At 30.4% G+C, this 72,089-nt stretch overlaps 3 long non-coding RNA genes across 3 annotated transcripts; 2 read left to right on the plus strand and 1 right to left on the minus strand.

Moving 5' to 3' along the window:
- Positions 1 to 17,932: 17,932 nt before the first annotated feature.
- On the minus strand, positions 17,933 to 19,822 carry LOC135150113 (uncharacterized). The gene is made up of 3 exons (XR_010288418.1): positions 19,643 to 19,822; positions 18,530 to 18,576; positions 17,933 to 18,206 (listed from the first exon to the last, which is right to left on the minus strand). It is a non-coding gene; the product is annotated as an uncharacterized LOC135150113 (long non-coding RNA).
- Positions 19,823 to 63,783: 43,961 nt separating this feature from the next.
- On the plus strand, positions 63,784 to 64,433 carry LOC135150120 (uncharacterized). The gene is made up of 3 exons (XR_010288428.1): positions 63,784 to 64,066; positions 64,176 to 64,237; positions 64,328 to 64,433. It is a non-coding gene; the product is annotated as an uncharacterized LOC135150120 (long non-coding RNA).
- A 724-nt stretch (positions 64,434 to 65,157) lies between these two features.
- Positions 65,158 to 68,185, plus strand: LOC135150114 (uncharacterized). The gene is made up of 5 exons (XR_010288419.1): positions 65,158 to 65,280; positions 66,014 to 66,148; positions 66,977 to 67,028; positions 67,258 to 67,377; positions 67,791 to 68,185. It is a non-coding gene; the product is annotated as an uncharacterized LOC135150114 (long non-coding RNA).
- The last annotated feature ends 3,904 nt before the right edge of the window (positions 68,186 to 72,089 follow it).

Here is a 72,089-nt window from a genome sequence, read left to right on the forward strand (position 1 = left end):
ATCTTAGTTCTTTATTGTCAGAATTAAAGAGACAATTATTCTACTATTTTGATCCCGTTCAATATACACAAAGTATATAAGTATTATTCAATAGTCAAGATAAACTATTTCCAAATAATACTTCAGCCATTCCAGTGGTTTGTCTAACACCACCTCGACTGTGAACCCTTATTATATTATATAAGGAGTCTGACAATCTAATCTTCTGCTATCCCATTTGATACTAGATTGTCTACAATATATAATATTCAGACAATGTGAAAACATGCATTGAAGATTCTCAAATAATTGTTATATACTTCAAACGAATATTTCAGTATAACCCTAACAATCTCCCACTTATACTCAAGATATTCTTTGAGTATATCAGTGTCTATTACAAGCAATCCACTACCAACTATATATAACTATGTGACAAAGTATCTGACTCCTATCGCTTCCACGTGCTCCTGAAAAGCCTTAGCTGGTAAGCTCTTCGTGAAAGGATCTGCCCGGTTATCCTTTGATGCTATATCAGCCACAATGATATCTCCTCGCTTAACGAACTGTCGTATGAGGTGATACTTACGCTCTATGTGTTTCACTTCCTTATGGGCCCGTGGTTCCTTGGTATTCGCTACAGCACCAGTGTTATCACAATAAATCGTGATTTGCTGTGGCAGATTAGGAACCACATCCAAATCCAGCAGGAAGTTTCGGAACCATATAGCCTCTTTGGCTGCCTCCGAGGCTGCCACATATTCGGCTTCCATGGTTGAGTCCGCGATGCATTTCTGCTTCACACTCCTCCATATTACGGCTCCACCTCCCAAAGTAAAAACACATCCCGAGGTGGACTTTCTCTTATCCTTATCTATCTGGAAATCCGAATCAGTATATCCCAGAGGCAATAAATCAGAGGACTTGTAAACCAGCATATACTCCTTAGTCCTTCGCAGGTACTTGAGTATTGCTTTTACAGCACTCCAATGTTCTTGTCCTGGGTTTGACTGGTATCTGCTAACCATGCCCATGGCAAAGCAGATATCAGGCCTCGTACATAACATTGCATACATTAGGCTCCCACATGCCGAAGCATAAGGAACTGCCTTCATGTTCTCTATCTCCTTAGGTGTCGAAGGACATTGCTTCTTTGATAGAGTAACTCCATGTCTGAAGGGTAAATTACCCTTCTTGGAGTCCTGCATGTTAAAACGAGCTAATATGTCATCTATGTAGGGCTCCTGAGATAAAGCCAACATCTTTTTCTTGCGATCCCTTACAAGTTTGATCCCAAGGATGTATGCTGCTTCACCTAAGTCCTTCATTTCAAATTGTTTGAACAACCATGCCTTTATTGAAGACAACATCTTAACATTGTTTCTAATGAGTAAAATGTCATCAACATAAAGCACTAGAAAAACCACTGCATTTCCCTCACATCTCTTATACACGCATGCTTCGCTTGGACATTGATCAAATCCATATGACTGGACTGCCTGATCAAAGCGAATGTTCCAATACCTAGAAGCTTGTTTAAGTCCATAAATGGACCTCTTCAGCTTACAAACAAGATGCTCTTGGCCTTCTTTAATGAATCCCTCTGGTTGCTGCATATAGATGATTTCCTCAAGATTTCCATTAAGGAAAGCTCTCTTGACATCCATTTGCCAAATCTCATAATCGAGATGAGCTGCTATAGATAAAAGAATACGGATTGACTTAAGCATGACTACTGGCGAAAAGGTTTCCTCATAATCGATACCTTCTTTCTGAGTATACCCTTTCGCAACAAGTCTTGCTTTCCAGGCTTTCACCTTTTTGTTTGATCCCCTCTTTTTCTTGTAGACCCACTTACATCCAATAGGTTTTACACCTTTGGGTGGTTCCACGAGCTCCCAGACCTGATTAGAATACAATGATTCCATCTCGGAATCCATTGCCTTTTGCCAAAGACTTGCATCTTTGTCCTGTATTGCCTCTTCGTATGTCCGGGGATCATCATCATGTTCATCAGAGACCAAGTCCGAAGACTCTCCCAAAAACATGAATCTGTCGGGCTGTCGAACAACCCTCCCACTACGACGAGGAAGAGGTACAAAATTATCTAACTTAATTTGTTGAGACTGCAAAAGAGCACTTGAATACAAAAGATGAAATATCCAACGAGCGGTATAGGAGAGTTGAGAATTGATGAAAACCAACTCGGATATATAGAAATGCAAAAGGGGTGGAACACTATTATCATCGTTAATAGATTAAAACAAATCAAATTTCGGAGAACAAATACAAAAAGAATGGGTCCGGACTCTTGGAAAGATAACAACAACACAAACTCAGATAAGAAAACCAAAAAACCTTACAAGGGACACTCACAAATTAAGACAGCACAGATTAAGGAAATGTCAAACTTAACAGTTGATATATCATTGAAAAGAAAATGAAATTAATAAGCTACAATAACCGAAATAAAAAAGAGATTACACAACATACCTGGTGTACAAGCGCAACAGTGGGTGCCAAGAAAAGGATCACTCTTTTTTCCCCACTCAACTTAACAGATTTAGCAACTTCTTTAATCAGCATTACAGCAATTAATGTCTTTCCAGCCCCGGTATCTAAATGTGCAATCGTATTTCTCTTTGTAGCAACTTTAAAAATCTTCCTTTGATACCTATAATAAATTATCAATAAAAATATATTCAAACATCTTTAGATCACCTTATACATAAACATTAACTATAACATCGAGAAGCACTAACATATGCATGTACATCAATGATAAAGTAATATGTTCCCCGTCCCAATAAAGGCCTTTGTTACTCGGAATCGGCTAATATTTTGATAATGTACATGTTTTTTGTCTAAAATAAGTGTCCTAGTAAAGTGCCCATGTGGCCATGTCCGAGTGTCGAGTGTCCAACAGGGATACTTCCGGACAAAATGAAGAGTCCGAGTAACATAGGTTCTTACCCTCAGTAAAATATTAAACTCAATAAAGTAAACTTTTTCCCTTAGTTTATAGTAAAGATCAAAGAAGCACACGGAGAAGAGCTTACATTCGAGGCGTAAAGCCGGGAAGAGAAGGGATATCCACGTCCATTTTCTCCACCGGAGCAGGAGGAGGGTTGTAATCCAAGCTATCAAACCTTCTTTTCTTGGACACCCTGTCTGCTTCAGAAGTCTGCATGACTATAATTAGTTAATAAATTTTATATTTGAAAAGATTATTCAATTTTAGTATTATTATTTTGTTCATAATTAATTAGTTTCAGATTTACTACTTTTATAAGAATAAATTATTCTAAAAAGATGATATAAAAATTAATATTTTTTCCCAAATTTAGTGTTTTCATGTTTAATAGATTAATTTTATAAATTAATAATTTAGAATTAATTATTATAATATTGTTTTCTTCTCAACCATGTCTAAATAATTGTTTGTTTCTTATGAGAATATGTCTTCCAAAGAGACCACCATGTCAGAGTCTAATGAGACTACATCTAATCCCCATGGACCCGTTGATCCAACCATTAATTACTCAGATGCTAACAACTGCTATGTTTGCTTAGCCGCCGTTTCAACAGCAACATAACCAACAAGAGCAAGAACGAGTAAAGCAACGACGACAGAAGACATATATACATATGGTAACTTTTAAGGCATTCCAAGCGGTGAGTCCTCCTGTTTAAAGGGGTCACAGATCCGGTAGATCCCAAGATATGGCCAAATGAAATGGAGTTGTCCTTTGCCCTACTGAAGGAGGGATAATCAAAAGACAGAATTTGCGAGTTATTTTCTAAAACATGAAGCATATAATTGGTGGGAGTCGGTGTATGCAATGGAAGGTACGACCGAACTTTCATGAGAAATATATAAATATATATGGGCCTTCTCCTTGAGGATCCACTAGAAATAGTAACTTAGTAACTCTATGACAACCACTGATATATGAAAGAAGAAGCGGTCAAGATTAAAAACAGAAACACGGCATAAAAATAGGGAGAGACACGTGCATACACCTGGAAACCAAGACACGTACATGACCTCTACTCATGTTGTTTTTTTGTAGGTATTTATTATAAAAGTTAAAACTATTAAAAAATACATAACACACTGAAAAAAAATATAAAAATTATGATATGTTCTGTATTTTAAATTCTATGTCCTGTATTATTTTTTGTGTAATGTAATTGATTTAAATAATTTTGTAAATTTTATTTTTTGACTTTACTATATTTTTAATTTTGTTCTATAATTTATATCTTGTTATTTTAGTTTTTATGTGTTTTTTAATTTTTTAATGTCATCCATATATATATATATATATATATATATATATATATATATATGTATAAAACATACAATGTTATATAGTCTTATAAAATATAGAACATATAAATTAATATTATAAAAATAGATAAATATAAAATAATATTATCAAAATTACAGAACACATGTTCTGTAAAAAAATGCATAATATGTGAAATAAGTGTTTCTTAATATAAAAAATAAAATTAAACATATATAAATAAACAAGGATATGTTAGAATATACTATAATTTTGATGTATTTTAGTATAGTACTATAGTTTAAGAGCATACCCAAAAATTTAAAAAGATAGATCATAAAAAATATGATAATTAAAAAAACATATATTAATAATACAATATAAAAAATCAAATTAGAAAAATATATGTGAATATGTGTTTACACATGTGCTTAGCGTCTAGGTGTTAGGTTTACAGTTACACGCATGCGCAGATGCAGATGTGTTGTATGGCTCAGATCAAAAGTTACCAAGTGAGTTACTCGTTGAACCATCCCATATATATATATATAAATATATATATATATATATATATATATATATATAATCTTTCTTTTGCAAATATAATTGTTTTACTTCCATTTAATTGTCTTATTAGCGTAACTGTTATATTATTCACACCTATTTTACTCTTACATTCTACATGTTGTACTCAATTCATTTTGTCATATCTTGTACAGAAAAATTTGATCTGATGAAAAGTTTTCATTTGTTTTGTAAAACTAATATGTTAACATTGATAAAGTTGTTTTCTTCTCAACCATGTCTAAATAATTGTTTGTTACTTATGAGAATATGTCTTCCAAAAAGACCAACATGTCTATGCTCAAACTTTAGAGTCTAATAAGACTCCATCTAATCCACCTGGACCAGTTGATCCAGCGATTACTCAGATGCTACAAATGTTAGTTCAACAAACTGCTATGTTAGCTTAGCAGCAGCAGTTTCAAGAGCAACAGAACCAGCAAGAGTAAGAACGAGGAAAGTAGCAACGACATAAGACATATATACATATGATAACTTTTAAGGCATTCCAAGCAGTGAATTCTCCTGATTTTAAGGGGTCAGCACATCCTGAAGATGCCAAGATATGGCCAAATAAAATGGAGATGTCCTTTGCCCTAGTCAAGGCGAGGGATAATCAAAAGACAGAATTTGCCAGTTATTTTCTAAAACATGAAGCATATTATTGGTGGGATTCGGTGTACGCAATGGTAGGTACGACGGAAGTTTCATGGGATAGATATAAGGAATTGCTGGAGAAAAATTTTCCTCATTATATGCAAGATCAAATGGGGATAAATTTTTTGGAGCTCAAGCCTGGTAACGGGATTATGGAAGAATAAGAAGCTAAATTGATAGAAATAGCAAGGCTTGTGCCAGCGTATGTGAGTACTCAAAGACAAAAAGGCAAAGAGGTTTTAACATGGGTTAAAGACATGGATTAACGGAAAGCAAGCTATTTTAGAGTTAGATAACCATGTTGCATTAGTTCAAAAAGTGATGATCATAGAAGTGGAGAAAGAGAGAGATGGGAAAAAGAGAAAGCCACAGGCCGTTGAAGGCAAGGCTACGTTAGGATAGTACCAAGGGTCATTATCTACTAATATTATTTATCATATTGTTATTGTGATATAAGGTTGGTGATGACCAAATCTTTGACCCGGATTTGGAGGGCGTCACATTTAACAAAGGTGACCCAAACAAAGTACGAAATTTTAACCACGTCACCATATCTAGACAAATGCCATACCATGTACCTATATATAATATCTTCATAAATCTACACAACAAAGTATGTATACTATTAAGGAATGAAAAAAATATATTTATGTTATAATGTTATAACTAAAAGTTTATGTTATACTACCTGGAGAATATAAATTTAGAGAAAATTGGAGCATTTTCTTCATTGTTTATCATCACCAATATGAGCATAGTTGCTGCAAACAAGCAATGAGCCACGTGTATATTAAAATGTTTAAGGTGTAATATTCAAATGTAATGGTACAAAGTTTAAACACAATAAAAATAAGTGAAGAATTAATAAATAACCTATATAACACATTCATAGACTCCTTATTTACTTATGCTATCTATTTTGCTTGCATAGTGGACATAAAAAAAAGAAGTTTATACCACTATTGCAGTTTTGGATATTGTATAATGATGCAAAGAAGCATTATTCATATTCTTTTACCGATTTTTTTTCATATTAATAAGAATCAAACACATATTTATAATAAATTTATAAATATAATATATTAAAACTAAAATTCAGAAAAATCAAGTTCTTATATGAATATATCAGGAGTAGATCTAGATCACAACAAAATCATCACATATGTACAGGGTAAATATACAATTATTAAGTAAGAGATACACCAAAGGTGATATATCTAGCTACTAAAATGAAGAACAACTAACAGGCATATTTACCAAGCGTGAGGACCATATATATTATATGTGTTCATGTGGTACATTTAAATTGTAAAGAGTATATACGTATACCTGTATAACAAGGAGCAGCACAGTGAGATGGAACCCATGCGAGGAGAAGAGATTTAGAGGGGCCTCTGGGAAGTGATCTGGAGAAGGATTAGGGTCAGATGGAACCCATAAGATGATGAGAAGGGATATGGAGAGGCGGGCTGCTACTTAGATTAGGGTTTTCATGGCCCAGGTAATTATAAGTACCTCCCAAGGTGGGCTGGGCCTAGTGGCAAAAAAGTTTGTACTTAGTTATATTATTTTATAATAAAAACCCGAATAATGTCCAATTAGATTAATTAAGTGTCAATGCAAACTATTGGCAAATTTTTTGCTTTATAAACCATCTATTTTATATAAGTGTCAAACTATCCAAACACTCATAAATTAATTTTGATTAATAGAAAATAAACTATATGTTTATTATTAATAATTTTTTTAAAAAAAATTAAAATAACCTTATAGGTTAAAGTTCGTAGTGGTTAGTAATAATATGTTACTATTTTTGAAGATACAAATAAATTATATTGTAGAAATTTTATCATTTAAATTTTAATATATTCGATTTATGGAAAATTTAATTTGAAAATTAAGTTCTTATAAAATATGATAACAAGTTAATCAATCTATACTTACTATACTATTAAAGCCGAAACATTTGGTCGGTCGGTACTTGGGCCAAAATACAGGTCTATCTATAAAACCAATTATTCTGGGCCTATCTTTAAAACTAATTATTCTGGGCCTATCTATATAACCAATTATTCCTTTTTAATTTGGGCTAAAGTACGGGTCTATTTATATAAGCAATTATTCTTTTTAATTGAAATATATTACCTTTTTTATATTTCTGACTAAAAAACTCGATCTTCTAAAATAACATTGAGAAACATGTAATTACTTTTTTAACTAAAATATATTATCCTTTTATAAATTTTCTAACTAAAAAATCAATCTTTTACAATTAATACGGACGTGGACGACATATTTATACCTAAAGATGTGTGCCAAAAATTTAAACGTCAAATAATAAAAAATAGAGGGAGTATTATTATATTGGTCGGGCGGTCGGTACTTTGGCCGAAGTACGGGCCTATCTATATAACCAATTATTCTGATTAACTAAATTAAATTATCTTTCATATATTTTTTAGCTAAAAAAACTCAATTTTTTAAAAATAATATCGAGCAACATAATAATTGCCTTTTTAATCAAAAAGCATTATCTTTTTTAAATTTTCTAACTAAAAAAATCGAGTTTTTACAATGAACACGGGCGACATATATATAAAAATAAAATATCATCATATATAATTATTAATAAATAACATGTGATATTATTCAACCAAAATACATTAATAACATTATTTTTAAATACTCTAATGATCTCACATTAAAAGAAATAGTACAAATCTATCATATACTATATATTATTACACTATTAAAACCGAAAATAAAAAGTTTAGTCAGTAGTTGAGTTTGGTGAATCGGTTGGTATTCGACCCACGAAACTCTTGAATTTATAACATGTTATAGTATATTTTTTATTATCTATCAAACCAGAACATTAAATTTAGATTAGTATGATGGGTCAGTATTTGGTTTAATGCGTCTCTTTAGATTATAATATGTTTTATATCATATTATTAATTATTAATAATGAAATATTAAAAGGTTGATCGGTTAGTTTATATATGAATTTTTAGGCCTCCTTAAATTATAACATGTTAAAAAAAAATTATTTTAACATTCTCATTAAAATATATATGTTCGATCTAATTTTAATTAGTCATTTGACGGACTTAACTATGAAGAATTTATCCAACTGTTAAATAAAACATTTATTTAATCACATTATTCTATCATAATTTTATTTTTACGATAAAATTAGATAAATTTGAAATATATACAATAAAATAACAAATATGTTAACCGCCCGTGCATTGCACGGGTTATAAGCTAGTAATTAATAATACATAATGTTCATTACATAAAAAAAGTCTATTACTAATTAAAATTAACTAAAACTTATATTAGAATTATTCTCTCTCTATCTATCTATCTCTCTCACACACATATATATATATAAATACCATCAAGTTATATATAATTAGGCTCATGATCAAATAGAAACCAGTCTTAAAATAAAAACTAGAAACCAGTTTCCCTACCACTATTTATAACTACGAGTATCACTAATTTATACTGCACTAATCACTGTTTTTATACAGTATGTAAACAGCGATTTTTATTATCAAAATTGAGAAAATCTACTTATATAAACTATTGATAATCGATTATAAATGATCTACTTATATAAACTATTGATAATCGATTATAAATGATCAATTTCCACGGTAGTAAGGTTCTTGATGGTAAGAAGCCGGAAGAGAAGTTGTATGATGATGGTAAGTAGCCGTTAGTTTTGTAAGTTATTATAGAAAATGTATGTGACTATTGGTGATGATAGACAATGGTGGCAAGTCATAGAAGCGTCTTGTAATGGTGGTAAGAGGTCCATTACTACGATTTGGGTGAAGATGATGGTCATATACGTTGGTGTATATATATATTTACATTCGTGGGATATGCTATATATAAATTAGTGATATGTTATGTACAAATTAGTGATTTCTGTAGTTAAAAATAGTGATAAAAAACTGTGCAGAAACTGGTTTTTAGTTTTTAGGCTAATTTGATATCTATTAGAGTAGGGCTCTTTTTATATAATCATAATTTTTTTTTAAATAACAAACAGAAAATGAAATATTTTCAAGTAATAAATAATGTAACTACAACATATTTACAATGGTCACAAATACCTTACAAAATGGTTATAATACCATCTATAATAGAATTTTAGATTAATAAATTATATTGTTTTTGAGTTTTGAATTTAATTTTAATATTCCGAAAAGTGGGGATGTTAGTTTCACAAGCTAAGCACTTGGCTTCATCTCTACATAATAAAATGCCTATGTTTGAATTCATATCCCAAGTTTGGAAAGCCCCTCTAGACAAAAAGAGTTGGACTTCTGAATTTCTACTTTTTGGTGCAAAACATGAAGATTTATTTTAAAAGATTTCTATTTGTGGTATAGAGATATAGAATGGTATAAAGGATTATGATTAATTTGGAAGTAAGATTTAAAAAGGTAATCATAGATTTATGAAAATTCTTTCAAATAAATTTATGATAATATTTAGAAAAAGGAAGGGATTAAGATTATTTAACTCGGATTTTAATGGATTGGTAATAATCCATAGATTTTAATGGATTATATCTGATTTTGATTTTATGCGGATTTTTGAATACTCAAAATCTCAAAAATTATGATGGAATTTCAAACACTATAAAATAGCCCGAACAATCTCATAAAATTCATGTTTTCTAAGTATAATTAAAATTATAATAGAATATAACTAGATTTTATTGGATATAATAAGATCCCAATTGACTACCCCCAAGATTTAGATGCAATTTTAAAAATTCGATTTAAATATACCAAGATTATGAATGATTTTTTCTTAATCTCAATTGAATAACCCTATTTAATTCTAAAAGTAGGATTTATAGAAGGAAATTAAAGATTTGGGAAGCATTTTTGAAATAATTTTAAAGATAATGTTTAGGAAAAAGAATAAAAGATTAAGGGGGTGTATTAAGATGAAAGAAAGTTGTTTTTTCTATTGAGACATTTTTTCACCAGTTTTCAATTTTAGATTAAGTGATTTGTTATTTTTTGCTTAATATATATTCCGTTTATTTTATTTGAGTCGGATCATAAATTTTGACGAGGTCCTATTATGGACCACTTTATATATTGACAACTTTTCTCCAAAATAGAAATTTTTTTAATTAATTTTAGACCGCATATTCAATTAAGATTTTAAATGTACGAGAGTAATTTATTTATTTTGCCACTAAATGTAAAAGAATATTGAACGTATTTAATTGGGATTCTATATTATGCTACAAAATCAACCGGTATTCATTAAGGATTTTAAATTTTCCTTAAAAATTTATGATATTTAGTTGAGATTGTTTTAAATCCATCAAAATCTGTTGGTCAAATTATACGATATATTTTAAGATATTTGAAATCGTTGTACTTAAATCCTAAAGAATCTGCCATATTTTATCAAAAAACCATACAAACTCAAATCATATACAATTTCTTAGAATTCATAGATTAAAAATAATCTATGAAATCCTACTTGAATACACCCTCTTAATACTGCACCCTTAAGATGTTGGTGTGCCAACTGCACCCAATGCCAACTTTATTTTTTGGCATTTGTCTTTATTAAGTATGACAAGAGTTTCACCGGAGCCCGATACACATCCAACGGAAATACTGTGAAACCTCACCAATTAACATGTATATAACCTAGGTCTCCCCTGGTTATTATCCAATTCATTGCCTCATTTTCGACAAGGCCAAACACCATATGTGATGCTACTGGATCACTCCAACTTTCCTGCACTAGTCGCTTCTGCCGATTGTGCAATTTTTCAAAATTTAGTCATAGTTTGATAATAACAAATAACAAAGATTCTTCTATACTTGTACTTACCAAAATTTTAAATACGGTTACACCACTTCTAGGTTCTCGGTGAAGAGGAGTGTCATGTATCGGATCACATGCATTCCCCTTTGCAAACAAGTCCCACTGTTGATCATCAAATATATGGATTCAGACTGAATGTCTTATAATTTTGTAAATAATCTTTGACATTGAGATTTGAGACTCGTGCACCACTAATGACAAACAAAAAACTCTGAAACAATCATAGTACAAATATACTTACCTCCGTTCGTGATCTGTTACTGCTGAAGAAATTAAACACCAAATGGAATTGGTAGGAAAAAAGATCTCGAACCACTTAGCAGGTTGCCATGTGGTAGGCCAGGATCATCGATGACTCTTCTGCTCATCAACTTCACGTTTTCACCAAAATTGCCCTGCAACTCGGTCAATTTACCAGCCTTTGGACCGGTAATCCCAAAATTGCACTTTTATCAGAGATCTTGTTTGAATACTTTTACATAATTGTGGAATATATAATTTTTTTTTTAAAAGAAGCCAATAACTAGAGAAAGTAGGAAGGAGAGAACTGTGCATTTTAAACTGTATCTACACCTAACAAGTGATGTAACTGGATGGAAGAACCCTGCATTTTAAACTGTATCTACACCTAACAAGTGATGTAACTAGATGGAAGTCATAAAGCCATTGTTGTTTTATGAGGTGATCTCCTCTATCTGCAAATGAAGAGGGTTTATAACCAACTACAAACTGATATTATCTTCTCAAGTCCAGCTTTTAATTTTTACATTGATTGCCAATTAACAACCAAGTATAGAACTACAAAATCCATTACTGTATGGTTATGTCAAATTTTAGGCAGTATCTCTCCAATAAGTGACTATACAGATATTGTAATTACAAATATAAAGACAAATGATTAATTAATAATTTATTGGACACAAAGTGTAATTTTGCTCAGTGTAGTTTTACTAAACTAACTAGCATCAAATCCGTAATTACAAATATAAAGACAAATGATTAATTAATAATTTATTGGACACAGAGTGTAATTTTGCTCAGTGTAGTTTTACTAAACTAACTAGCATCAAATCCTGCAGAGACTTCTGAGTCTAGTTTTACTAGTTTTGGATTTCCAGCTTTTAAATTATTTAAAAATATAATTATTTAATAAATTTTATATTTGAAAAGATTATTCAATTTTAGTATTATTATTTTGTTCAAAATTAATTAGTTTCAGATTTACTACTTTCATAAGAATAAATTATTTCTGAAAAGATGATATAAAAATTAATATTTTTTCCCAAATTTAGTGTTTTCATGTTTAATAGATTAATTTTATAAATTAATAATTTAGAATTAATTATTATAATATTGTTTTCTTCTCAACCATGTCTAAATAATTGTTTGTTTCTTATGAGAATATGTCTTCCAAAGAGGGCACCATGTTAGAGTCTAATGAGACTACATCTAATCCCCATGGACCAGTTGATCCAACCATTAATTACTCAGATGCTAACAACTGCTATGTTTGCTTAGCCGCAGCAGTTTCAACACCAACATAACCAACAAGAGCAAGAACGAGTAAAGCAACAACGACAGAAGACATATATACATATGGTAACTTTTAAGGCATTCCAAGCCGTGAGTCCTCCTGTTTAAGGGGTCACAGATCCGGTAGATCCCAAGATATGGCCAAATGAAATGGAGATGTCCTTTGCCCTATTGAAGGAGGGATAATCAAAAGACAGAATTTGCGAGTTATTTTCTAAAACATGAAGCATATAATTGGTGGGAGTCCGTGTATGCAATGGAAGGTACGACCGAAGTTTCATGAGATAGATATAAAGAATTGCTGTAGAAATATTTTCCTCATTATATTCAAGATCAAATGGGGATAAATATTTTGGAGCTTAAGCAAGGTAACGGACTGTGGAAGAATACGAAGTTAAATTTACAGAACTTGTAAGGCTTGTGCTTGTGAGTACCGGAAGACAAAAAGGCAAAGAGGTTTTAGCACCGGTTAAAGGCGCCATGAATTAACGGGTTAAACCTAGCATATATATATATATATATATATATATATATATATATATATATAATCTTTATTTTGCAATTATAATTGTTTTACTTTCATTTACTTGTCTTATTAGCATAACTGTTATATTATTCGCACCTATTTTACTCTTACATTCTACATGTTGTACTCAATTCATTTTGTCATATCTTGTCGAGAAAAATTTGATCTGATGATAAGTTTTCATTTGTTTTGTAAAACTAATATTTAACATTGACAAAGTTGTAATCTTCTCAACCATGTCTAAATAATTGTTTGTTACTTATGAGAATATGTCTTCCAAAAAGACCACCATGTCTATGCTCAAACTTTAGAGTCTAATAAGACTCCATCTAATCCACCTGGACCAGTTGATCCAGCGATTACTCAGATGCTACAAATGTTAGTTCAACAAACTGCTATGTTAGCTTAGCAGCAGCAGTTTCAAGAGCAACAGAACCAGCAAGAGTAAGAATGAGGAAAGTAGCAACGACATAAGACATATATACATATGATAACTTTTAAGGCATTCCAAGCCGTGAATTCTCCTGATTTTAAGGGGTCACCACATCCGGAAGATGCCAAGATATGGCCAAAGACAGAATTTGCCGGTTATTTTCAAAAACATGAAGCATATTATTGGTGGGATTCAGTGTATGCAATGGTAGGTACGACCGAAGTTTCATGGGATAGATATAAGGAATTGCTGGAGAAAAATTTTCCTCATTATATGCAAGATCAAATGGGGATAAATTTTTTGGAGCTCAAGCCAGGTAATGGGATTGTGGAAGAATACGAAGCTAAATTTTTAGAAATAGCAAGGCTTGTGCCAGCGTATGTGAGTACTCAAAGACCAAAAGGCAAAGAGGTTTTAACATGGGTTAAAGGCATGGATTATGGGAAAGGGAGCTATTTTAGAGTTAGATAACCATGTTGCATTAGTTCAAAAAGTGATGATCATAGAAGTGGGGAAAGAGAGAGATGGGAAAAAGAGAAAGCCACAGGCTGTTGAAGGCGAGGCTACGTTAGGAAGGTACCAAGGGTCATTATCTGTTAATATGATTTATCATATTGTTATCGTGATATAAGGTTGGTGACGAGCAAATCTTTGACCCGGATTTGGAGGGCGTCACATTTAACAAAGGTGACCCAAACAAAGTATGAAATTTTAACCACATCACCATATCTAGACAAATGCCATACCATGTACCTATATATAATATCTTCATAAATCTACACAACAAAGTATGTATACTATTATAAGGAATGAAAAAATATATTTATGTTATAATGTTATAACTAAAAGTTTATGTTATACTACCTCGAGAATATAAATTTAGAGAAAATTGGAGCATTTTCTTCATTGTTTATCATCACCAATATGAGGATAGTTGCTGCAAACAAGCAATGAGCCACGTGTATATTAAAATGTTTAAGGTGTAATATTCAAATGTAATGGTACAAAGTTTAAACACAATAAAAATAAGTGAAAATTAATAAATAACCTATATAACACATTCATAGACTCCTTATTTACTTATGCTATCTATTTTGCTTGCATCGTGGACATAAAAATAAGAAGTTTATACCACTATTGCAGTTTTGGATATTGTATAATGATGCAAAGAAGCATTATTCATATTCTTTTACCGATTTTTTTTTCATATTAATAAGAATCAAACACATATTTATAATAAATTCATAAATTTATAAATATAATATATTAAAACTAAAATTCAGAAAAATCAAGTTCTTATATGAATATATCAGGAGTAGATCTAGATCACAACAAAATCATCACATATGTATAGGGTAAATATACAATTATTAAGTAAGAGATACACCAAAGGTGATATATCTAGCTACTAAAATGAAGAACAACTAACAGGCATATTTACCAAGCATGGGGACCATATATATTATATGTGTTCATGTGGTACATTTAAAATTGTAAAGAGTATATACGTATACCTGTATAACAAGGAGCAGCACAGTGAGATGGAACCCATGAGAGGAGAAGAGATCTGGAGGGGCCTCTGTGAAGAGATCTGGAGAAGGATTAGGCTCTGATGGAACCCATAAGATGATGAGAAGGGATGTGGAGAGGCGGGCTGCTACTTAGATTAGGTTTTCCTGTCCTAGGTAATTATAAGTACCTCCCAAGGTGGGCTGGGCCTAGTCACAAAAAAGTTTGTACTTAGTTATATTATTTTATAATAAAAACCCAAATAATGTCCATTTAGATTAATTAAGTGTCAATGCAAACTATTGGCAAATTTTCTCCTTTATAAACCATCTATTTTATATAAGTGTCAAACTATCCAAACACTTATAAATTAATTTTGATTAATAGAAAATAAACTATATGTTTATTATTAATAATTTTTTAAAAAAAATTAAAATAACCTTATAGGTTAAAGTTCCTAGTGGTTAACAATCATATGATACTATTTTTGAAGATACAAATAAATTATATTGTAGAAATTTTATCATTTAAATTTTAATATATTCAATTTATGAAAAATTTAATTTGAAAATTAAGTTCTTATAAAATATGATAACAAGTTAATCAATAATTAATAATACATAATGTTCATTACATAAAAAAAAGTCTATTACTAATTAAATTCAACTAAAACTTATATTAGAATTATTCTCTCTCTCTCTCTCACACACACACACACACACATATATATATATATATCATTAAGTTATATATAATTATATAATCATAATTTTTTTAAAATAACAATGAGAAAATGAAATATTTTCAAGTAATAAATAATGTAACTACAACATATTTACAATGGTGAGAAATACCTTACAAAATGGTTATAATACCATCTATAATAGAATTTTAGATTAATAAATTATATTGTTTTTGAGTTTTGAATTTAATTTTAATATTTCAGAAAAGTGGGGATGTTAGTTTCAAAAGCTAAGCACTTGGCTTCATCTCTACATAATAAAATGCCTACGTTTGAATTCATATCAGAAGTTTGGAAAGCCCCTCTAGACAAAAAGAGTTGGACTTCTGACTTTCTACTTTTTGGTGCAAAACGTGAAGATTTATTTTAAAAGATTTATATTTGTGGTATAGAGATATAGAATGGTATAAAGGATTATGATTAATTTAGAAGTAAGATTTAAAAAGGTAATCATAGATTTATGAAAATTCTTTCAAATAAATTTATGATAATATTTAGAAAAAGGAAAGGATTAAGATTATTTAACTCGGATTTTAATGAATTGGTAATAATCCATAGATTTTAATGGATTATATCTGATTTTGATTTTATGCGGATTTTTGAATACTCAAAATCTCAAAAATTATGATCGAATTTCAAACACTATAAAATAGCCCGAACAATCTCATAAAATTCATGTTTTCTATGTATAATTAAAATTATAATAGAATATAACTAGATTTTATTGGATATAATACGATCCCAATTGACTACCCTGAAGATTTAGATGTAATTTTAAAAATTCGAGTTAAATATACCAAGATTATGAATGATTTTTTCTTAATCTCAATTGAATAACCCTATTTAATTCTAAAAGTAAGATTTTTAGAAGGAAATTAAAGATTTAGGAAGCATTTTTGAAATAATTTTAAAGATAATGTTTAGGAAAAAGAATAAAAGATTAAGGGGGTGTATTAAGATGAAAGAAAGTTGTTTTTTCTATTGAGACATTTTTTCACCAGTTTTCAATTTTAGATTAAGTGATTTGTTATTTTTTGCTTAATATATATTCAGTTTATTTCATTTGAGTCGGATCATAAATTTTGACGAGGTCCTATTAAGGACCACTTTATATATTGACAACTTTTCTCCAAAATAGAAATTTTTTTAATTAATTTTAGACCACATATTCAATTAAGATTTTAAATGTACGAGAGTAATTTATTTTTTTTGCCACTAAATGTAAAAGAATATTGGACGTATTTATTTGGGATTCTATATTATGCTACAAAATCTACCGGTATTCATTAAGGATTTTAAATTTTCCTTAAAAATTTATGATATTTAATTGAGATTATTTTGAATCCATCAAAATCTGTTGGTGAAATCACTACAAGAAAAATGGCTAAAAGCTACCGTCAAAATATGGTTGCTTTTAGATAAAAGCAACCGAACCGGGTTGCTTTTGACTAAAAGCAACCGAAAACTGTCGGTAGCAAATAAGGGGGTTGCTTTTCTCATTTCCGGTTGCTTTTATATAAAAGCAACCGCATTGTTGGTCGCTTTTATTGAATTTTGGATTTGTCCAAATTACTTCATTTTTTTGGTGAAAATTTGAATTTCCCGCCGAAACCAAAGAAATTCTACCAAAATTAGTGGCATTTAATAAGCCACCATAATTATTTCCGGTTGCTTTTATATGGTAATTTCCTAAAAAAAAAAATCATGCTAGTTTTTTACTACCCCAATCAAAAGGTGCCCAACAACATTATATTAGGGGGAGGGATATGAATATACATCATCATATCAGGGGGAGGGACATTAATAAAATTAAAACAGTAAATAAATCAAAGCTGCATAAAAATAGATACAACATTTTACACAACATGTCCGACAACCCTATACATCATCTCCTGTTTGATCTCAATCAAACAGTACATACCAACAGATTACATAAAGCTAAAGCTAATAAATAACCATCCAACAAAGTCTAACTAATACATACTTTAACTGACTATGGACACAGAGGATAATGAATCAATGTACATCCTCCCCGTCGAGCTCCCCATTTAACAAGAAATCATTCTCCACCGGAACTTCAGGAACATTTTCCTACACAAATAAAAGTAGTCAAGAAACTGTTTTCCTAGTCTTCTTCTAACACATAAACCAGATTAGCAGATGTTCATGTATGTAAACCATATTTTTTACACGAAAACATCTGGAATTCAACCAGTGAATAAATTATTGTGCTCAAGAAACCAAAACAATTACGTCACCTATAAAACCATGAAGGGGGGCGACACCTAGCTAGGGTTAATATTAAAATATATTTGAAGCATCTATAGAGAAATATGTATGTTAAATTACATATCTATAACTCCAACATAAAATACTAAACGTAAAACACTAAGATATCAGTGTACAGAACTCACATCTTACCTCCCTGTCCCCATCCCCTTCCACCGCTGCTAGTACTAGCCTGCATAAAATACAATAATGTGATGTAAGGATCACATTTGCAGTGTATAAAACGACAATGAATGCATAAATGCGAGGGTAAACTATTTTACAACTACAACAAATGCGGTGTAAAGTATATCATTCTAAGCATGTGATAACGTTCATTTTAATTGTATTTTCCTATCTAACACAATTTATCTCTCATTTGAAAATATCATGTTCTGATGTAGCAAGATTATCACAGAAATTCACAAAAAACTTCTAATTCCAAATGTAAAAGGAAGCAGAAGTGTTCCAACAAAAGGACACCTGAAAAGAAAATTTGGAGTGTAAATTTGAGAATTTCTGCATTGTACTAATGCGAATTTGTTTGTCCATCCCGACAAATAAACAGAGGCAGCAATGAAAGTAGTATATATCGAATTAAACATAGCTTATCAATTAAGCCGTCTAAGCTGAAAGATAATTTGGAGTGTGCTGGACCATGCTGTGTCAGTGTCAACCAATCGAATATACATGTTAAGAGGAAAAGTAAATAGCTACTGTAGAAGTAATATGAAGACTACAAATTTAAGTCAAACCTGAGTAGTAATCACAACTCTAAAAAGAAATAATCTTGACAGGAATTGGTGAACTAAAGAGTCAAGAGCAGGGTGAACAGCTTCTTGGCTAATAGTTCTTGGCTAATTACTTCATAAAGGAAGCTTCTTTCGCTAAAAAAAACCTAAAATTAATTAGAGTATATAATCACACAGATAACAGGGACACAGAGTTCATGAACTTCATAAAACACAAAAAAGATTATATAAATCAGCAAACAGAGAGGATGTATAGGTGAAGAAACCACCTACTGGTTACTATACTCAACACAGAGAGCCAGCTACTAAGAAAATTACAAATCCCTAATAAAATATCAAAAATCCCTAATTAACACATCACAAATCCCTAATTAAAATATCAAAAATCAAAATCGCCAAACCCCTAATTCCAAATCCCCAACTCCTAATTAACACAAGTGAAGACAAGCATAAATATAAAAGAGAGATTTGATATGCGAAAATAAAACGAGTTGAGAGAGAATCGACCTGCTGAGATGCGAGGATATACAACTTGCTGAGTTGAGTCGACCTGTTGAGTTGAGAGATTCCATAGAGCTTTTAGATGCCATGACTCCTGCGTGCTGCTGTGATTCCGAATTTCCGATCGGGTAGATGAGAATAAAAGAGAGAATAAAAGAAAGAGATAAAGTGAGGGAAAGTAAAGTGGGAAGGAGGGAAAGTAAAAAATCTGGGCTGATATGCGTGGGAACCGGAAAAAAATAATTATTTTTTTATTATTACATAAGTTTTATTGTTTATTGTTTTATTTAAAAATTATTTCAAAAAAGATTAAACGTAAATTTATATATGATTTGGTCTTTTTTTTTTTTTGGAAAGTATTGACATTATGTGTTTTACCATTAAAATTTGTGGATGATTATTATGTCAAAAATTATTAAACAAGTAACTTTTATTTGAACTTCATTATTTCAAGTGTGTTATTAAAATATTAATATTATCAGATAATTTTATTATCAATCGGTATATAACTATATATGAGAGAAAAAACTAATTAAAAAAAATACCCGATTAATTATCCGATAACTCATTCCGAATATTCTCCCGAGTTCTGAGTACTTATTTTTCCGGAACCGAATTCCGATTTTTACAACCTTACACTTGGCAGTTGCTTTTAACCTTGCTAGATTTTTCATTTCAGATGCCACTCGAACTCACCACGGTTCATATTCGATTCGAACTCATATATATATATTATATTTTAAAGGGAAAATAGATTTTTTTGCCACTCAACTTATAGCGTTTTTAGAAATTTACCACCCAACTATTCTTTTTCTCCTTTTAGTCACTAATGTTAGGTTTGGTTTTATTTTTTGTAACACATGGAACATACTAGCTTATAGCTAGTATATATTTAATAAATGATATATACTAACATATAATTATAAGTTTTAATTTAAAATTATTATATATTATAATATTATATTTTCTTAGACTAAATGGTAATTATTTGAATAATTGAAATAATAATGATATTTAATGTTAGTGGATCATATCCGGCTCATATTCGATGTATCATAAACTATCCGGTTAAAAAATTGAAAAATGATACATGATGACCATTGTCATAGTAAAGGTCAAGAACTTCTTTTAGCCGTCCGTAGTAATTTCCAAGACTTTATTTGTAAGAATTTCCTACAATTGAAATATTATATAGTTAGACATATACTTTGTACTAATTTATAACCCGTGCCTGCATTGGTGATTTATAAAATTTGTGATTTTATTCTCTATTTTTCAAATTTAATTGAAATACAAAGCGATCATAATGGCAGAATTTTTAAATGTTTTGACTTAATTGATAATAAAAAGGTTTATTTGAACATGTTATATATAAAGGAGGCCCCTGCCCGTAGAATAATACCGACTAGCGGATAAAACTCGACTAGCCAATAAAATTATCAATATTTCAGTTTTAATAATAATAATGATAATAATAATAATAATATAGTATAATATAAACAGATAGTAGAGATCTATGATATTACTTTTAAATTGATAACATGAAGTAAAAAAAAACATTAATGTATTTAGTTCAAACAATCATCGGTTATATATTAATAATTATATATAATAATATTTTTTTAGTATGTATGTTGCATGTGTTATTTTTGGAAAATTGGTTTTATAAATTCAACTGGAATCGGTTGCTTTTATAAATGCAACTCAAATCGGTTGCTTTTATATCTACAATTTTCGATCCTTTCCGCGGGAATTTTCCCGCCTACCTTTACGGAGCTTAAAAGCAACCGCCGGTTGCTTTTATATTTAAAAGCCACCACTTAAAAGCTACCGCCTATAAAAGCAACTAAACAAAAGCAACCGAATGTAAAAGCAACCATTTTCGGTTGCTTTTATGCTCCAATCTCTTATAATCTAAATTGTCTCTAAAAGCAACCACATGCGGTTGCTTTTGAACCTGGTAGCTTTTAGTTGGTGGCTTTTGACCATTTTTCTTGTAGTGAATTATACAATATATTTTAAGATTATTGAAATCGTTGTACCTAAATCCTAAAGAATCTGCCATATTTTATCAAAAATACAATTTCTTAAAATTCATAGATTAAAAATAATCTATGAAATCCTACTTGAATACACCCTCTTAATACTGCACCCTTAAAATGTTGGTGTGCCAACTGCACCCAATGCCAACTTTATTTTTTGGCATTTGTCTTTATTAAGTATGCCAAGAGTTTCACCGGAGCCCGATACACGTCCAACGGAAAAACTGTGAAACCTCAATGAATAACAGGTATATAACCTAGGCCTCCCCCGGTTATTATCCAATTCATTGCCTCATTTTCGACAAGGCCAAACACCATATGTGATGCTAGTGGATCACTCCAACTTTCCTGCACTAGTAGCTTCTGCTGATTGTGCAATTTTTCAAAATTTAGTCACAGTTTGATAATAACAAATAACAAAGATTCTTCTATACTTGTACTTACCAAAATTTTAAATACGGTTACACCACTTCTAGGTTCTCGGTGAACAGGAGTGTCGTGTATCGGATCATATGCATTCCCCTTTGCAAACAAGTCCCACTGTTGATCATCAAATATATGGATTCAGACTGAATGTCTTATAATTTTGTAAATAATCTTTGACATTGAGATTTGAGACTCGTGCACCACTAATGACAAACAAAAAACTCTGAAACAATCAGAGTACAAATATACTTACCTCCGTTCGTGATCTGTTACTGCTGAAGAAATTAAACACCATTTTAGGTGGAATTTGTAGGAAAAAAAATCTCGAACCACTTAGCAGGTTGCCATGTGGTAGGCCAGGATCATCGATGACTCTTCTGCTCATCAACTTCACGTTTTCACCAAAATTGCCCTGCAACTCGGTCAATTTACCAGCCTTTGGACGGGTAATCCCAAAATTCCACTTTTATCAGAGAGATCTTGTTTGAATACTTTTACATAATTGTGGAATATATAATTATTTTTTTTAAAAGAAGCCAATAACTAGAGAAAGTAGGAAGGAGAGAACCCTGCATTTTAAACTGTATCTACACCTAACAAGTGATGTAACTAGATGGAAGTCATAAAGCCATTGTTGTTTTATGAGGTGATCTCCTCTATCTGCAAATGAAGAGGGTTTATAACCAACTACATGACTGATATTATCTTCTCAAGTCCAGCTTTTAATATTTACAATGATTGCCAATTAACAACCAAGTGTAGAACTACAAAATCCATTACTGTATGGTTATGTCAAATTTTAGGCAGTATCTCTCCAATAAGTGACTATACACATTTTGTAATTTCAAATATAAAGGCAAATGATTAATTAATAATTTATTGGACACAGAGTGTAGTTTTGCTTAGTGTAGTTTTACTAAACTAACTTGCATCAAATCCTGCAGAGACTTCTGAGACTAGTTTTACTAGTTTTGGATTTCAAGTTTTTAAATTATTTAAAAATATAAATATTTAATAAATTTTATATTTGAAAAGATTATTCAATTTTAGTATTATTATTTTGTTCATAATTAATTAGTTTCAGATTTACTACTTTTATAAGAATAAATTATCCTAAAAAGATGATATAAAAATTAATATTCTTTCCCAAATTTAGTGTTTTCATGTTTAATAGATTAATTTTATAAATTAAAAATTTAGAATTAATTATTATAATATTGTTTTCTTCTCAACCATGTCTAAATAATTGTTTGTTTCTTACGAGAATATGTCTTCCAAAGAGACCACCATGTTAGAGTCTAATGAGACTACATCTAATCCCCATGGACCAGCAGTTTCAACAGCAACATAACCAACAAGAGCAAGAACGAGTAAAGCAACAAGGACAGAAGACATATATACATATGGTAACTTTTAAGGCATTCCAAGCCGTGAGTCCTCCTGTTTAAGGGGTCACAGATCCGGTAGATCCCAAGATATGGCCAAATGAAATGGAGATGTCCTTTGCCCTAGTGAAGGAGGGATAATCAAAAGACAGAATTTGCGAGTTATTTTCTAAAACATGAAGCATATAATTGGTGGGAGTCGGTGTATGCAATGGAAGGTACGACCGAAGTTTCATGAGATAGATATAAAGAATTGCTCTAGAAATATTTTCCTCATTATATTCAAGATCAAATGGGGATAAATTTTTTGGAGCTTAAGCAAGGTAACGGACTGTGGAAGAATACGAAGCTAAATTTACAGAACTAGTGAGGCTTGTGCTTGTGAGTACTGGAAGACAAAGTTTTAGCACGGGTTAAAGGCTCCATGAATTAACGGGTTAAACCTTATATATATATATATATATAGGCAAGTGCTCAAATACAAACTACTTACTGTACAAACGTACAAACAACCACTAAATGACTTGAACAGAATCACTAAATGATTGAACAGAATCACTAAATCTACCAGGGGGTCTGATGGAGAGAGACACGATTGAGGGAGATGAGAAAAGTAGTGGTGAATGTGTGTGTATGGCACTGGTCGGTGAGCGAACAACCAGAGAGAGAGAGCGCCGCTGGCAGTGGTGGTGGTTGGTGGTGGCTGGTGGTGAGAGAGAGAGGTGTTGGGCAGTGGTGCTGGGCGTGGTGGATGGTGGAGAGAGAGAGTGGCGCTGGGCAGTGGTGGTGATTGTGGTGGCGGGGGTGATGTATGTATGTATGTATTTGTTAAATTAAAATCTGCTAATCACTAAATATTATTATCATAATCACTGGTTTGTACGTTTCTACAGTAAGGAGTTTGTACTGGAGTATGACGCTATATATATATATATATATATATAGGGAGAGGTTCAAAAGAGACCGGGGAGTAGCGAGAGACCTGAGAGACCAAGATCTCTACCATTGATTCTCTTTTGATCTTGTGGTCTATATGCTATACATACATACTGGTATTCTTCCTTGTTTAAACTCTAGGGGTAGTATATTGTATTTTAAAAATACGCATTATGCATACATTAATCATACGATTTTGTTAATTGTACTTCCATAATTTTGCGGATTAATTACCATCAAAATCACAGTTACAGTTCTTTATAATATACTATTTAAATTGTTTCCATGTATGTCAAGATCTTAGAATATCTACCATTAATGATACATATTTTGCATTAATCATACCTTTTTTAAATAGATTGTATGAAGATTTGGGTGCAGTATTAACATAAATTAAAATATTTACAATTAATATATTACTATAAATTACATTATGCAATTTATCACAGATTCGTTGGAATATGTTATGGATATTTTTACAAATATTAACAGATTCTAGTAAATATTTTATGAAATCTTACAAAATCATTTAAAAAGATTACTTAAGAGAATCTTTATAAAGATTGTAATAAAGATTATTTTAAAGATCGTATTAAAAATTATTTTAAAGATCAAAGTAAAGATAATGATAAAGATTCTTTAGGATGATCGTGGTATTATTAAAATGTACATATCGGATAATTTTTACAAAATTCTTTAAGATGATCGTGATATTATTAAAATGTACATATCGGATTCTTTAATATCATGAATCTTATTTTCACAAGATTCTTTAAGGTGTTCCTTAGACACCTTAAATACACTTCTGATAGATTTTCTTTCAAAATATTCATTATAATTCTTCATATATAATATGTGTTTATCAGATAATTTTTAAATATAATTTCACCAAATATTATAAAAATATTTTTTTATTAAACTAATATAAGATTCCAATAAATTTATACTAAATATTTTGATGTAAAATTTACAATTTGTTTTGGATGTTTACAAACTCTATATCAAACATTTTCAAGAACTTATGAGACTCAGTAATAGAATATATTTATTAAATTACTCGCCAGAATTTTAATATTATATATCAATCATTTTTAAGTGTTCTCATATGTTTAATCTCATCATAAATAAATTCTATTAAACATGGTCCAACATATATAATCATGTTTTGCCAACTATGTAGTAGTGATGTTTTATTAAGATTCTCTTAAGTGTTTATTAGCAAAAAACACTTAAGATTACAATAAAATTTATACTAAATTTTTTGATTTAGATTTTACACTAATGCATCAATTAGAAGAATCTTAATAAATATATGACTTAAATAAATTATATCAAATAAATTTATTATTATTATTCGCTTTAAAAAATTAAATAAAATTATTATTGTATGAAACACTTAATGTGTCAATTAGAAGAATCTTAATATAATTTTAATATTCTCTTAAGTGTTTATTAGTTTAAATTATTATTTTTTAATTATCATTATATGAAACACTTAATGCATCAATTAGAAAAATCTTAATAAGTATATGACTTAAATAAATTATATCAAATATATTTTACTTTATTCAAAAATAACATATAATAAAATGATAATATATATATATGACAGGCTAACGAAACACCTAATAAAAATTTTAATGAGAAATTTTTATATAATAAATGTTCTGCTAAGTTTTTTTTAGTGAATTTAGTTTACTCTTTTCTTTACTAAGTGTCAAATATAATCTATTGTATATAATATTTTTAAGGAATCTCAATTCGAATTAAAGAGATCATAAAATTTATTAAGATCGATAACATATTTTGTTACAGAGATTCGTAAGGTGTTTTATTAAAATTTAATATATTTATTTTTGTTTTAACAACTATTCTACTAAAATTTACTATAATTTTTTAGTCAACTAAATGTTCTACTAAGTGTTTATAAAAGTGCTCTATTACATATTACTATATTTACTAAAATAGATTTGGTTAAAATATAAGAACTCAAAAAATTCCGCAAAAATATGTAATTAATAGTTCAACAAAAAAATTGAAGTGAGTTCTCTAAAAAATATTATTCTATTAAGTGTTATAATGTACATTTTAAATGACCTAACAAAAATTTCAATGTGCCATAGTTTTAATATTATTCTGGTAAGTGTTCTACTAATTTTTAATGATTTAATAAGAGATCAACATAATTTAATCATTATCATGTTTGGTACATAAACTGATCGAAGATATGGTATTGTGTAAATATATTCTTTCTAAATTTGAAAATATAATTCAATCTCAAAAATCAGAGCACAATATCTCATTTCCAAATATAAAAAGATTATTCAATCTCTACATAAATGCATAATATATCCTTTCCGAAAAAAAGATCAATAAATCTCTACATAAAAGACATATTAATATCTTCCATAAATACACAGATCATAGAGATTTGAGAATATAAAACTTTCCTCCATTAATAGGAATAATTACTGTATTGCCATTGTGAGATGTATTCAAGATTGTATAAAAATACTACTAACAGATGGTCTAGATAGAGTCTCTTGGGTCTCTCAATACGAAGAGTCTCACTGGAACTCGACCCATATATATATATATATATATATATATATATATATATATATATAATCTTTCTTGTGCAATTATAATTGTTTTACTTCCATTTAATTGTCTTATTAGCATAACTGTTATATTATTCGCACCTATTTTACTCTTACATTCTACATGTTGAAATCAATTCATTTTGTCATATCTTGTACAGAAAAATTTGATCTGATGAAAATTTTTCATTTGTTTTGTAAAACTAATATGTTAACATTGTTAAAGTTGTTTTCTTCTCAATCATGTCTAAATAATTGTTTGTTACTTATGAGAATATGTCTTCCAAAAAGACCACCATGTCTATGCTCAAACTTTAGAGTCTAATAAGACTCCATCTAATCCACCTGGACCAGTTGATCCAGCGATTACTCAGATGCTACAAATGTTAGTTCAACAAACTGCTATGTTAGCTTAGCAGCAGCAGTTTCAAGAGCAACACAACCAGCAAGAGTAAGAACGAGGAAAGTAGCAACGACATAAGACATATATACATATGATAACTTTTAAGGCATTCCAAGCCGTGAATTCTCCTGATTTTAAGGGGTCACCACATCCAGAAGATACCAAGATATGGCCAAAGACAGAATTTGCCGGTTATTTTCTAAAACATGAAGCATATTATTGGTGGGATTCAGTGTATGCAATGGTAGGTACGACGGAAGTTTCATGGGATAGATATAAGGAATTGCTGGAGAAAAATTTTCCTCATTATATGCAAGATCAAATGGGGATAAATTTTTTGGAGCTCAAGCCAGGTAACCGGATTGTGGAAGAATACGAAGCTAAATTTATAGAAATGGCAAGGCTTGTGCCAGCGTATGTGAGTACTCAAAGACCAAAAGGCAAAGAGGTTTTAACATGGGTTAAAGGCATGGATTAAGGGAAAGCGAGCTATTTTAGAGTTAGATAACCATGTTGCATTAGTTCAAAAAGTGATGATCATAGAAGTGGAGAAAGAGAGAGATGGGAAAAAGAGAAAGCCACAGGCTGTTGAAGGCGAGGCTACGTTAGGAAGGTACCGAGGGTCATTATCTGTTAATATGATTTATCATATTGTTATGGTGATATAAGGTTGGTGACGAGCAAATCTTTGACCCGGATTTGGAGGGCGTCACATTTAACAAAGGTGACCCAAACAAAGTATGAAATTTTAACCACATCACCATATCTAGACAAATGCCATACCATGTACCTATATATAATATCTTCATAAATCTACACAACAAAGTATGTATACTATTATAAGGAATGAAAAAATATATTTATGTTATAATGTTATAACTAAAAGTTTATGTTATACTACCTGGAGAATATAAATTTAGAGAAAATTGGAGCATTTTCTTCATTGTTTATCATCACCAATATGAGGATAGTTGCTGCAAACAAGCAATGAGCCACGTGTATATTAAAATGTTTAAGGTGTAATATTCAAATGTAATGGTACAAAGTTTAAACACAATAAAAAAAAGTGAAAATTAATAAATAACCTATATAACACATTCATAGACTCCTTATTTACTTATGCTATCTATTTTGCTTGCATAGTGGACATAAAAATAAGAAGTTTATACCACTATTGCAGTTTTGGATATTGTATAATGATGCAAAGAAGCATTATTCATATTCTTTTACCGATTTTTTTTTCATATTAATAAGAATCAAACACATATTTATAATAAATTCATAAATTTATAAATACCAACTATACTCAAGATATTCTTTGAGTATATCAGTGTCTATTACAAGCAATCCACTACCAACTATATATAACTATGTGACAAAGTATCTGACTCCTATCGCTTCCACGTGCTCCTGAAAAGCCTTAGCTGGTAAGCTCTTCGTGAAAGGATCTGCCCGGTTATCCTTTGATGCTATATCAGCCACAATGATATCTCCTCGCTTAACGAACTGTCGTATGAGGTGATACTTACGCTCTATGTGTTTCGCTGCCTTATGGGCCCGTGGTTCCTTGGTATTCGCTACAGCACCAGTGTTATCACAATAAATCGTGATTTGCTGTGGCAGATTAGGAACCACATCCAAATCCAGCAGGAAGTTTCAGAACCATATAGCCTCTTTGGCTGCCTCCGAGGCTGCCACATATTCGGCTTCCATGGTTGAGTCCGCGATGCATTTCTGCTTCACACTCCTCCATATTACGGCTCCACCTCCCAAAGTAAAAACACATCCCGAGGTGGACTTTCTCTTATCCTTATCTATCTGGAAATCCGAATCAGTATATCCCAGAGGCAATAAATCAGAGGACTTGTAAACCAGCATATACTCCTTAGTCCTTCGCAGGTACTTGAGTATTGCTTTTACAGCACTCCAATGTTCTTGTCCTGGGTTTGACTGGTATCTGCTAACCATGCCCATGGCAAAGCAGATATCAGGCCTCGTACATAACATTGCATACATTAGGCTCCCACATGCCGAAGCATAAGGAACTGCCTTCATGTTCTTTATCTCCTTAGGTGTCGAAGGACATTGCCTCTTTGATAGAGTAACTCCATGTCTGAAGGGTAAATTACCCTTCTTGGAGTCCTGCATGTTAAAACGAGCTAATATGTCATCTATGTAGGGCTCCTGAGATAAAGCCAACATCCTTTTCTTGCGATCCCTTATAAGTTTGATCCCAAGGATGTATGCTGCTTCACCTAAGTCCTTCATTTCAAATTGTTTGAACAACCATGCCTTTATTGAAGACAACATCTTAACACTGTTTCTAATGAGTAAAATGTCATCAACATAAAGCACTAGAAAAACCACTGCATTTCCCTCACATCTCTTATACACGCATGCTTCGCTTGGACATTGATCAAATCCATATGACTGGACTGCCTGATCAAAGCGAATGTTCCAATACCTAGAAGCTTGTTTAAGTCCATAAATGGACCTCTTCAGCTTACAAACAAGATGCTCTTGGCCTTCTTTAATGAATCCCTCTGGTTGCTGCATATAGATGGTTTCCTCAAGATTTCCATTAAGGAAAGCTGTCTTGACATCCATTTGCCAAATCTCATAATCGAGATGAGCTGCTATAGATAAAAGAATACGGATTGACTTAAGCATGACTACTGGCGAAAAGGTTTCCTCATAATCGATACCTTCTTTCTGAGTATACCCTTTCGCAACAAGTCCTGCTTTCCAGGCTTTCACCTTTTTGTTTGATCCCCTCTTTTTCTTGTAGACCCACTTACATCCAATAGGTTTTACACCTTTGGGTGGTTCCACGAGCTCCCAGACCTGATTAGAATACATTGATTCCATCTCGGAATCCATTGCCTTTTGCCAAAGACTTGCATCTTTGTCCTGTATTGCCTCTTCGTATGTCCGGGGATCATCATCATGTTCATCAGAGACCAAGTCCGAAGACTCTCCCAAAAACATGAATCTGTCGGGCTGTCGAACAACCCTCCCACTACGACGAGGAAGAGGTACAAAATTATCTAACTTAATTTGTTGAGACTGCAAAAGAGCACTTGAATACAAAAGATGAAATATCCAACGAGCGGTATAGGAGAGTTGAGAATTGATGAAAACCAACTCGGATATATAGAAATGCAAAAGGGGTGGAACACTATTATCATCGTTAATAGATTAAAACAAATCAAATTTCGGAGAACAAATACAAAAAGAATGGGTCCGGACTCTTGGAAAGATAACAACAACACAAACTCAGATAAGAAAACCAAAAAACCTTACAAGGGACACTCACAAATTAAGACAGCACAGATTAAGGAAATGTCAAACTTAACAGTTGATATATCATTGAAAAGAAAATGAAATTAATAAGCTACAATAACCGAAATAAAAAAGAGATTACACAACATACCTGGTGTACAAGCGCAACAGTGGGTGCCAAGAAAAGGATCACTCTTTTTTCCCCACTCAACTTAACAGATTTAGCAACTTCTTTAATCAGCATTACAGCAATTAATGTCTTTCCAGCCCCGGTATCTAAATGTGCAATCGTATTTCTCTTTGTAGCAACTTTAAAAATCTTCCTTTGATACCTATAATAAATTATCAATAAAAATATATTCAAACATCTTTAGATCACCTTATACATAAACATTAACTATAACATCGAGAAGCACTAACATATGCATGTACATCAATGATAAAGTAATATGTTCCCCGTCCCAATAAAGGCCTTTGTTACTCGGAATCGGCTAATATTTTGATAATGTACATGTTTTTTGTCTAAAATAAGTGTCCTAGTAAAGTGCCCATGTGGCCATGTCCGAGTGTCGAGTGTCCAACAGGGATACTTCCGGACAAAATGAAGAGTCCGAGTAACATAGGTTCTTACCCTCAGTAAAATATTAAACTCAATAAAGTAAACTTTTTCCCTTAGTTTATAGTAAAGATCAAAGAAGCACACGGAGAAGAGCTTACATTCGAGGCGTAAAGCCGGGAAGAGAAGGGATATCCACGTCCATTTTCTCCACCGGAGCAGGAGGAGGGTTGTAATCCAAGCTATCAAACCTTCTTTTCTTGGACACCCTGTCTGCTTCAGAAGTCTGCATGACTATAATTAGTTAATAAATTTTATATTTGAAAAGATTATTCAATTTTAGTATTATTATTTTGTTCATAATTAATTACTTTCAGATTTACTACTTTTATAAGAATAAATTATTCTAAAAAGATGATATAAAAATTAATATTTTTTCCCAAATTTAGTGTTTTCATGTTTAATAGATTAATTTTATAAATTAATAATTTAGAATTAATTATTATAATATTGTTTTCTTCTCAACCATGTCTAAATAATTGTTTGTTTCTTATGAGAATATGTCTTCCAAAGAGACCACCATGTCAGAGTCTAATGAGACTACATCTAATCCCCATGGACCCGTTGATCCAACCATTAATTACTCAGATGCTAACAACTGCTATGTTTGCTTAGCCGCAGCCGTTTCAACAGCAACATAACCAACAAGAGCAAGAACGAGTAAAGCAACGACGACAGAAGACATATATACATATGGTAACTTTTAAGGCATTCCAAGCGGTGAGTCCTCCTGTTTAAAGGGGTCACAGATCCGGTAGATCCCAAGATATGGCCAAATGAAATGGAGTTGTCCTTTGCCCTACTGAAGGAGGGATAATCAAAAGACAGAATTTGCGAGTTATTTTCTAAAACATGAAGCATATAATTGGTGGGAGTCGGTGTATGCAGTGGAAGGTACGACCGAACTTTCATGAGAAAGATATAAATATATATGGGCCTTCTCCTTGAGGATCCACTAGAAATAGTAACTTAGTAACTCTATGACAACCACTGATATATGAAAGAAGAAGCGGTCAAGATTAAAAACAAAAACAGGACACGGCATAAAAATAGGGGTTAAATGGCGTTTTGGTCACTCAACTGACCGGAAACTTGCAATTGGGTCATCCAACTCAAAAAGCTGTCAGTCACATCATTATACTCTTAAAAATTTTCATTCAGGTCACTGGCCGTTACACTCCGTTAAATATTTGACGGAAAGCTGACTAAGGGTCGTGACTGGGCTTAAATAAATCCACCATGGCATGTACAATCAACTGAAGTGGCATTTTGGTCACTCAACTGACTACAAACTTGCAATTGGGTCATCAAACTCAAAAAATTTTCATTTAGGTCACTTATCATAATATCCGTTAAAAATTGAAAAAAGAAAGAATTAAAAGCTATCATGCAACACCTTTTTTCCATCTTAAAATTTTTTAAACTTATTAACAAATGAAACAAATACACAAACATAAAATTAGTAGTTTCACCCACAAAAACTTAATATTTATTTATCTTTTATCGTTTTATATATCTTAAGGTCATTTTTTAAAAAACTTCATACTTATAAATTTATTGTCACTTTAAAATATTTTTTGGTCATCGTGAAAAAGTCCATAAAAAATTTAACGAGTTTTTTCAAGATGACCTCAAGATATATACAATGATGAGATAAACCAAGATTTGTTAATAAGTTTCGAAACCAAGATGACCTCTACTCATGTTGTTTTTTTGTAGGTATTTATTATAAAAGTTAAAACTATTAAAAAATACATAACACACTGAAAAAAAATATAAAAATTATGATATGTTCTGTATTTTAAATTCTATGTCCTGTATTATTTTTTGTGTAATGTAATTGATTTAAATAATTTTGTAAATTTTATTTTTTGACTTTACTATATTTTTAATTTTGTTCTATAATTTATATCTTGTTATTTTAGTTTTTATGTGTTTTTTAATTTTTTAATGTCATCCATATATATAAATATATATATATATATATGTATAAAACATACAATGTTATATAGTCTTATAAAATATAGAACATATAAATTAATATTATAAAAATAGATAAATATAAAATAATATTATCAAAATTACAGAACACATGTTCTGTAAAAAAATGCATAATATGTGAAATAAGTGTTTCTTAATATAAAAAATAAAATTAAACATATATAAATAAACAAGGATATGTTAGAATATACTATAATTTTGATGTATTTTAGTATAGTACTATAGTTTAAGAGCATACCCAAAAATTTAAAAAGATAGATCATAAAAAATATGATAATTAAAAAAAACATATATTAATAATACAATATAAAAAATCAAATTAGAAAAATATATGTGAATATGTGTTTACACATGTGCTTAGCGTCTAGGTGTTAGGTTTACAGTTACACGCATGCGCAGATGCAGATGTGTTGTATGGCTCAGATCAAAAGTTACCAAGTTAAGTGAGTTACTCGTTGAACCATCCCATATATATATATATATATATATATATATATATATATATATATATATATATATAAATATATATATATATATATATATATATATATATATAATCTTTCTTTTGCAAATATAATTGTTTTACTTCCATTTAATTGTCTTATTAGCGTAACTGTTATATTATTCACACCTATTTTACTCTTACACTCTACATGTTGTACTCAATTCATTTTGTCATATCTTGTACAGAAAAATTTGATCTGATGAAAAGTTTTCATTTGTTTTGTAAAACTAATATGTTAACATTGATAAAGTTGTTTTCTTCTCAACCATGTCTAAATAATTGTTTGTTACTTATGAGAATATGTCTTCCAAAAAGACCAACATGTCTATGCTCAAACTTTAGAGTCTAATAAGACTCCATCTAATCCACCTGGACCAGTTGATCCAGCGATTACTCAGATGCTACAAATGTTAGTTCAACAAACTGCTATGTTAGCTTAGCAGCAGCAGTTTCAAGAGCAACGGAACCAGCAAAAGTAAGAACGAGGAAAGTAGCAACGACATAAGACATATATACATATGATAACTTTTAAGGCATTTCAAGCCGTGAATTCTCCTGATTTTAAGGGGTCAGCACATCCGGAAGATGCCAAGATATGACCAAATGAAATGGAGATGTCCTTTGCCCTAGTCAAGGCGAGGGATAATCAAAAAACAGAATTTGCCGGTTATTTTCTAAAATATGAAGTATATTAATTGTGGGATTCGGTGTACGCAATGGTAGGTACGACGACTCCATCTAATCCACCTCGACCAGTTGATCCAGCGATTACTCAGATGCTACAAATGTTAGTTCAACAAACTGCTATGTTAGCTTAGCAGCAGCAGTTTCAAGAGCAGCAGAACCAGCAAGAGTAAGAACGAGGAAAGTAGCAACGACATAAGACATATATACATATGATAACTTTTAAGGCATTCCAAGCAGTGAATTCTCCTGATTTTAAGGGGTCAGCACATCCTGAAGATGCCAAGATATGGCCAAATAAAATGGAGATGTCCTTTGCCCTAGTCAAGGCGAGGGATAATCAAAAGACAGAATTTGCCATTTATTTTCTAAAACATGAAGCATATTATTGGTGGGATTCGGTGTACGCAATGGTAGGTACGACGGAAGTTTCATGGGATAGATATAAGGAATTGCTGGAGAAAAATTTTCCTCATTATATGCAAGATCAAATGGGGATAAATTTTTTGGAGCTCAAGCCTGGTAACGGGATTATGGAAGAATAAGAAGCTAAATTGATAGAAATAGCAAGGCTTGTGCCAGCGTATGTGAGTACTCAAAGACAAAAAGGCAAAGAGGTTTTAACATGGGTTAAAGGCATGGATTAACGGAAAGCGAGCTATTTTAGAGTTAGATAACCATGTTGCATTAGTTCAAAAAGTGATGATCATAGAAGTGGAGAAAGAGAGAGATGGGAAAAAGAGAAAGCCACAGGCCGTTGAAGGCAAGGCTACGTTAGGATAGTACCAAGGGTCATTATCTACTAATATTATTTATCATATTGTTATTGTGATATAAGGTTGGTGATGACCAAATCTTTGACCCGGATTTGGAGGGCGTCACATTTAACAAAGGTGACCCAAACAAAGTACGAAATTTTAACCACGTCACCATATCTAGACAAATGCCATACCATGTACCTATATATAATATCTTCATAAATCTACACAACAAAGTATGTATACTATTAAGGAATGAAAAAATATATTTATGTTATAATGTTATAACTAAAAGTTTATGTTATACTACCTGGAGAATATAAATTTAGAGAAAATTGGAGCATTTTCTTCATTGTTTATCATCACCAATATGAGGATAGTTGCTGCAAACAAGCAATGAGCCACGTGTATATTAAAATGTTTAAGGTGTAATATTCAAATGTAATGGTACAAAGTTTAAACACAATAAAGATAAGTGAAGAATTAATAAATAACCTATATAACACATTTATAGACTCCTTATTTACTTATGCTATCTATTTTGCTTGCATAGTGGACATAAAAATAAGAAGTTTATACCACTATTGCAGTTTTGGATATTGTATAATGATGCAAAGAAGCATTATTCATATTCTTTTACCGATTTTTTTTCATATTAATAAGAATCAAACACATATTTATAATAAATTTATAAATATAATATATTAAAACTAAAATTCAGAAAAATCAAGTTCTTATATGAATATATCAGGAGTAGATCTAGATCACAACAAAATCATCACATATGTACAGGGTAAATATACAATTATTAAGTAAGAGATACACCAAAGGTGATATATCTAGCTACTAAAATGAAGAACAACTAACAGGCATATTTACCAAGCGTGAGGACCATATATATTATATGTGTTCATGTGGTACATTTAAATTGTAAAGAGTATATACGTATACCTGTATAACAAGGAGAGATGGAACCCATGCGAGGAGAAGAGATCTCGAGGGGCCTCTGTGAAGTGATCTGGAGAAGGATTAGGGTCAGATGGAACCCATAAGATGATGAGAAGGGATATGGAGAGGCGGGCTGCTACTTAGATTAGGGTTTTCATGGCCAAGGTAATTATAAGTACCTCCCAAGGTGGGCTGGGCCTAGTGGCGAAAAAGTTTGTACTTAGTTATATTATTTTATAATAAAAACCCAAATAATGTCCAATTAGATTAATTAAGTGTCAGTGCAAACTATTGGCAAATTTTTTGCCTTATAAACCATCTATTTTATATAAGTGTCAAACTATCCAAACACTCATAAATTAATTTTGATTAATAGAAAATAAACTATATGTTTATTATTAATAATTTTTTAAAAAAAATTAAAATAACCTTATAGGTTAAAGTTCGTAGTGGTTAGTAATAATATGTTACTATTTTTGAAGATACAAATAAATTATATTGTAGAAATTTTATCATTTAAATTTTAATATATTCGATTTATGGAAAATTTAATTTGAAAATTAAGTTCTTATAAAATATGATAACAAGTTAATCAATCTATACTTAACATTAAAAGTTTGGTCGGTCGGTACTTGGGCCAAAATACAGGTCTATCTATAAAACTAATTATTCTGGGCCTATCTTTAAAACTAATTATTCTGGGCCTATCTATATAACCAATTATTCCTTTTTAATTTGGGCTAAAGTACGGGTCTATTTATATAAGCAATTATTCTTTTTAATTGAAATATATTACCTTTTTTATATTTCTGACTAAAAAACTCGATCTTCTAAAATAACATTGAGAAACATGTAATTACTTTTTTAACTAAAATATATTATCCTTTTATAAATTTTCTAACTAAAAAATCAATCTTTTACAATTAATACGGACGTGGACGACATATTTATACCTAAAGATGTGTGCCAAAAATTTAAACGTCAAATAATAAAAAATAGAGGGAGTATTATTATATTGGTCGGGCGGTCGGTACTTTGGCCGAAGTACGGGCCTATCTATATAACCTATTATTCTGATTAACTAAATTAAATTATCTTTCATATATTTTTTAGCTAAAAAAACTCAATTTTTTAAAATAATATCGAGCAACATAATAATTGCCTTTTTAATCAAAACGCATTATCTTTTTTTAAATTTTCTAACTAAAAAAATCGAGTTTTTACAATTAACACGGGCGACATATATATAAAAATAAAATATCATCATATATAATTATTAATAAATAACATGTGATATTATTCAACCAAAATACATTAATAACATTATTTTTAAATACTCTAATGATCTCACATTAAAAGAAATAGTACAAATCTATCATATACTATATATTATTACACTATTAAAACCGAAAATAAAAAGTTTAGTCAGTAGTTAAGTTTGGTGAATCGGTTGGTATTCGACCCACGAAACTCTTGAATTTATAACATGTTATAGTATATTTTTTATTATCTATCAAACCAGAACATTAAATTTAGATTAGTATGATGGGTCAGTATTTGGTTTAATGCGTCTCTTTAGATTATAATATGTTTTATATCATATTATTAATTATTAATAATGAAATATTAAAAGGTTGATCGGTTAGTTTATATATGAATTTTTAGGCCTCCTTAAATTATAACATGTTAAAAAAAAAATATTTTAACATTCTCATTAAAATATATATGTTCGATCTAATTTTAATTAGTCATTTGACGGACTTAACTATGAAGAATTTATCCAACTGTTAAATAAAACATTTATTTAATCACATTATTCTATCATAATTTTATTTTTACAATAAAATTAGATAAATTTGAAATATATACAATAAAATAACAAATATGTTAACCGCCCGTGCATTGCACGGGTTATAAGCTAGTAATTAATAATACATAATGTTCATTACATAAAAAAAAGTCTATTACTAATTAAATTCAACTAAAACTTATATTAGAATTATTCTCTCTCTATCTATCTATCTCTCTCACACACACACATATATATATAAATATCATCAAGTTATATATAATTAGGCTCATGATCAAATAGAAACCACTCTTAAAATAAAAACTAGAAACCAGTTTCCCTACCACTATTTATAACTACGAGTATCACTAATTTATACTGCACTAATCACTGTTTTTATACAGTATGTAAACAGCGATTTTTATTATCAAAATTGAGAAAATCTACTTATATAAACTATTGATAATCGATTATAAATGATCTACTTATATAAACTATTGATAATCGATTATAAATGATCAATTTCCACGGTAGTAAGGTTCTTGATGGTAAGAAGCCGGAAGAGAAGTTGTATGATGATGGTAAGTAGTCGTAAGTTTTGTAAGTTATGATAGAAAGTGTATGTGACTATTGGTGATGATAGACAATGGTGGCAAGTCATAGAAACGTCTTGTAATGGTGGTAAGAGGTCCATTACTACGATTTGGGTGAAGATGATGGTCATATACGTTGGTGTATATATATATTTACATTCGTGAGATATGCTATATATAAATTAGTGATATGTTATGTACAAATTAGTGATTTCTGTAGTTAAAAATAGTGATAAAAAACTGTGCAGAAACTGATTTTTAGTTTTTAGGCTAATTTGATATCTATTAGAGTAGGGCTCTTTTTATATAATCATAATTTTTTTTTAAATAACAAACAGAAAATGAAATATTTTCAAGTAATAAATAATGTAACTACAACATATTTACAATGGTCACAAATACCTTACAAAATGGTTATAATACCATCTATAATAGAATTTTAGATTAATAAATTATATTGTTTTTGAGTTTTGAATTTAATTTTAATATTCCGAAAAGTGGGGATGTTAGTTTCACAAGCTAAGCACTTGGCTTCATCTCTACATAATAAAATGCCTATGTTTGAATTCATATCCCAAGTTTGGAAAGCCCCTCTAGACAAAAAGAGTTGGACTTCTGAATTTCTACTTTTTGGTGCAAAACATGAAGATTTATTTTAAAAGATTTATATTTGTGGTATAGAGATATAGAATGGTATAAAGGATTATGATTAATTTGGAAGTAAGATTTAAAAAGGTAATCATAGATTTATGAAAATTCTTTCAAATAAATTTATGATAATATTTAGAAAAAGGAAGGGATTAAGATTATTTAACTCGGATTTTAATGGATTGGTAATAATCCATAGATTTTAATGGATTATATTTGATTTTGATTTTATGCGGATTTTTGAATACTCAAAATCTCAAAAATTATGATGGAATTTCAAACACTATAAAATAGCCCGAACAATCTCATAAAATTCATGTTTTCTAAGTATAATTAAAATTATAATAGAATATAACTAGATTTTATTGGATATAATAAGATCCCAATTGACTACCCCCAAGATTTAGATGCAATTTTAAAAATTCGAGTTAAATATACCAAGATTATGAATGATTTTTTCTTAATCTCAATTGAATAACCCTATTTAATTCTAAAAGTAGGATTTATAGAAGGAAATTAAAGATTTGGGAAGCATTTTTGAAATAATTTTAAAGATAATGTTTAGGAAAAAGAATAAAAGATTAAGGGGGTGTATTAAGATGAAAGAAAGTTGTTTTTTCTATTGAGACATTTTTTCACCAGTTTTCAATTTTAGATTAAGTGATTTGTTATTTTTTGCTTAATATATATTCCGTTTATTTTATTTGAGTCGGATCATAAATTTTGACGAGGTCCTATTATGGACCACTTTATATATTGAGAACTTTTCTCCAAAATAGAAATTTTTTTAATTAATTTTAGACCGCATATTCAATTAAGATTTTAAATGTACGAAAGTAATTTATTTTTTTTGCCACTAAATGTAAAAGAATATTGAACGTATTTAATTGGGATTCTATATTATGCTACAAAATCAACCGGTATTCATTAAGGATTTTAAATTTTCCTTAAAAATTTATGATATTTAGTTGAGATTGTTTTAAATCCATCAAAATCTGTTGGTCAAATTATACGATATATTTTAAGATATTTGAAATCGTTGTACTTAAATCCTAAAGAATCTGCCATATTTTATCAAAAAACCATACAAACTCAAATCATATACAATTTCTTAAAATTCATAGATTAAAAATAATCTATGAAATCCTACTTGAATACACCCTCTTAATACTGCACCCTTAAGATGTTGGTGTGCCAACTGCACCCAATGCCAACTTTATTTTTTGGCATTTGTCTTTATTAAGTATGCCAAGAGTTTCACCGGAGCCCGATACACATCCAACGGAAATACTGTGAAACCTCACCAAATAACATGTATATAACCTAGGTCTCCCCTGGTTATTATCCAATTCATTGCCTCATTTTCGACAAGGCCAAACACCATATGTGATGCTACTGGATCACTCCAACTTTCCTGCACTAGTCGCTTCTGCCGATTGTGCAATTTTTCAAAATTTAGTCATAGTTTGATAATAACAAATAACAAAGATTCTTCTATACTTGTACTTACCAAAATTTTAAATACGGTTACACCACTTCTAGGTTCTCGGTGAAGAGGAGTGTCATGTATCGGATCACATGCATTCCCCTTTGCAAACAAGTCCCACTGTTGATCATCAAATATATGGATTCAGACTGAATGTCTTATAATTTTGTAAATAATCTTTGACATTGAGATTTGAGACTCGTGCACCACTAATGACAAACAAAAAACTCTGAAACAATCATAGTACAAATATACTTACCTCCGTTCGTGATCTGTTACTGCTGAAGAAATTAAACACCATTTTAGGTGGAATTGGTAGGAAAAAAGATCTCGAACCACTTAGCAGGTTGCCATGTGGTAGGCCAGGATCATCGATGACTCTTCTGCTCATCAACTTCACGTTTTCACCAAAATTGCCCTGCAACTCGGTCAATTTACCAGCCTTTGGACCGGTAATCCCAAAATTGCACTTTTATCAGAGATCTTGTTTGAATACTTTTACATAATTGTGGAATATATAATTTTTTTTTAAAAGAAGCCAATAACTAGAGAAAGTAGGAAGGAGAGAACTGTGCTTTTTAAACTGTATCTACACCTAACAAGTGATGTAACTGGATGGAAGAACCCTGCATTTTAAACTGTATCTACACCTAACAAGTGATGTAACTAGATGGAAGTCATAAAGCCATTGTTGTTTTATGAGGTGATCTCCTCTATCTGCAAATGAAGAGGGTTTATAACCAACTACAAACTGATATTATCTTCTCAAGTCCAGCTTTTAATTTTTACATTGATTGCCAATTAACAACCAAGTATAGAACTACAAAATCCATTACTGTATGGTTATGTCAAATTTTAGGCAGTATCTCTCCAATAAGTGACTATACAGATATTGTAATTACAAATATAATGATTAATTAATAATTTATTGGACACAAAGTGTAATTTTGCTCAGCGTAGTTTTACTAAAATAACTAGCATCAAATCCGTAATTACAAATATAAAGACAAATGATTAATTAATAATTTATTGGACACAGAGTGTAATTTTGCTCAGTGTAGTTTTACTAAACTAACTAGCATCAAATCCTGCAGAGACTTCTGAGTCTAGTTTTACTAGTTTTGGATTTCCAGCTTTTAAATTATTTAAAAATATAATTATTTAATAAATTTTATATTTGAAAAGATTATTCAATTTTAGTATTATTATTTTGTTCAAAATTAATTAGTTTCAGATTTACTACTTTCATAAGAATAAATTATTTCTGAAAAGATGATATAAAAATTAATATTTTTTCCCAAATTTAGTGTTTTCATGTTTAATAGATTAATTTTATAAATTAATAATTTAGAATTAATTATTATAATATTGTTTTCTTCTCAACCATGTCTAAATAATTGTTTGTTTCTTATGAGAATATGTCTTCCAAAGAGGGCACCATGTTAGAGTCTAATGAGACTACATCTAATCCCCATGGACCAGTTGATCCAACCATTAATTACTCAGATGCTAACAACTGCTATGTTTGCTTAGCCGCAGCAGTTTCAACACCAACATAACCAACAAGAGCAAGAACGAGTAAAGCAACAACGACAGAAGACATATATACATATGGTAACTTTTAAGGCATTCCAAGCCGTGAGTCCTCCTGTTTAAGGGGTCACAGATCCGGTAGATCCCAAGATATGGCCAAATGAAATGGAGATGTCCTTTGCCCTACTGAAGGAGGGATAATCAAAAGACAGAATTTGCGAGTTATTTTCTAAAACATGAAGCATATAATTGGTGGGAGTCCGTGTATGCAATGGAAGGTACGACCGAAGTTTCATGAGATAGATATAAAGAATTGCTGTAGAAATATTTTCCTCATTATATTCAAGATCAAATGGGGATAAATATTTTGGAGCTTAAGCAAGGTAACGGACTGTGGAAGAATACGAAGCTAAATTTACAGAACTTGTAAGGCTTGTGCTTGTGAGTACCGGAAGACAAAAAGGCAAAGAGGTTTTAGCACCGGTTAAAGGCGCCATGAATTAACGGGTTAAACCTAGCATATATATATATATATATATATATATATATATAATCTTTATTTTGCAATTATAATTGTTTTACTTTCATTTACTTGTCTTATTAGCATAACTGTTATATTATTCGCACCTATTTTACTCTTACATTCTACATGTTGTACTCAATTCATTTTGTCATATCTTGTCGAGAAAAATTTGATCTGATGATAAGTTTTCATTTGTTTTGTAAAACTAATATTTAACATTGACAAAGTTGTAATCTTCTCAACCATGTCTAAATAATTGTTTGTTACTTATGAGAATATGTCTTCCAAAAAGACCACCATGTCTATGCTCAAACTTTAGAGTCTAATAAGACTCCATCTAATCCACCTGGACCAGTTGATCCAGCGATTACTCAGATGCTACAAATGTTAGTTCAACAAACTGCTATGTTAGCTTAGCAGCAGCAGTTTCAAGAGCAACAGAACCAGCAAGAGTAAGAACGAGAAAAGTAGCAACGACATAAGACATATATACATATGATAACTTTTAAGGCATTCCAAGCCGTGAATTCTCCTGATTTTAAGGGGTCACCACATCCGGAAGATGCCAAGATATGGCCAAAGACAGAATTTGCCGGTTATTTTCAAAAACATGAAGCATATTATTGGTGGGATTCAGTGTATGCAATGGTAGGTACGACCGAAGTTTCATGGGATAGATATAAGGAATTGCAGGAGAAAAATTTTCCTCATTATATGCAAGATCAAATGGGGATAAATTTTTTGGAGCTCAAGCCAGGTAACGGGATTGTGGAAGAATACGAAGCTAAATTTATAGAAATAGCAAGGCTTGTGCCAGCGTATGTGAGTACTCAAAGACCAAAAGGCAAAGAGGTTTTAACATGGGTTAAAGGCATGGATTAAGGGAAAGGGAGCTATTTTAGAGTTAGATAACCATGTTGCATTAGTTCAAAAAGTGATGATCATAGAAGTGGAGAAAGAGAGAGATGGGAAAAAGAGAAAGCCACAGGCTGTTGAAGGCGAGGCTACGTTAGGAAGGTACCAAGGGTCATTATCTGTTAATATGATTTATCATATTGTTATCGTGATATAAGGTTGGTGACCAGCAAATCTTTGACCCGGATTTGGAGGGCGTCACATTTAACAAAAGTGACCCAAACAAAGTATGAAATTTTAACCACATCACCATATCTAGACAAATGCCATACCATGTACCTATATATAATATCTTCATAAATCTACACAACAAAGTATGTATACTATTATAAGGAATGAAAAAATATATTTATGTTATAATGTTATAACTAAAAGTTTATGTTATACTACCTCGAGAATATAAATTTAGAGAAAATTGGAGCATTTTCTTCATTGTTTATCATCACCAATATGAGGATAGTTGCTGCAAACAAGCAATGAGCCACGTGTATATTAATATGTTTAAGGTGTAATATTCAAATGTAATGGTACAAAGTTTAAACACAATAAAAATAAGTGAAAATTAATAAATAACCTATATAACACATTCATAGACTCCTTATTTACTTATGCTATCTATTTTGCTTGCATCGTGGACATAAAAATAAGAAGTTTATACCACTATTGCAGTTTTGGATATTGTATAATGATGCAAAGAAGCATTATTCATATTCTTTTACCGATTTTTTTTTCATTTTAATAAGAATCAAACACATATTTATAATAAATTCATAAATTTATAAATATAATATATTAAAACTAAAATTCAGAAAAATCAAGTTCTTATATGAATATATCAGGAGTAGATCTAGATCACAACAAAATCATCACATATGTATAGGGTAAATATACAATTATTAAGTAAGAGATACACCAAAGGTGATATATCTAGCTACTAAAATGAAGAACAACTAACAGGCATATTTACCAAGCATGGGGACCATATATATTATATGTGTTCATGTGGTACATTTAAAATTGTAAAGAGTATATACGTATACCTGTATAACAAGGAGCAGCACAGTGAGATGGAACCCATGAGAGGAGAAGAGATCTGGAGGGGCCTCTGTGAAGAGATCTGGAGAAGGATTAGGCTCAGATGGAACCCATAAGATGATGAGAAGGGATGTGAAGAGGCGGGCTGCTACTTAGATTAGGGTTTTCCTGTCCTAGGTAATTATAAGTACCTCCCAAGGTGGGCTGGGCCTAGTCACAAAAAAGTTTGTACTTAGTTATATTATTTTATAATAAAAACCCAAATAATGTCCATTTAGATTAATTAAGTGTCAATGCAAACTATTGGCAAATTTTCTCCTTTATAAACCATCTATTTTATATAAGTGTCAAACTATCCAAACACTTATAAATTAATTTTGATTAATAGAAAATAAACTATATGTTTATTATTAATAATTTTTAAAAAAAAATTAAAATAACCTTATAGGTTAAAGTTCCTAGTGGTTAACAATCATATGATACTATTTTTGAAGATACAAATAAATTATATTGTAGAAATTTTATCATTTAAATTTTAATATATTCAATTTATGAAAAATTTAATTTGAAAATTAAGTTCTTATAAAATATGATAACAAGTTAATCAATAATTAATAATACATAATGTTCATTACATAAAAAAAAGTCTATTACTAATTAAATTCAACTAAAACTTATATTAGAATTATTCTCTCTCTCTCTCTCTCACACACACACAGATATATATATATATATATCATTAAGTTATATATAATTATATAATCATAATTTTTTTAAAATAACAATGAGAAAATGAAATATTTTCAAGTAATAAATAATGTAACTACAACATATTTACAATGGTGAGAAATACCTTACAAAATGGTTATAATACCATCTATAATAGAATTTTAGATTAATAAATTATATTGTTTTTGAGTTTTGAATTTAATTTTAATATTCCAGAAAAGTGGGGATGTTAGTTTCAAAAGCTAAGCACTTGGCTTCATCTCTACATAATAAAATGCCTACGTTTGAATTCATATCAGAAGTTTGGAAAGCCCCTCTAGACAAAAAGAGTTGGACTTCTGACTTTCTACTTTTTGGTGCAAAACATGAAGATTTATTTTAAAAGATTTATATTTGTGGTATAGAGATATAGAATGGTATAAAGGATTATGATTAATTTAGAAGTAAGATTTAAAAAGGTAATCATAGATTTATGAAAAATCTTTCAAATAAATTTATGATAATATTTAGAAAAAGGAAAGGATTAAGATTATTTAACTCGGATTTTAATGAATTGGTAATAATCCATAGATTTTAATGGATTATATCTGATTTTGATTTTATGCGGATTTTTGAATACTCAAAAATTCAAAAATTATGATCGAATTTCAAACACTATAAAATAGCCCGAACAATCTCATAAAATTCATGTTTTCTATGTATAATTAAAATTATAATAGAATATAACTAGATTTTATTGGATATAATAAGATCCCAATTGACTACCCCGAAGATTTAGATGTAATTTTAAAAATTCGAGTTAAATATACCAAGATTATGAATGATTTTTTCTTAATCTCAATTGAATAACCCTATTTAATTCTAAAAGTAAGATTTTTAGAAGGAAATTAAAGATTTAGGAAGCATTTTTGAAATAATTTTAAAGATAATGTTTAGGAAAAAGAATAAAAGATTAAGGGGGTGTATTAAGATGAAAGAAAGTTGTTTTTTCTATTGAGACATTTTTTCACCAGTTTTCAATTTTAGATTAAGTGATTTGTTATATTTTGCTTAATATATATTCAGTTTATTTCATTTGAGTCGGATCATAAATTTTGACGAGGTCCTATTAAGGACCACTTTATATATTGACAACTTTTCTCCAAAATAGAAATTTTTTTAATTAATTTTAGACCGCATATTCAATTAAGATTTTAAATGTACGAGAGTAATTTATTTTTTTTGCCACTAAATGTAAAAGAATATTGGACGTATTTATTTGGGATTCTATATTATGCTACAAAATCTACCGGTATTCATTAAGGATTTTAAATTTTCCTTAAAAATTTATGATATTTAGTTGAGATTATTTTGAATCCATCAAAATCTGTTGGTGAAATTATACAATATATTTTAAGATTATTGAAATCGTTGTACTTAAATCCTAAAGAATCTGCCATATTTTATCAAAAAACCATACAAACTCAAATCAGATACAATTTCTTAAAATTCATAGATTAAAAATAATCTATGAAATCCTACTTGAATACACCCTCTTAATACTGCACCCTTAAGATGTTGGTGTGCCAACTGCACCCAATGCCAACTTTATTTTTTGGCATTTGTCTTTATTAAGTATGCCAAGAGTTTCACCGGAGCCCGATACACGTCCAACGGAAAAACTGTGAAACCTCAATGAATAACAGGTATATAACCTAGGCCTCCCCCGGTTATTATCCAATTCATTGCCTCATTTTCGACAAGGCCAAACACCATATGTGATGCTAGTGGATCACTCCAACTTTCCTGCACTAGTAGCTTCTGCTGATTGTGCAATTTTTCAAAATTTAGTCACAGTTTGATAATAACAAATAACAAAGATTCTTCTATACTTGTACTTACCAAAATTTTAAATACGGTTACACCACTTCTAGGTTCTCGGTGAACAGGAGTGTCGGGTATCGGATCATATGCATTCCCCTTTGCAAACAAGTCCCACTGTTGATCATCAAATATATGGATTCAGACTGAATGTCTTATAATTTTGTAAATAATCTTTGACATTGAGATTTGAGACTCGTGCACCACTAATGACAAACAAAAAACTCCGAAACAATCAGAGTACAAATATACTTACCTCCGTTCGTGATCTGTTACTGCTGAAGAAATTAAACACCATTTTAGGTGGAATTGGTAGGAAAAAAAATCTCGAACCACTTAGCAGGTTGCCATGTGGTAGGCCAGGATCATCGATGACTCTTCTGCTCATCAACTTCACGTTTTCACCAAAATTGCCCTGCAACTCGGTCAATTTACCAGCCTTTGGACGGGTAATCCCAAAATTCCACTTTTATCAGAGAGATCTTGTTTGAATACTTTTACATAATTGTGGAATATATAATTATTTTTTTTTAAAAGAAGCCAATAACTAGAGAAAGTAGGAAGGAGAGAACCCTGCATTTTAAACTGTATCTACACCTAACAAGTGATGTAACTAGATGGAAGTCATAAAGCCATTGTTGTTTTATGAGGTGATCTCCTCTATCTGCAAATGAAGAGGGTTTATAACCAACTACATGACTGATATTATCTTCTCAAGTCCAGCTTTTAATATTTACAATGATTGCCAATTAACAACCAAGTGTAGAACTATAAAATCCATTACTGTATGGTTATGTCAAATTTTAGGCAGTATCTCTCCAATAAGTGACTATACACATTTTGTAATTTCAAATATAAAGACAAATGATTAATTAATAATTTATTGGACACAGAGTGTAGTTTTGCTTAGTGTAGTTTTACTAAACTAACTTGCATCAAATCCTGCAGAGACTTCTGAGTCTAGTTTTACTAGTTTTGGATTTCAAGTTTTTAAATTATTTAAAAATATAAATATTTAATAAATTTTATATTTGAAAAGATTATTCAATTTTAGTATTATTATTTTGTTCATAATTAATTAGTTTCAGATTTACTACTTTTATAAGAATAAATTATCCTAAAAAGATGATATAAAAATTAATATTCTTTCCCAAATTTAGTGTTTTCATGTTTAATAGATTAATTTTATAAATTAAAAATTTAGAATTAATTATTATAATATTGTTTTCTTCTCAACCATGTCTAAATAATTGTTTGTTTCTTACGAGAATATGTCTTCCAAAGAGACCACCATGTCAGAGTCTAATGAGACTACATCTAATCCCCATGGACCAGCAGTTTCAACAGCAACATAACCAACAAGAGCAAGAACGAGTAAAGCAACAAGGACAGAAGACATATATACATATGGTAACTTTTAAGGCATTCCAAGCCGTGAGTCCTCCTGTTTAAGGGGTCACAGATCCGGTAGATCCCAAGATATGGCCAAATGAAATGGAGATGTCCTTTGCCCTAGTGAAGGAGGGATAATCAAAAGACAGAATTTGCGAGTTATTTTCTAAAACATGAAGCATATAATTGGTGGGAGTCGGTGTATGCAATGGAAGGTACGACCGAAGTTTCATGAGATAGATATAAAGAATTGCTCTAGAAATATTTTCCTCATTATATTCAAGATCAAATGGGGATAAATTTTTTGGAGCTTAAGCAAGGTAACGGACTGTGGAAGAATACGAAGCTAAATTTACAGAACTAGTGAGGCTTGTGCTTGTGAGTACTGGAAGACAAAGTTTTAGCACGGGTTAAAGGCTCCATGAATTAACGGGTTAAACCTTATATATATATATATATATAGGCAAGTGCTCAAATACAAACTACTTAGTGTACAAACGTACAAACAACCACTAAATGACTTGAACAGAATCACTAAATGATTGAACAGAATCACTAAATCTACCAGGGGTCTGATGGAGAGAGACACGATTGAGGGAGATGAGAAAAGTAGTGGTGAATGTGTGTGTGTATGGCACTGGTCGGTGAGCGAACAACCAGAGAGAGAGAGCCGCTGGCAGTGGTGGTGGTTGGTGGTGGCTGGTGGTGAGAGAGAGAGAGGTGTTGGGCAGTGGTGCTGGGCGTGGTGGATGGTGGAGAGAGAGAGTGGCGCTGGGCAGTGGTGGTGATTGTGGTGGCGGGGGTGATGTATGTATGTATGTATTTGTTAAATTAAAATCTGCTAATCACTAAATATTATTATCATAATCACTGGTTTGTACGTTTCTACAGTAAGGAGTTTGTACCGGAGTAAGACGCTATATATATATATATATATATATATATATATATATATATATATATATATATATATATATATATATATATATATATAGGGAGAGGTTCAAAAGAGACCGGGGAGTAGCGAGAGACCTGAGAGACCAAGATCTCTACCATTGATTCTCTTTTGATCTTGTGGTCTATATGCTATACATACATACTGGTATTCTTCCTTGTTTAAACTCTAGGGGTAGTATATTGTATTTTAAAAATACGCATTATGCATACATTAATCATACGATTTTGTTAATTGTACTTCCATAATTTTGCGGATTAATTACCATCAAAATCACAGTTACAGTTCTTTATAATATACTATTTAAATTGTTTCCATGTATGTCAAGATCTTAGAATATCTACCATTAATGATACATATTTTGCATTAATCATACCTTTTTTAAATAGATTGTATGAAGATTTGGGTGCAGTATTAACATAAATTAAAATATTTACAATTAATATATTACTATAAATTACATTATGCAATTTATCACAGATTCGTTGGAATATGTTATGGATATTTTTACAAATATTAACAGATTCTAGTAAATATTTTATGAAATCTTACAAAATCATTTAAAAAGATTACTTAAGAGAATCTTTATAAAGATTGTAATAAAGATTATTTTAAAGATCGTATTAAAAATTATTTTAAAGATCAAAGTAAAGATAATGATAAAGATTCTTTAGGATGATCGTGGTATTATTAAAATGTACATATCGGATAATTTTTACAAAATTCTTTAAGATGATCGTGATATTATTAAAATGTACATATCGGATTCTTTAATATCATGAATCTTATTTTCACAAGATTCTTTAAGGTGTTCCTTAGACACCTTAAATACACTTCTGATAGATTTTCTTTCAAAATATTCATTATAATTCTTCATATATAATATGTGTTTATCAGATAATTTTTAAATATAATTTCACCAAATATTATAAAAATATTTTTTTATTAAACTAATATAAGATTCCAATAAATTTATACTAAATATTTTGATGTAAAATTTACAATTTGTTTTGGATGTTTACAAACTCTATATCAAACATTTTCAAGAACTTATGAGACTCAGTAATAGAATATATTTATTAAATTACTCGCCAGAATTTTAATATTATATATCAATCATTTTTAAGTGTTCTCATATGTTTAATCTCATCATAAATAAATTCTATTAAACATGGTCCAACATATATAATCATGTTTTGCCAACTATGTAGTAGTGATGTTTTATTAAGATTCTCTTAAGTGTTTATTAGCAAAAAACACTTAAGATTACAATAAAATTTATACTAAATTTTTTGATTTAGATTTTACACTAATGCATCAATTAGAGGAATCTTAATAAATATATGACTTAAATAAATTATATCAAATAAATTTATTATTATTATTCGCTTTAAAAAATTAAATAAAATTATTATTGTATGAAACACTTAATGTGTCAATTAGAAGAATCTTAATATAATTTTAATATTCTCTTAAGTGTTTATTAGTTTAAATTATTATTTTTTAATTATCATTATATGAAACACTTAATGCATCAATTAGAAAAATCTTAATAAGTATATGACTTAAATAAATTATATCAAATATATTTTACTTTATTCAAAAATAACATATAATAAAATGATAATATATATATATGACAGGCTAACGAAACACCTAATAAAAATTTTAATGAGAAATTTTTATATAATAAATGTTCTGCTAAGTTTTTTTTAGTGAATTTAGTTTACTCTTTTCTTTACTAAGTGTCAAATATAATCTATTGTATATAATATTTTTAAAGAATCTCAATTCGAATTAAAGAGATCATAAAATTTATTAAGATCGATAACATATTTTGTTACAGAGATTCATAAGGTGTTTTATTAAAATTTAATATATTTATTTTTGTTTTAACAACTATTCTACTAAAATTTACTATAATTTTTTAGTCAACTAAATGTTCTACTAAGTGTTTATAAAAGTGCTCTATTACATATTACTATATTTACTAAAATAGATTTGGTTAAAATATAAGAACTCAAAAAATTCCGCAAAAATATGTAATTAATAGTTCAACAAAAAAATTGAGGTGAGTTCACTAAAAAATATTATTCTATTAAGTGTTATAATGTACATTTTAAATGACCTAACAAAAATTTCAATGTGCCATAGTTTTAATATTATTCTGGTAAGTGTTCTACTAATTTTTAATGATTTAATAAGAGATCAACATAATTTAATCATTATCATGTTTGGTACTGATCGAAGATATAGTATTGTGTAAATATATTCTTTCTAAATTTGAAAATATAATTCAATCTCAAAAATAAGAGCACAATATCTCATTTCCAAATATAAAAAGATTATTCAATCTCTACATAAATGCATAATATATCCTTTCCGAAAAAAAATCAATAAATCTCTACATAAAAGACATATTAATATCTTCCATAAATACACAGATCATAGAGATTTGAGAATATAAAACTTTCCTCCATTAATAGGAATAATTACTGTATTGCCATTGTGAGATGTATTCAAGATTGTATAAAAATACTACTAACAGATGGTCTAGATAGAGTCTCTTAGGTCTCTCAATACGAAGAGTCTCACTGGAACTCGACCCTATATATATATATATATATATATATATATATATATATATAATCTTTCTTGTGCAATTATAATTGTTTTACTTCCATTTAATTGTCTTATTAGCATAACTGTTATATTATTCGCACCTATTTTACTCTTACATTCTACATGTTGAAATCAATTCATTTTGTCATATCTTGTACAGAAAAATTTGATCTGATGAAAATTTTTCATTTGTTTTGTAAAACTAATATGTTAACATTGTTAAAGTTGTTTTCTTCTCAATCATGTCTAAATAATTGTTTGTTACTTATGAGAATATGTCTTCCAAAAAGACCACCATGTCTATGCTCAAACTTTAGAGTCTAATAAGACTCCATCTAATCCACCTGGACCAGTTGATCCAGCGATTACTCAGATGCTACAAATGTTAGTTCAACAAACTGCTATGTTAGCTTAGCAGCAGCAGTTTCAAGAGCAACACAACCAGCACGAGTAAGAACGAGGAAAGTAGCAACGACATAAGACATATATACATATGATAACTTTTAAGGCATTCCAAGCCGTGAATTCTCCTGATTTTAAGGGGTCACCACATCCGGAAGATACCAAGATATGGCCAAAGACAGAATTTGCCGGTTATTTTCTAAAACATGAAGCATATTATTGGTGGGATTCAGTGTATGCAATGGTAGGTACGACGGAAGTTTCATGGGATAGATATAAGGAATTGCTGGAGAAAAATTTTCCTCATTATATGCAAGATCAAATGGGGATAAATTTTTTGGAGCTCAAGCCAGGTAACCGGATTGTGGAAGAATACGAAGCTAAATTTATAGAAATGGCAAGGCTTGTGCCAGCGTATGTGAGTACTCAAAGACCAAAAGGCAAAGAGGTTTTAACATGGGTTAAAGGCATGGATTAAGGGAAAGCGAGCTATTTTAGAGTTAGATAACCATGTTGCATTAGTTCAAAAAGTGATGATCATAGAAGTGGAGAAAGAGAGAGATGGGAAAAAGAGAAAGCCACAGGCTGTTGAAGGCGAGGCTACGTTAGGAAGGTACCGAGGGTCATTATCTGTTAATATGATTTATCATATTGTTATGGTGATATAAGGTTGGTGACGAGCAAATCTTTGACCCGGATTTGGAGGGCGTCACATTTAACAAAGGTGACCCAAACAAAGTATGAAATTTTAACCACATCACCATATCTAGACAAATGCCATACCATGTACCTATATATAATATCTTCATAAATCTACACAACAATGTATGTATACTATTATAAGGAATGAAAAAATATATTTATGTTATAATGTTATAACTAAAAGTTTATGTTATACTACCTGGAGAATATAAATTTAGAGAAAATTGGAGCATTTTCTTCATTGTTTATCATCACCAATATGAGGATAGTTGCTGCAAACAAGCAATGAGCCACGTGTATATTAAAATGTTTAAGGTGTAATATTCAAATGTAATGGTACAAAGTTTAAACACAATAAAAATAAGTGAAAATTAATAAATAACCTATATAACACATTCATAGACTCCTTATTTACTTATGCTATCTATTTTGCTTGCATAGTGGACATAAAAATAAGAAGTTTATACCACTATTGCAGTTTTGGATATTGTATAATGATGCAAAGAAGCATTATTCATATTCTTTTACCGATTTTTTTTTCATATTAATAAGAATCAAACACATATTTATAATAAATTCATAAATTTATAAATATAATATATTAAAACTAAAATTCAGAAAAATCAAGTTCTTATATGAATATATCAGGAGTAGATCCAGATCACAACAAAATCATCACATATGTACAGGGTAAATATACAATTATTAAGTAAGAGATACACCAAAGGTGATATATCTAGCTACTAAAATGAAGAACAACTAACAGGCATATTTACCAAGCATGAGGACCATATATATTATATGTGTTCATGTGGTACATTTAAAATTGTAAAGAGTATATACCTATACCTGTATAACAAGGAGCAGCACAGTGAGATGGAACCCATGAGAGGAGAAGAGATCTGGAGGGGCCTCTGTGAAGATATCTGGAGAAGGATTAGGCTCAGATGGAACCCATAAGATGATGAGAAGGGATGTGGAGAGGCGGGCTGCTATTAGATTAGGGTTTCCTGTCCTAGGTAATTATAAGTACCTCCCAAGGTGGGCTGGGCCTAGTCACAAAAAAGTTTGTACTTAGTTATATTATTTTATAATAAAAACCCAAATAATGTCCAATTAGATTAATTAAGTGTCAATGCAAACTATTGGCAAATTTCCTGCTTTATAAACCATCTATTTTATATAAGTGTCAAACTATCCAAACACTTATAAATTAATTTTGATTAATAGAAAATAAACTATATGTTTATTATTAATAATTTTTTTTAAAAAAATAAAATAACCTTATAGGTTAAAGTTCGTAGTGGTTAACAATAATATGATACTATTTTTGAAGATACAAATAAATTATATTGTAGAAATTTTATCATTTAAATTTTAATATATTCAATTTATGAAAAATTTAATTTGAAAATTAAGTTCTTATAAAATATGATAACAAGTTAATCAATAATTAATAATACATAATGTTCATTACATAAAAAAAAGTCTATTACTAATTAAATTCAACTAAAACTTATATTAGAATTATTCTCTCTCTCTCTCTCTCACACACACACACACACACATATATATCATTAAGTTATATATAATTATATAATCATAATTTTTTTAAAATAACAAAGAGAAAATGAAATATTTTCAAGTAATAAATAATGTAACTACAACATATTTACAATGGTGAGAAATACCTTACAAAATGGTTATAATACCATCTATAATAGAATTTTAGATTAATAAATTATATTGTTTTTGAGTTTTGAATTTAATTTTAATATTCCGAAAAGTGGGGATGTTAGTTTCAAAAGCTAAGCACTTGGCTTCATCTCTACATAATAAAATGCCTACGTTTGAATTCATATCAGAAGTTTGGAAAGCCCCTCTAGACAAAAAGAGTTGGACTTCTGAATTTCTACTTTTTGGTGCAAAACATGAAGATTTATTTTAAAAGATTTATATTTGTGGTATAGAGATATTGAATGGTATAAAGGATTATGATTAATTTAGAAGTAAGATTTAAAAAGGTAATCATAGATTTATGAAAATTCTTTCAAATAAATTTATGATAATATTTAGAAAAAGGAAAGGATTAAGATTATTTAACTCGGATTTTAATGGATTGGTAATAATCCATAGATTTTAATGGATTATATTTTGATTTTATGCGGATTTTTGAATACTCAAAATCTCAAAAATTATGATGGAATTTCAAACACTATAAAATAGCCCGAACAATCTCATAAAATTCATGTTTTCTATGTATAATTAAAATTATAATAGAATATAACTAGATTTTATTGGATATAATAAGATCCCAATTGACTACCTCCAAGATTTAGATGCAATTTTAAAAATTCGAGTTAAATATACCAAGATTATGAATGATTTTTTCTTAATCTCAATTGAATAACCCTATTTAATTCTAAAAGTAAGATTTTTAGAAGGAAATTAAAGATTTGGGAAGCATTTTTGAAATAATTTTAAAGATAATGTTTAGGAAAAAGAATACAAGATTAAGGGGGTGTATTAAGATGAAAGAAAATTGTTTTTTCTATTGAGACATTTTAAATTTTCCTTAAAAATTTATGATATTTAGTTGAGATTGTTTTAAATCCATCAAAATCTGTTGGTGAAATTATACAATATATTTTAAGATTTTTGAAATCGTTGTACTTAAATCCTAAAGAATCTGCCATATTTTATCAAAAAACCATACAAACTCAAATCAGATACAATTTCTTAAAATTCATAGATTAAAAATAATCTATGAAATCCTACTTGAATACACTCTCTTAATACTGCACCCTTAAGATGTTGGTGTGCCAACTGCACCCAATGCCAACTTTATTTTTTGGCATTTGTCTTTATTAAGTATGCCAAGAGTTTCACCGGAGCCCGATACACGTCCAACGGAAAAACTGTGAAACCTCAATGAATAACAGGCATATAACCTAGGTCTCCCCTGGTTATTATCCAATTCATTGCCTCATTTTCGACAAGGCCAAACACCATATGTGATGCTAGTGGATCACTCCAACTTTCCTGCACTAGTAGCTTCTACGGATTATGCAATTTTTCAAAATTTAGTCACAGTTTGATAATAACAAATAACAAATATTCTTCTATACTTGTACTTACCAAAATTTTAAATACGGTTACACCACTTCTAGGTTCTCGGTGAAGAGGAGTGTCGTGTATCGGATCATATGCATTCCCCTTTTCAAACAAGTCCCACTGTTGATCATCAAATATATGGATTCAGACTGAATGTCTTATAATTTTGTAAATAATCTTCGACGTTGAGATTTGAGACTCGTGACTACAAGAAAAACGGGTAAATTTGACCGAAAATATCGGTCAAATTTAGCTAAATTTGACCGATTCATGTCGGTCAGTCATAACGTCGTCGAATTTAGCAAAATTGGTCAAAATTAGTTAAATTTGACCGAATATTTTTGACCGACTAAATTTGACCGAAATTTTGAAAATTTTAAAATTTGAATTTTTTTCAATTTCCCGCTTGAAAATTTGAAATTTGAATTTTTTTCAATTTGCCGCCTACAATTTATTAAATTTGACCGCATTCGGTCAAATTTATAAATTTGACCGAATGCGGTCCAATTTCAAATTTGACCATATCTGGTCAAATTTAAACCTTGACAGAATGTATTTTGCTACTTTGTGGTATATTCTTGTGTGCGAATTTTAATACTTTATTTAGTAAATTCACATAATATTATCTTACTAATCAACATATATATCACATAATTCTCAAAATTATATACCTTATTAACAAAAAAAAATCGTAATGAAATTCGTGTACATTAAGAATTTTTCTATTTACAAAAGAAATGTTACAAATTTAATATAAGTTCCTAATTGGATTTTGTAGTTCCACTTTGTTCCTTATCAATTTGGACGGAAATTGTGACTTGAGATTTTTGGTCGACGGAGTTGTTTCTCGGATGCCGGAGTTGCTTGAGTTGCCGGAATTCCTCCCAAATTACCATTCCACGAGTTAATTTTCTTGGTGATATTCTTGTACAAATCATGTTATTGTAGATAGAGATTGTGCATGTATAAATATATATGGTTATGAATGTGTATGTAAAAGAGGGGAAGAGGGGAAGATGGAGTCATGGAGTCATGGAGATGGGGAGGGGGAGATGGAGTCATGGAGATGAAGATGGGGAGGGGGAGAGAGAGAGAGGGATTTGGAGAATGGAGAGTGTATTTAGGTTATAATGTGTGTTTGTATGTATATATAGGATAAGGATATGTTGTGATGATTCTAGACTGTTGGATTGTTGTGTTGGTATGTTAAATAAGGACCATTAGATGTGTTTCACGCGGATTGCTGACATGGCAATAAATTTGACCGCTGGCGGTCAAATTTAGTTAAAATTGACCGCTGGCGGTCAAATTTAACTTTGGGCGGCAAATTTCCCTCACAAAATAATTTGAATTATTTGAATGCAAATTTGACCATCGCTGGTCGAAAATGTAAATTTGACCGATTTCGGTCAAAAAAATTTAATAGATTAATTTCAAAAAAAGCAAAATAAATATATAATCATTTAATTAAATTACTAAAAAAAAGGTGCTAAATTCAAATAGTATTATCTTAACATCTATATGTTTGGACTGTTGAAAATATCATTTAAAAAATTTATTTTGTTAATCAGAAATGAATCTCATTTTAAGGAGTAGTACTTCTTAATATAGTTTTCTTATAAAGTCATGCAAGTCAAATTTCAAATCTTTTAATTATTTTTTCACGTGATTAAAATCAATATATTTGAACATCCGTACGGTTGGATCGTTCAAAAAATAATTTTAATAATTTATTTTGTTAATCGGGAATGAATGTTATATTAGGATTACTACTTCTCTTAATATATTTTTCTTACAAAGTCATGCAAGTCAAATTCAAATTTTTTAAATTGTTTTTCACATGACTAAAATTAATATATCATAACATCCGTATAGTTGGATCATTGAAAAAGTAATTTGAATAATTTATTTCGTTAATCGGGAACGAATCTCATTATAAGGAATAGTACTTCTTTACTGGATTTTTCTTATAAAGTCATGCAAGTCAAATTTCAAATCTTTTAATTATTTTTTTCACATGACTATAATTAATATATTTGAACATTCGTACGGTTGGATCGTTGAAAAAATCATTTTAATAATTAATTTTGTTAAACGGGAATGAATCTTATTTCAAGAAGTAGCACTTCTTACAAGATTTTCTTATAAAGTCATGCAAGTTAAATTTCAAATATTTTAATTATTTTTTTACATGACAAAAATAAATGTATCTTAACATCCCTATGGTCGGATCGTTGAAAGAATCATATCATTTTTCTTTTATTAATCAGGAATAAATCTCATTTTAAGGGGTATTACTTCATACTGGAATTTTTTTATAAAGTCATCCAATTCAAATTTCAAATCTTTTAATTATTTTTTCACATGACTGAAATCAATATATCTCAATATCCGTACGGTTCGATCGTTCAAAAAATCATTTTAATAATTTATTTTTTTAATCCGGAATCAATCTCATTTTAAGGAGTCGACTTCTTACTGGATTTTTCTTTTAAGGTCATGCAAGTCAAATTTCAAATTTTTTAATTATTTTTTCACATGAATAAAATCAACATATGTTAATATCCGTACGGTTGGATCGTTGATTAAATTATTTCAAAAAATTATTATATTAATTAGGACTGAATCGCATTTTAAGGAGTGGTACTTCTTATTGAATATTTCTTACAAAGTCATGCGAATTAAATTTCAAATTATTTCACACGCCTCAAATAAATATATTTTTATTCATATTTAAAAAGTTACAAATATTTAAAATTTAAACTAATTAAATTTTAACATGTAACGAAAGTAATTACATCTGGGAAGGATAAATTTTGCCGCCCAAAGTTAAATTTGACCGACTTCATTTTTGACCGAAGGCGGTCAAAATTAATGACGTCAGCCCTAATTTTTTTTGGAGGGAATTTTCCCTCCTATTTTTTTGGGGACCCGCATACTAAATTTGACCGGATAAATTTGACCGGTGCTAAATTTGACCGGTTTTGGTCAAATATGAAAGCGGTCAAAAATAGTCGGTCAATTTTAACCTTGACTTGATATCATATGAAGTTGACCTTAAATTTGACTGCTAGCGGTCAAAAATAAGCCGGTCAAAAATAGTCGGTCAAAAATACCCGGTTTTTCTTGTAGTGCGTGCACCACTAATGACAAACAAAAAACTCTGAAACAATCATAGTACAAATATACTTACCTCCGTTCGTGATCTGTTACTGCTGAAGAAATTAAACACCATTTTAGGTGGAATTGGTAGGAAAAAAGAGCTCGAACCACTTAGCAGGTTGCCATGTGGTAGGCCAGGATCATCGATGACTCTTCTGCTCATCAACTTCACGTTTTCACCAAAATTGCCCTGCAACTCGGTCAATTTACCAGCCTTTGGACCGGTAATCCCAAAATTGCACTTTTATCAGAGATCTTGTTTGAATACTTTTACATAATTGTGGAATATATAATTTTTTTTTAAAAGAAGCCAATAACTAGAGAAAGTAGGAAGGAGAGAACCGTGCATTTTAAACTGTATCTACACCTAACAAGTGATGTAACTGGATGGAAGAACCCTGCATTTTAAACTGTATCTACACCTAACAAGTGATGTAACTAGATGGAAGTCATAAAGTCATTGTTGTTTTATGAGGTGATCTCCTCTATCTGCAAATGAAGAGGGTTTATAACCAACTACATAACTGATATTATCTTCTCAAGTCTAGCTTTTAATATTTACAATGATTGCCAATTAACAACCAAGTATAAAACTACAAAATCCATTACTGTATGGTTATGTCAAATTTTAGGCAGTATCTCTCCAATAAGTGACTATACAGATATTGTAATTATAAATATAAAGACAAATGATTAATTAATAATTTATTGGACACAGAGTGTAATTTTGCTCAGTGTAGTTTTACTAAACTAACTAGCATCAAATCCGTAATTACAAATATAAAGACAAATGATTAATTAATAATTTATTGGACACAGAGTGTAATTTTGCTCAGTGTAGTTTTACTATCCGTAATCCTGCAGAGACTTCTGAGTCTAGTTTTACTAGTTTTGGATTTCCAGTTTTTATAAATTATTTAAAAATATAATTATTTAATAAATTTTATATTTGAAAAGATTATTCAATTTTAGTATTATTATTTTGTTCAAAATTAATTAGTTTCAGATTTACTACTTTCATAAGAATAAATTATTCTGAAAAGATGATATAAAAATTAATATTTTTTCCCAAATTTAGTGTTTTCATGTTTAATAGTTTAATTTTATAAATTAATAATGTAGAATTTATTATTGTAATATCGTTTTCTTCTCAACCATGTCTAAATAATTGTTTGTTTCTTATGAGAATATGTCTTCCAAAGAGAGCACCATGTCAGAGTCTAATGAGACTACATTTAATCCCCATGGACCAGTTGATCTTGCTTAGCCGGAGCAGTTTCAACAGCAACATAACCAACAAGAATAAGAACAAGTAAAGCAACAAGGACAGAAGACATATATACATATGGTAACTTTTAAGGCATTCCAAGCCGTGAGTCCTCCTGTTTAAGGGGTCACAGATCCGGTAGATCCCAAGATATGGCCAAATGAAATGGAGATGTCCTTTGCCCTACTGAAGGAGGGATAATCAAAAGACAGAATTTGCGAATTATTTTCTAAAACATGAAGCATATAATTGGTGGGAGCCGGTGTATGCAATGGAAGGTACGACCGAAGTTTCATGAGATAGATATAAAGAATTGCTCTAGAAATATTTTCCTCATTATATTCAAGATCAAATGGGGATAAATTTTTTGGAGATTAAGCAAGGTAACGGACTGTGGAAGAATACGAAGCTAAATTTACAGAACTAGTAAGGCTTGTGCTTGTGAGCACTGGAAGACAAAGTTTTAGCACGGGTTAAAGGCTCCATGAATTAACGGGTTAAACCTTGCATATATATATATATATATATATATATATATATATATATATATATATAATCTTTCTTGTGCAATTATAATTGTTTTACTTCCATTTAATTGTCTTATTAGCATAACTGTTATATTATTCGCACCTATTTTACTCTTACATTCTACATGTTGAAATCAATTCATTTTGTCATATCTTGTACAGAAAAATTTGATCTGATGAAAAGTTTTCATTTGTTTTGTAAAACTAATATGTTAACGTTCACTATACCATAGATTGCATTTCGCAACCACTCAAAAGAAAATTTCCACAAAATCGTTGCAATTGAAAAATTAAAAACAGTCTATTGCAATGCGGGAAAAAACGTTACAATAGAATCAAATTTTCGTTAAAAAGTTTGAAAGAGCTATAAAAAGAAAGGTCTTTTGCAACATTAGTACCGGCTGTTGCAATAGATTATATTTTTGGGGCCAAAAATACTGGCGGGCCAAGGAAATTAGTAGTGGCGGGATATGAAAATTAGAATTGCCCAAATTTAAAAAAAACACACACAAAAAAGAGAAAGTACACTACACTAGTTACAGAAAAACACACACTAACACTACAAAGGCGATCGAAGAGAGAGGAGCGAAAGAGAAGAAGATCGAGAGGAAGAAAGAGAAGAACAAAGGTGTGTGGGCGTGTGAGAGAGAAGTCGAAGGCAAGGCTCTGTCTAATTAGGTACACAACCCCGTGTCTCTGTTTGTCTCTCATAAATAAGGTATATATGTGTTTAATCGGGTGTGTATATATGTTTAATTGATTGTGTATATGTGCGTTATGGTGTATATGCTTGTTGTTAATTAGGGGTTTAAATAGGTTTAGGTCTATGTTCTTGCATGTCCTTATTTTCTTAATTTAGAGGGTTCATCTTGTGAATTGTGATGTTCTTGTGCTACGTTTTTGTAATAAAATTGATTTAGGGTTCATATTAATTTAGGGTTTAAATGGGTCTACTGTGCTCTTAACAGTGAGGTTATTTTAGAAGGGCTTAGTAATGTTTATAATAGTTTATTAAATTGATGCTTGTTTCTCTTCAAACTTGTGTAGAAATTCAGTGATGAACTGGGCATTACTTCCAAAGTATAGTGAAGAAGGCGAAATTAAAAGATGGAAGAAAGTAAGCGAGAGAGAGAGGTATTATCATCCTTTCCTAATAACTCGAAGTATGTAATGATTTAGATGTGTGTTTACTTGAGTTTGTAGGCGTGTTTAATTGAGTTTGTACATGTGTATAATCTATTATTTGTTGTTATTTGAGTTAAATTTTTGATAAATTAAGGTTTATGTTCTTAATTAGGTCGTGGGTTTGTGTAATAAGAGTTGGTAATTTAGGGGTTTTATTTGTTTGTTTATTAATTTAGGGGTTTTGTTTGTTTTTAAATGTAGGCCCTGTTTTACATGTGTGTGCTCTGTTTTACACGTGGGAGCAGATGGACCTATACATTCTGGAGCATTTGACATCAGGTACATGGCCTATTTGCCTAATATGGTTGTAATCTATATATAATCAGGTTCTCAGAGCCATCTTGTTTGCTTTGGATGTTGAAACCTATTACTCTATCCACTCGGGACAACCTCTGTATGTTGTGCTCTTTGTAATGTAGTCAGAGCTGTGCCACCTCTATGTATGTATACAATTTGACACATCTATTAGTCTTCAAATAATTTTAAATCTCTCTTGAATTTCTTTATACTGGGAAATACATGAATGGCAATACATGTAAAAAGAAGGCTATGTAGTAACGATGTTTTCAAACAACAATAATTTATCATTTTCTTCCATTAGTTATCAAGTGCTGTACTCATCAGACCAACATAGTATATGCCACTGGGAAGTAGGTGTCTTAGGATTAAATATTGTAATGTCCAGTTGAGATAGTTATCCCACGAATCCATATGAAGCATGATGAAAGAATTAGAAGAAGTTCTGCAGCTCGTAATGCAGTTTCAATTTCTTGATTAAATATATTTGTTTATTTTTAAGGCAAAGATTTATAGTTTTGCATTTCTTTTGTTCAAAAAAGTTAAGGTTAATAGGAGGCAGTTTAATTAATGAAGTGAAATTTTATTATATATTATTATGAACAAGAGAAATAAGCGTGTATCTCTTAACAATCATGTTTTGTGGGAAGATTATATTATTTGAAGTTTGATCTGTTAGAAATCATGTTTCAACAGCCAACCCTTTTTCGTGTTTTCAGAATAATCAACCCATTTGTTGTCATTTTACGTACACAGATTCTAGTTGTCCAAGAAACTAATGGCAGATTCAAAGGCTCAGGCTTGTGTGGAAGCTACGTACTTGTACTGTTGATGTGGTAAGCACACAACATCGTTTCACTTTAATGTTACATTAATTCACATAATAGAATAATCTAAAGGCAAATAAAAAATCACACTTGAGATTCCGTGTTTTTTTTATTTTGAGCGTTGAACACTTAAGTTGACCACCTGAGAATATATAGCATTACTCAACACCTGAAGTAGCTGAGTGAAGATAGAATGGAGTTTGTAAGGTTTTTAGTGCTGATGATCACAAGTCTTGTCCTGCTTTTGCACAACTCATGTGCTCTTGTTGTTCATCACCAAGGTAACAACTAGCTTCTACTAACTGCACATTATTCCTTTCTGCCTCGTTGTCTCCTCGATACCCAGAAGACTGACCATCAGAATATTATATCTTTAATCTGTTATTTCAGGAAGGAAACTGAAGGGGAACTCTCCGATGGCTAGCCAAGAAAATTTAGCACCTGCTAAAATGGTATGCCTAATGCATCTATATCCTGATATTGTTATTTGTGATTGCTGCATTCATTCTCGGTATAACGTATGTCACCATAAATGTCTGCAGGGACTTATTCATCGTGATTCTTAATCTGATGCTGTCGGGGGAAACCAGCAGCAATGGAACTACTAGGTATTAAAACACCTATGCCCTTAGATACATACAAAATATTCTGACCATGAGTTCTGGTACTGTATAATAATTACTATTATTCGGGGTCATAGATTCATAGTATCAGCAGAAAAGTCCTATACACAGCACACACCACATATGACAGAGAAATATATTCTTCTCTTTACATATTTTTTAACAATATTCACTGTCAAAATATAGTATAATGTTGTAATTTTTTGTTTATTGTGCTAGACCTCATTGATCTGGTCAATTTGTTAAGGCTTTTTGGTAGTTTTTGTTTCTAGACATGTTGTATCTCAGATAATTTTCTCTTTTGTGAAGTTAGCTGACAGGGAGAGGATATATGTGAAGCTGCTTTCGACAATCTAATTGAGGATGCTTTGGTAAATTCCACATATGCCCCAAAAGATGGTGCTCTTGGAATAATCGACGACAATGGGCACTATACCATAGATTGGATATTGCAACCACTCAAAAGAAAATTTTCTTAAAATCGTTGCAACTGCAAAAATAAAATCAGTCTATTGCAATGCTAAAAAAATCATTACAATAGAATCAAAATTTCGTTACAATATTTGAAAGGGGTATAAAACGAACCATCTTTTGCAATCTTACTAAAGAGCGTTGCAGTAGATGATATTTTTTTTGCCCAAAAAATTGGCGGGCCAATTAAAATATATTGGCGGGATAAAAAATAAATTGCCCGCTTAATCAAAATAAAGTAAAAGGCGAGAACCTCACCTCACACTCACAGACACTCGGTCGACTAAAGAAAAAGAGGGAGACAGAGAGAGAGAGAGAGAGAAGGCAAGGGAGACGGAGAGAGATAGAAGGAGTCGAGCGAGAAGAAAGGCGAAAGAGATGGATGCAAGTAAGATGGAGAGGTATTATCTTCCTCCTCTAATAACTCAAAGTAAATAATGGTTTAGATGGTTTAGATGTGGTTTAGAAAGGAGTAAGATGTTGTTAATCGGGTCTACTTTTTGATAAATTAAGAGTTTATGTTCTTAATTAGGGTCATAGGTTTGTTTAATTATGAGTTGGTAATTTAGGGGTTTTGTTTGTTTGTTAATTTAGGTGTTTTGTTTGTTTGTTTATTAATTTTGGGGTGTTGTTTGTTTGTTAATATACCAAAATGAATCTTGATTTGAATTTTTGGAGATGATCTCGAGGGAAGTTCAGTTTCCTGATTTTATATATTCATAGCCATTGGATTTCATTTACTGCATTGTTTAAGTTAGTGTTTCTGTGGTGATTCACATTTGGGCAAAGGTTCTGTAGTTATTTAGAGCTCATGAAATGGAATCTTGATCTTTTTTTCGAAGAGAATCTTGAGGAAGTTTGAGCTGCTTAAAGCGTGCACTTAGCAACTGCAATACATTTCTTGAGTTATTGGACTTGGAAATCTAATTCCGTAGTTATCTACTTATATTGCGATCGTGTTCATAAGGCTGAGATCTAGCTAAACACAGTTCTGCTCTAGATTACAAAGTTGGTTTCCTCTAATTAGATTGTTTTTTTAATATATGTGACAGTTCAATTTGTAATCTGATATATCGGTGATGTTATTATGCCCAGATGGCCAGATCTAACTGCGATTAGAACTTTAAATTTCAGGAATTTGAAGATTCTATGGAGAAGACCATGATGTTCATTGTCTGTAGCACGCTGGTGCTTCTATGTTCTACATCAGCATATGCACAAAAGGGTGAATCTCCTCCATCTTACTCCTTGCATAAGTATGCCATAAAGGTACTTGAATTATAATGATTGGCATAACATATTTCCTCCCCAAAAAAGTGTAGTGTGTCTGAGTATTTTCAATATTCATCAATGCGCACAGCGCACACTGAAATTATATATGGCACATATCTTCTGTTACTTGGGCACCAAAACTGCAACATATTCCAAAACTTTTTGAAACTGTTCTTCATTTGGAACTTCTTTCTGGTTTATTATGTTGAATTTTTTAAATTTGGTGTTGCTCTAAAAGTGTCTGCTGCAATAGATAAACTACAGAGCAACAAAAGGAAGTGCATGGGGCTCTCTCATTGTTTCAATTGTTCTAGCAATCTTATTGGATCAACACTTTTGACGATCATCTAACTAAAAGCAGCTACATATTTATTGCAAGAAAACAGATTACATACATAAAGAATTCATGCATATTAGAACTAAGCATGACCAATCACAAATTTAGTAACAGAAGATTAAGACCTTTTCTTCGAAGAATTAACCGGCCAAAAAACAAAAATAAGATAATTTGATCTCACTTACAAAGGGACTTCCTGCAAGAGAATTTGACATTCATGAGGAAGCTTGGTATGAAGGACATAGTTCTACAAAGCAAGAGAGAAAAGACCAAGTAATATTACTGATCTTCGACTTATTTGTAGAATTTTATAGTGAAAAATCATTAGTTTCCTGATATCCTCGGATTTATCTTTTGTGTCTTCAGCTTAGAATATCTTGTAGTAATCAGCAAATATGTACATACTTTGTATTCCTGTATCAAGCCTATATAAAGGACTCTTTCCCTATCAATATAACATACATCAGGCATATCATTCTGATTTACAGGAGAGCTAGGAAAATGAGCTGGTGGTGGTCTAGTGTCGCTGTTGCTGCAAGGGTATTCTTCTGTATCGATTACACTAATCTATTCTCTGAATCTCCTTGTTGATAAGAACTGGGTTGTTAAGTTTAGATTGGTATTGGGCCTATTGGCCTTTAAGTCCACACACACACACACACACACACACACACATATTACAAACTAATTCCATTTTTTCTTTGCTTGAAGAACTAAGAATTTATTTTATTTCTTGCTGAAATGTAATTATAATTTTTAATGTCTACAGGTTTGTGATTTTGGGATGTCATGGTTTGTAGGTATCTTACTGGTGTCATACTTATTTCCTTCTATTACTGCAGTTCATGTATTGTTGATGGAAGCTCTAGGTTTTCTGATATGGAGGAAGGTGATTACTCTGGAAATATTTTATGCTTATAGTTGTTGGGCTACTGGTGTACTAGGAGTCCATGATTAAGAGATTACCGGACAGCCTATAAGTTCTATTAAGTAGAAATTGACTAAAGATTACAGAGCAGTCTCCATGATTAAAAGTTTATAAGAATATATATCCAAGTCTAATGGGAAACATACAAAAAAGAAAAGTGCAAGTCCAGATACAAGTGTTTTCCCTTCAGTCATCATTTGTAGTGTATATATAGCCATGCAAAACAGCTTTATATATTGTAATGTAAAATTGGAATTAGCTAAGTTGTCCTCTGGAACAAGTGTTTTAGATAGTTGATAGAGTTTTATTTATTTATTTATTTATTTTTATTATTCTAATGGAAATATGACATGATTATATACTTGTTGGTGTAGGATATCAATGGACTTGAAGATCTCTAATTAAAGCTTATGATATGGAGGATAAACTTAACAAAAACTGGAGACAATCCTCGGACATTTGGCTGAGAAGAATTATGTGCCGGTGGTCAGAATTAACATGAGCCGAATGCCAATAGCAATGCAGCTTCATATTCATGATTAGTTGTACTGTGTTCTAGATTTGACCCATTTTGATGTCAAAATTTGATGTACTTCATCTATTTTGGCCTATTTCCATTTCTAAACTCGAAATTGTTTTTTTATTTAGTAACTATGGTACTCATCTTGGTTGTGGTTGTCTAGGAATGATCATAGTTGTGGTTGGTAATAGCGTTAGTACTGTTTTTGGGATTTGTTGGTGTTGAACTTTTAATGGTGGATTAATATATATTTGAAATGATCATGTCAATTTTTTTATTCATTCTGTTGCAATATATGATTATAATGTTGCCTTAGAGGTTGCTTTTGGTATTGTAAATCATTTAAATAACAATGCATTAGGACCAAAATTTGTTGCCACAGGTGCTATATAGCAATGCTTAAACCAAAAAAAAAGTGTTGCAAATTTTGTTGCAATAAAAGAACAAACTATAGCAATGATTTAAATAGCATTGCTACAGAGGAAAAGTTGTTGCAATATGCGGATCTGGCAATGATTTGAACTTGTTGCAATACATATGTTAATTCATTGCAAAAAAGCCCCTATGGCAACGGGGGCAAAGTTAACGGTCGATTTTTTGAAAATCATTGCAATAGACGTTATTGCAATGATTTTTTATAATATAGCAACTATTTTCAGGGGTTGCTAAATGCAATCTATGGTATAGTGGGGCCTGATATCAAAAGTCTTTTGTTATGGATTTTTTGTTGATAAAAAATTTGGTGTAATAATATATTGATGTAATTTATTTAACATTCAAGATTTAGGATTTTTTTTTACTAATGTCAGTAACAATGGTACGCTCCTGACGGTGGTGGTTTAGGTATCGTTAGATTTGTGGTGGGTAACATTCTTAGTTGTTTTTTGGGATTTTCTTGTATTGAACCTTTAATGGTGGAATAATATATTTATGAAATGGTCATGTCCATTTTTTTTTATTAATACTGTTGCAATATGTCATTATAATGTTGCCATAGAGGTTGCTTTTTCTATTATAAATAACTTAAATAACATTACATTAGGACCATAATTTGTTGCCATAGATGCTATATGGCAATGTTTAAATCATAATAAAGTGTTGCAAATTTTGTTGCAATAAAAGAACAAACTACAGCAATGATTTAAATAGCATTGCTATAGAGAAAAAATTGTTGCAATATGCGGCTCTGGCAATGAATTGAACTTGTTGCAATACATATGTTAATTCATTGCAAAAAGGGCCATATGGCAACGGGGGCAAACTTAACCGTCGATTTTTTTGAAAATTGTTGCAATAGACGCTATTGCAATGATTTTTTATAATATAGCAACTAAATGCAATCTATGGTATAGTGGTTGTTAAAGTTGTTTTCTTCTCAATCATGTCTAAATAATTGTTTGTTACTTATGAGAATATGTCTTCCAAAAAGACCACCATGTCTATGCTCAAACTTTAGAGTCTAATAAGACTCCATCTAATCCACCTGGACCAGTTGATCCAGCGATTACTCAGATGCTACAAATGTTAGTTCAACAAACTGCTATGTTAGCTTAGCAGCAGCAGTTTCAAGAGCAACACAACCAGCAAGAGTAAGAACGAGGAAAGTAGCAACGACATAAGACATATATACATATGATAACTTTTAAGGCATTCCAAGCCGTGAATTCTCCTGATTTTAAGGGGTCACCACATCCGGAAGATGCCAAGATATGGCCAAAGAAAGAATTTGCCGGTTATTTTCTAAAACATGAAGCATATTATTGGTGGGATTCGGTGTATGCAATGGTAGGTACGACGGAAGTTTCATGGGATAGATATAAGGAATTGCTCGAGAAAAATTTTCCTCATTATATGCAAGATCAAATGGGGATAAATTTTTTGGAGCTCAAGCCAGGTAACGGGATTGTGGAAGAATACGAAGCTAAATTTATAGAAATGGCAAGGCTTGTGCCAGCGTATGTGAGTACTCAAAGACCAAAAGGCAAAGAGGTTTTAACATGGGTTAAAGGCATGGATTAAGGGAAAGCGAGCTATTTTAGAGTTAGATAACCATGTTGCATTAGTTCAAAAAGTGATGATCATAGAAGTGGAGAAAGAGAAAGATGGGAAAAAGAGAAAGCCACAGGCTGTTGAAGGCGAGGCTACGTTAGGAAGGTACCGAGGGTCATTATCTGTTAATATGATTTATCATATTGTTATCGTGATATAAGGTTGGTGACGAGCAAATCTTTGACCCGGATTTGGAGGGCGTCACATTTAACAAAGGTGACCCAAACAAAGTATGAAATTTTAACCACATCACCATATCTAGACAAATGCCATACCATGTACCTATATATAATATCTTCATAAATCTACACAACAAAGTATGTATACTATTATAAGGAATGAAAAAATATATTTATGTTATAATGTTATAACTAAAAGTTTATGTTATACTACCTGGAGAATATAAATTTAGAGAAAATTGAAGCATTTTCTTCATTGTTTATCATCACCAATATGAGGATAGTTGCTGCAAACAAGCAATGAGCCACGTGTATATTAAAATGTTTAAGGTGTAATATTCAAATGTAATGGTACAAAGTTTAAACACAATAAAAATAAGTGAAAATTAATAAATAACCTATATAACACATTCATAGACTCCTTATTTACTTATGCTATCTATTTTGCTTGCATAGTGGACATAAAAATAAGAAGTTTATACCACTATTGCAGTTTTGGATATTGTATAATGATGCAAAGAAGCATTATTCATATTCTTTTACCATTTTTTTTCATATTAATAAGAATCAAACACATATTTATAATAAATTCATAAATTTATAAATATAATATATTAAAACTAAAATTCAGAAAAATCAAGTTCTTATATGAATATATCAGGAGTAGATCTAGATCACAACAAAATCATCACATATGTATAGGGTAAATATACAATTATTAAGTAAGAGATACACCAAAGGTGATATATCTAGCTACTAAAATGAAGAACAACTAACAGGCATATTTACCAAGCATGAGGACCATATATATTATATGTGTTCATGTGGTACATTTAAAATTGTAAAGAGTATATACATATACCTGTATAACAAGGAGCAGCACAGTGAGATGGAACCCATGAGAGGAGAAGAGATCTGGAGGGCCTCTGTGAAGAGATCTGGAGAAGGATTAGGCTCAGATGGAACCCATAAGATGATGAGAAGGGATGTGGAGAGGCGGGCTGCTACTTAGATTAGGGTTTTCCTGTCCTAGGTAATTATAAGTACCTCCCAAGGTGGGCTGGGCCTAGTCACAAAAAAGTTTGTACTTAGTTATATTATTTTATAATAAAAACCCAAATAATGTCCAATTAGATTAATTAAGTGTCAATGCAAACTTTTGGCAAATTTTCTGCTTTATAAACCATCTATTTTATATAAGTGTCAAACTATCCAAACACTCATAAATTAATTTTGATTAATAGAAAATAAACTATATGTTTATTATTAATAATTTTTAAAAAAAGTTAAAATAACCTTATAGGTAAAAGTTCGTAGTGGTTAACAATAATATGATACTATTTTTGAAGATACAAATAAATTATATTGTAGAAATTTTATCATTTAAATTTTAATATATTCAATTTATGAAAAATTTAATTTGAAAATTAAGTTCTTATAAAATATGATAACAAGTTAATCAATAATTAATAATGCATAATGTTCATTACATAAAAAAAAGTCTATTACTAATTAAATTCAACTAAAACTTATATTAGAATTATTCTCTCTCTCTCTCTCTCTCTCACACACACACACACACACACACACAAATTTATATATATCATTAAGTTATATATAATTATATAATCATAATTTTTTTAAAATAAGAAAGAGAAAATGAAATATTTTCAAGTAATAAATAATGTAACTACAACATATTTACAATGGTCAGAAATACCTCACAAAATGGTTATAATACCATCTATAATAGAATTTTAGATTAATAAATTATATTGTTTTTGAGTTTTGAATTTAATTTTAATATTCCGAAAAGTGGGGATGTTAGTTTCAAAAGCTAAGTACTTGGCTTCATCTCTACATAATAAAATGCCTACATTTGAATTCATATCAGAAGTTTGGAAAGCCCCTCTAGACAAAAAGAG

The sequence above is a fragment of the Daucus carota genome, chromosome 2 (assembly GCF_001625215.2).
Source record: "Daucus carota subsp. sativus chromosome 2, DH1 v3.0, whole genome shotgun sequence".
NCBI classification, from domain to species: domain Eukaryota; kingdom Viridiplantae; phylum Streptophyta; class Magnoliopsida; order Apiales; family Apiaceae; genus Daucus; species Daucus carota.